This window comes from Rhyacophila brunnea, unplaced genomic scaffold (genome assembly GCF_057557595.1).
Source record: "Rhyacophila brunnea isolate RB1 unplaced genomic scaffold, BYU_Rbru_1.0 scaffold_3, whole genome shotgun sequence".
Classification (NCBI taxonomy): Eukaryota; Metazoa; Arthropoda; class Insecta; order Trichoptera; family Rhyacophilidae; genus Rhyacophila; species Rhyacophila brunnea.
The window spans coordinates 49,761,345-49,833,433 of NW_028232965.1; the positions used below are offsets into that span (position 1 = coordinate 49,761,345).

The 72,089-nt window shown below is 34.7% G+C and overlaps 2 protein-coding genes across 14 annotated transcripts in view; both read left to right on the top strand.

Moving 5' to 3' along the window:
- The first annotated feature begins 13,149 nt into the window (after window positions 1-13,149).
- LOC147068486 (ATPase family AAA domain-containing protein 2-like) lies at window positions 13,150-44,450 on the top strand. Of its 13 annotated transcripts, none has more exons than XM_085952154.1 (26): window positions 13,150-13,686; window positions 15,755-15,839; window positions 16,624-16,711; window positions 18,283-18,437; window positions 18,519-18,748; window positions 19,248-19,510; window positions 20,236-20,405; window positions 21,136-21,243; window positions 23,973-24,062; window positions 24,153-24,243; window positions 25,028-25,118; window positions 25,209-25,487; window positions 26,641-26,777; window positions 28,117-28,328; window positions 29,389-29,495; window positions 29,621-29,820; window positions 31,501-31,678; window positions 33,698-33,895; window positions 34,188-34,344; window positions 34,720-34,886; window positions 35,279-35,427; window positions 39,019-39,203; window positions 39,781-40,031; window positions 40,447-40,748; window positions 42,679-42,779; window positions 43,434-44,450. In XM_085952154.1, exons 1-26 carry the CDS (start codon window positions 13,600-13,602, stop codon window positions 43,652-43,654), a joined length of 4,302 nt encoding a protein of 1,433 aa, XP_085808280.1. In that variant the 5' UTR covers window positions 13,150-13,599; the 3' UTR covers window positions 43,655-44,450. The 13 variants fall into 13 exon arrangements, with proteins under 13 accessions (XP_085808280.1, XP_085808281.1, XP_085808282.1 ...); XM_085952155.1 differs by having other exon boundaries at window positions 19,251-19,510; XM_085952156.1 differs by having other exon boundaries at window positions 18,519-18,694.
- Window positions 44,451-70,852: 26,402 nt separating this feature from the next.
- The window catches only part of LOC147068487 (monocyte to macrophage differentiation factor), a 10,761-nt gene continuing 9,524 nt past the window's right edge, over window positions 70,853-72,089 (top strand). The window contains exon 1 of the mRNA XM_085952753.1: window positions 70,853-71,314. Coding sequence (XP_085808879.1) covers window positions 71,186-71,314 — 129 coding nt within the window. The 5' untranslated portion in view covers window positions 70,853-71,185. The remainder of the gene's footprint in view (window positions 71,315-72,089) is intronic.

A 72,089-nucleotide genomic window follows, 5' to 3' on the forward strand; every position in this document is an offset into this window, starting at 1 on the left:
CAGCATAAGTAATTATTTCTTGTACTTATTACAGATAAAATGGCAACCATGTGATGGAATGTCAAACGTTTGTTAGTCACTAGCCCTTCGTGAAATAATATGAAAATAATCTCCCATTTTTATGTCCAAGCACAAGAAACAGGCCGGACGAACTCCTCTCGAATAAAAAAAATAATGAAATCCTATTTCACGCACCATCTTCTCGCCACTTGAACGTTTTTCGTTGAGGACACTTGTTTTTCCTTCCCAATTTTTAATTATAGTCCTTAAGGTGAGTGAAAAATTCATCAGGAAAAATAAATTCTCCCTTCCCGGATGTTATAATGCTGAAAGTAAATACAAGTGTGTGAATTTATACCAACCATGTTATTGTGCTAGCGCTGTTCATTAAAAATGTATTATTTTCTTTTGTACAATTTCAAGTTATTTAGTAGACATTTTAAAATATTTTTATTCCATATCCACGCATCAATTTTAATACAATATAGTGATGTTTGGTGTTTTTTTGTAGCATTTTATCTGAATTGATTAATATTTAAATTGATATATTATTATGGGGATAAACAACTCAATCCGTGTCAGCATATTGATCGGCTAAATTGACTGACGGCAATTATTCTTTAATATCCATTTCCCGTAGTGTCCAATTATGGCAAACTCTGTAAATAACTTACTACAATTATAATTTCCGCAATATCCGTTTTTCCACATAGTCAGCATATGCAATGACGTAAACTCCATATAGAGTAGCCAATGACATTAATATTGACGAATCATCTGGAAAAGAAAATGACACTCACTTTATTGTCGGGTCTGCCGAATGGCATAATCTGTTCTAACCCCATTACAATAAAGGTTATATTGCTAAAAATTCCTGATGCTTTTTGTTGGGTCTGCCGAATGGTTCGGTTCGAACGGGTTCGCTCAAATGAACATTGACATTAGAAACACTGCTCTAACGCCATTACAATAAAGGTCATATTGCTATAAATTCCCGATGCGTGATATCGCATAATGGAAATTGCGTAACGTCTACCTATACATGCGAATGCGCGAATTTACTTGCTAGCTACTGTATTGAGTGCGTCGTCCATTAATAATGTCATTGAGAGTAGCTGACTCAATTATGATAAATATTTCCTAAATATTCTTTTCAATGTAGTATTTTAATTTCACGCCAATAAATAGCGGATCATAATTCATTGAACATGTCACTCAAGTTCCTGGTCTGTTAGTATTTCAGTTTCTGTATCGCTTCGCACAACATCTCATTCTACCGAGACTCGGACCTCGGAACAGTATCATAAGTATTGTGATATAACTACTGTTAACTAAAAAAAACTAGCACAAAACAATATTTTCCCTCCACTACCCACCACGTCTCTAAACCCATATAATAGCTCTGAGCCTTCTGTGCCACTTTAAAAGAATGGTGATAATAGAGCAGGCAATACAGCCTCTCGACACATCTAAGGACGATGATGCGACGTTGAAAATGGATGCCTCAAAAGAACCTCAACTTCATCTGCCCTATTTTTGAACCAGCCGGATTCCAATACCATCCAAATATCACAATATACGGCGGAACTATGGAATGCTAGCATGATTTGGAAAGACACAATTAGGCTGGCATGTGACAAGTCCATATTATTTATGCTTTACCCAAGGAACGGACAAAGAAGAATATAATATATTGAATAATGATACTTCGTATGTTCTCTCATTCTTATATTAATAATTAGATTAATATTATTTATTTGTTTTCTTAGTAATATTATTATTGACCACCACTGACCGGTGTTCGAAATTTAAAATACGGCGCGTCGAACATCAGTGCTCTCCAGTAGAAAAATTTTCTTATTTTTGTTTGGGATCCAAAACGTCTTTACTCTCAAGAAGAAAAATATTTCCGGGCTCCGTGCGACCGCTTTTTTCATACAAGGGATGTAATTAAGAGTCGAGATTTCACAAGGTTTAAAACAACGTGTCCCTTACGAAGGGGATGAAGTATTTTTTAATGCAGTGGCGTATCAAAAACATAATGTTTATAAATATCCAGCAATACAATAAATTTTGAGTAAGGTATAAATAAGTTCGGTTGGGTTAGACTAGAATAGATAATTGAACATATATAATTTAGAAAAACACTTTCTGAGAGCATACATTATAACCAATAGAAAAAATCTTTTTTGAAAAAAGTAAGCCAACCCGACGGGGATTCGAACTCCGTATCTCCCAGGTATACGCCCTGATCCGCTGCATTACCATTATGCTACGAGGTGACATACTAATAGCGACAAATTTTAACTATTGGTCAATATTTTATAAGTTATAATGTATGCTCTCAGAAAGTGTTTTTCTAAATTATATATGTTCAATAATCAGAATGATATATTCTTAAATCTTGTGAATTATTCATTGAATAAAAGAAATAGTTAATTATAAATTATTAGCAAGTGCAAGTAGTTACATCTAAAAAATATTGGAGAAATTCCACGACGTCGGTTAGTAATCAAAAGTAATAAGTAAATAGTTACCTACTTTGATTTAAGAAACAAAAATCGATTGCCAAAGTAGCTTGATTTGGAATAACATTGATGAGTAGGTATTAATATTGACCAATAGTTAAAATTTGTCGCTATTAGTATGTCACCTCGTAGCATAATGGTAATGCAGCGGATCAGGGCGTATACCTGGGAGATACGGAGTTCGAATCCCCGTCGGGTTGGCTTACTTTTTTCAAAAAAGATTTTTTCTATTGGTTATAATGTATGCTCTCAGAAAGTGTTTTTCTAAATTATATATGTTCAATAATCAGAATGATATATTCTTAAATCTTGTGAATTATTCATTGAATAAAAGAAATAGTTAATTAGAATAGATAAGTATTCATATAAACGAAGCTATGAATACAGCATTATGCTAATGATTTTTTTTAAATCTGTTACTTTAATAGCCTTAAACTAATGCTCAATATTCAATAATAATTCATCAATAAGATGCGGCGCTCGAAATGGAGAAGTTTACGAACCGGAGCGCTTGACAGTTTTCTGAAGATATTTACATATTTATCAAATTTTATGTGTATTTCATAAAAATAGGTGTGTTAGATTTTCTATTATATGGCCTATCAAGCTCAGACGGTCAACTTATTTTTGCCACGAGCAGGAACGGCGCTCCGGTCCATTTCGAGCCCTGATAGCATGTCTCTTTTACTACCACGGTACGTACGCTAAATATATAATTATTATCGTCTATGTTTTCGCTCAAACAAAAACATCTTAAATGAGAAATTATCGAGTATGCCTACAAAAAAGAGGAAAATATAGGTGGTAATATATTTTATATAATACTAGCTGACCCGGCAAACGTTGTTCTGCCATATAAATTATCTCTAGTGAATATTTTGGTTGTTAAATAAAAAATAACGAATGTATCGTAAGTGTGTGGGGATGGGATCTATGACAGAAAGAGGATTAGAGCGCTGTAGACGATGACCGCCGATAAAAACAAAAAAACATCAACCATTCATTTTCTCAATTCAAAATGACTAATGATGTTCATAATGAATGAATTACCTGTGACAGGATCTCGTTGTTTAATGTTTATGCAATATCCGTCTTGTCCCTTCCAGAAAATTAGCGGATATTGGAGAGCGTCGTATGAACGGTGTGTGTCAGCTATGAACTCCAGATTATTGTTTCTTCTTCGAATCACGATTTCTCGCGTCGATGTGCGGTCGCCAAGCATGATACCAGCAATGTCGTCAACAACAGGCACATTGAATCGACGCACGTGCTCTCCAGCTGGTGTTTTATCAGTATTGATGACAATAGCGTGATTGTCACTTTGCAATTCGTGCATGTGTGCTTTGAAGAATTTCAATAATTCATTGTGCTCATTCAACAGGGCGTCCAGTTCGACGATGAGGCGAATTGAGGCTATTGTAGCCGCAACGTGCATCCACATGATTGATGTCCTCACCGCCCATGAAGTAGATTTGTAAAAATTTATGTGGTTCGTTTGGCATTGGCAGCAATGAGCCTACTTTGATACAATACCTACAATGATTTTAAACGTAGAATGGAATTGTTGACCATTTTCCGCAGTATTGTGAACTATTTCTGTTGCTCCGAACGAAGTCATTTGGAAGCATGAATTGAATGTGCGAATGGACTTCAGGAACAGGTTTGAATCTGGAACCGTGCCGATGAGCAAGCCGTTCAATGGTTCTGGTGGTATCTCAATTTCTGGTAGTTGCACTTTTCCTGATGCGCAACACATCCCGGCTGACTCATGTTTAAATTTGAGCGCATGACAATGGGGACATTCTTTGTCCATAGCACCAATCAGCACTTTCGGATGAGCGGAATATTCAATATCTGGCTCGTACTCGAATGCGAGACGAAGGAACGAAGCGGATGTAAATGTTCGATGTACTTGTTGGCGTTGTCGGTCATTTGCTCTGCGTGTGTTAACTACGAACCGGCGCGCTTGGCTCCGTTCCAATTGTCGTTGTTGATTTCGTTCAGCTCGTACCTCTTGTGATTGAGATGCACGCAATTGCGACATGCTTACACGCACATTTTTGTTATCTTGTTGGATTTGTTCGTCTGTTCTTTCTGCTCATAAAAATAGTTAAATTAAAATAAATCGTTCAAAATTTTGCACGCACTGCGTTGTGATATGCCGAATGAAATGTCAAAATGACGCGACGCTTCTCTTGAATTCTTCTCGGACGTAGCGCCATCTGTCATTCAACAACATAAATAATTTCGTTATGTTTGAAATACGAACGACGGTTAAATTTGTTCATACAAAAATAATAAAATCGCGATTAAAAAATGGGAGGGTGGGGGTAGGAGAGTGAAAATTTGGGGTTATAGGTATTTTTTGATGCCAAATAATAAAAAAATACAAAAAAAAAATTGTCAAAAAAATAAAAGAAAAATTTTCTGGATTTTCTCATTTCGGAGGAGTTCGACCACAAACATCGTGACACGAGATTTATATATATATAGAGATAAACCTTACTGAATACCCAAAATTGATTGCTTTATGTCACCTACGATCTTTTAATCCAGCCTGGCAGAGGAGTTGAATGGTATTAATGATTAATAAAATTAATTAAATACTTAACTAATAATATTTATATTAATTAATTTGCTATTTTTTATCGTTCAACTCCTCTACTGAAGTGTGTATATCAATGTTAAAATATTATTATATTCAGCCTGAAGTGACTTTATACTTTTACGGTTATCCAGAGGACAATAAAAAATTACGTATCCAACATTTAAATCCCTAATACAATAATGTAAAAATGTATACGCAGATACTATGTAGGTACTTGCAGCTAAGAGATTGTCAATAATTAAGTTACATTAATTCATAAATGTTGTTTAACTGACATAACGCATATAAATACCTATTTATGATTTTTTTATGGAAATAAAACAAAATAACGATATTTTTTCCAGAATAATGAAATCTTTAAATTTCCTAAACAACCATTTTTCCTAAGAAAGATGTTGTACCTTATTGTAGTTGTACTAAAATGTAATCGATATTTTATGTAAGTCTGTACCTGTCTCTGCGAAATGATGTGCAATATTTTTAATCCCAAATTATTAAAAAATATATTTTATATAAATCTGTATTTTTTCCAAATATCGGAGTAATCGAATAGAACCATTTAAACGTGATTTTTCGAAACTATGGATTTATTACGTATACAAAAAAAATGAGAGTTCATTACCCTTTGGTTGTGATTGTAAGGTACGATTTTTTAATGTAGATAAATATGGCACGTCTTTAAATAATAATATGATATTTTCAATATTTACGTCTGTCTCATAATATGCATTAAAGCTTGTCACGTAAACGCAACGTTTATTCCATATTGGTAATATTTGATGACATTCAATGGGCTCTGTATTTATTGCGTTTAGTGTGTTACCCTTCATTAAGTAATGAATAAATCAAAACTTCCAACAATGTATATGGCAAATTTCTAACTTAGTAATCTGTTATGTGTACCTACGTACATACGTGTGTGTACCTCTATTCAGCATTTATTAATCAATGATTTATAATAAAATTATAAACTCGACTGCTAAATAAAATAGTTATTATGTATACACCGCCACTGCACAACGCGGGGGGTTACAGAAAGGCAGTGAAGGAATTCTGCCAAGAAGGGGGTGACTTGACGAAGGGAAAAACGCAACTTTTAATTTATTTTTGCAACGTGCGCCATTCCTTTAATGTCATCTTCGAGAAGCGCGTAAGTCGTCACTATAAGAAGAAATTAAGACAAAATGTGTTTGCTGACCTGTTTGTTTTAAATGGTAAATTTTGAATTCTTCTACTTAATTCAAATCTCAGTTAATTACTATTTTTGTCAAAATTATTTTAGATATTATATACCTAGGTATCTTCCAAAAATGTTTAGTCAAAATCCTAATAGAAAAAAATATATTCTTCCTTTAGTATTTACTAGGTTAACCTAAATTTAAGATTTCCATTCCAATTTCAGTACAGTAGTATTTTTAAAAATCTGTTGATAATATTATATTCTCCAACATATTATTCTACATACAGCTAATGATCACGAACCTGATTTCTGACAAAAATTACACACTTTTAGAGTATACGCTTCATAACTTTGCACTCCGGCTCTAGGATGAAAATGATGTTATATATTCTACATTTTTTTTTATATATATACATACTATCTATCTATTTATTTATTACTACATATATTAATACAAGTGAATAATCATTTGACCAAATTTTACGCGAGGTAATCAAGCATGAGGCGTATCAGTGTAGTAAAAAGTGAAAAGTTATGAAACGTATAGGTACTCTACGTGGTTTTTTCGCCTGCGGCATATCTTTTCCATGTATTCACTATCAACTTGAATTCACAAATAATTTCATTTGGGGTTCTCAGAATTTATTAAATAAATCAAACAATATTTTTATTAGGTGCTTTCATATACCTACACCAGAGACTGCCATTATTTTCATCAGGACTCGAAATGGAAAATTTACGAACCGGAACAGTTGATAATTTTCCGAAAATATTAAAATGTCTTCAATTTTTTATTATATAATATCTACAATCCGTTTCGTATTCATCTTTAAGAAAAAATATGTATTGTAAATGGATCTTAATTATTGTCTCCATAATTCACGAACCAGAATGCAAATTAATATTTTTTCCATGTAACTCTCAAAATAGTCTCGAGGATTTCAGGAACCGAAGCTGCATTCCGATTTGCCATGAGTATCATTAAATTTTTACAGATCAATAATTTAACAAGTTACACTTATGTAGGTACCAGTTTTTAAACAAAAAGAAATAGCGGTGATTTGTTTCAACTATGTTTAAAAACCTAATGGAGTATTAAATTTGTATGCTTTTCATTGCCATCTGAAAAATATCATATAGATGTCTCTGCCATCATTCTATATATTCTATATAATTACATTCTATATAATATTATAATATTTTGAATATTTTGAATATTATAATATTATATAATTCCCTATTGTACTTGAAATTCTGTGAAAACCAATCAACCAATAATTTCATTCGATGGCTTGGATGAAAGATCTTTGTCCCAAGTGAATACAAAAATAAAATTTATAACAAAAAACATAAAAACTAAAGTATAAGAAAGTAAGTATGACTATGTTAGTGTCCCAACAAGCCAATAGTATTTATGATATTTCAAAGAAGTATAAGTAACTACTGAACAGAACACATTCAACATTAAAATTGATATTCCTGTGGTGTTGTGCGGATGGAGAGTGCACTTCTCCAGACAGTTTTCGTTAATATTGTATTACACGCAATAGTTTTGAGTCACGTAAATAATGAAAATTATGTTGCTGATATTTTTAACTTGGAAACAACTGAGAACCAGTCAGTTCAATTCCTAAGTGAAAATGTATTGATCTGTAGCAGTGGCGATGCGCCTTTGAGAGCGCTGGAGCGGTGAACACCTACCCACTCAATTTATGCGAAAAGATTTTTTTTTTAAAATAAGTATTTCATTTATTAAAAGTGTTCTGATCTATTACCGTAGTCATTAATTCATATTATGCAAAAACAAATTGTAATAAGTATGTGTTTTTAACCGGCTATTTTAAATATAATATACAATAATTCACGCGTCGCGCTGGCATCGTCCGTGTGGTTTCGCTTTGCCAAATGCAATGCTATTCGAGAGCGCGTTCCTCGATCGCACAAGCAATCATGCCTTGTAATGAGAATGAGTGCGACAGCAATAATATTCGTCTGTAGGTGATAGCGTGAGATAGCAATACTTCTTCGAGCGCCACTCAATGTCGCCAAGGCGCATTCATACTCGAACCGTATAAACGTATAACCGTCTACGAACATTTTCACACACGGTTTATACGTTTGACTTGCGCGAGCCGCTCAGGCCCCATAAGACGCCCAGTAAAACCTCCCGAAAGCGGATTCATATTATTAATAATTAGATATTGTTAATTAATAATTACATATTACAGCTTGCATATTTTTTATAATGCTGATATTGCCTCTGCATTATTAAACATTATAATAGAAAAAAATCTTATTGAGACATTTACGAAAACGGTTTTACTATTAAACTTAATTATTTGCACTATTCCGATGACATCAGTGGAAAGTGAAAGATGTTTTTCCACACTCAAATGGATCAAGTATTTTAGCAGAAACACAATCACGCAACGAAGATTGAAGGCATTATATATGCTCAGTATCCAAAAAAGAATGAATTTGTGTCGATGAAAAACAGAAGAATGGATTTCTCATACAAATGAATAATAACATAGGTACTTTAAAAAAAAGTGAACTCCCAGTAAAATAACTCACCGATCGCCACTGATCTGTAGCCATCCGTCTCTCTGATTTTTTTATCTATCGATAATCGTTGTTATTGCTGTTACAAAATTTTCAGTACCTGTCACAATATTAAAACATGTACTTTAAAAGAATTAGGATGCCTAAAAAATGGCGACCCAGCACTATTTTTTTAACACTACACCATTGATCCTAACATAATATAATATGAACAATGTATATACCTATGAGTCCTTACCGAGGCTTGCAATTTTTATAGAAATGTTTACTTGAACCATCAGATTCGCTCACAGACTTTTGATTGGTATTATTATTTACAAATATTCGGTTATGCCGACTTAGTAGGGAGACAGGCAGCACCAAACGGTATTGACACTTAACACAGCATCTTATGCATTTTATCAATCTTTATCTTCAAATACATAATTATACTTGTGATTTCATTGTTTAATATTCAAACTTTCTTGCATGTCTGATTAATCACTATAAATGTGGGATGAAAAATTATTTATGTGCATTACTTTAATTTTTGTGTAATTTACTTCACCAATTATAAATAAATTCAAGACGCTCACTACATAATTTACCCAAATAAAACAAAGAAATTTGAATCAATATTAAGAATATTTATCCAAAAACATTAGCCGAGTACACAAAGCATCATAAAAAGTACATAGAAGTACCAAATCAGCTAAGACCTAAACTCATGCTCATGCAAGTGGAATATATTAATATCCTAAGCTATTTGGTTGAACACAGTAACTGCCCAATGGGTATTACCAATAGTAGATTATTACCTTCACCTTGAGAGAACAAACATCTGATGTTCTCGACTTATAAGAAGATTTATTAACTAGATTTGAAAACTATTTTTACTTATATGATTTTAGTCAAATTGTATGTTTACATAATTTCAATCTTATTCATTATTTTTATTAAACCTATATGATAATCTATGTCAAGCGTTTTTTGTGTATAGACTAGATTCAGACTTACTTTCAGCCAAGAGATGGCGCTGATTGACAAAATCGTTTCCTTGTTTGCTTCTTATTATTGTAAAATAATCAAATTTGGTATGTACATACTGGTATCTGAATAAGAAATATATATGCAAAACCTAAGAACTAGTAAAAACTAAAAGTACGTATTTGTCCCATTCATTTGGTCACTCAAGGAAGCTAAAGCCCACTAATATTATATATGTAGGTGCTAACACAATAATTAATTTCTTTAAAATCCAAAAATACTGAACCAGGGAACACAGAAATAATAAGAAGTCCGTTACCTTGAGTGTGATTGTATCACGGTTTAATTGTCGAGTGTAGGGCAATATGGGATAAACTTAAACACATGTTAATTAATGACAATCGGCCCCAACTTGACGCCGTTATTGGCCAAGTGATTCTGGGCAATCGGCATCAATTTAGAACTGTATGTCCTTGGTAAAAATGTTTTATTTGTTTTTTTTACATATTCCTTAAAACAGATGTGAATAAACTGAGGTGTTTTAATATCTACACATTTTTTTTGTTGTAGGTAACAGTTTTGATAAACTCTTGTCAAAAATGTACTACAATTAATCTGACCGTTAGTTCCTTTTTTCTGTTTTTAAATAATATATCTGAATATGTCATTTTCAATAGTTATGTCAGTAAAATTTGTCATAAACTAAAATTGGTAGGTATTCTTAAATTTTGTAAGTGTATACTAATAAAATATAACATTTTAGAATAGTTTTTCAGACCTATAAGAAAGAAATAATAAGACATTTTTATTGACTCACTAACATTTTACAAAAATTGAAACTGCTGTTTTTGTTTCCTAAGTTTTTTTTTTGTTTATTATTTATTTAATTTGACTACCAAATTAAAATAAATGTATAATAATTTATTATAGAAAAATAATTACAAAATCAAAACGATTCAATGAGCAGTTGCGTTACAATGCATGTATCTGATATGAGATCACCACACGAGTAAAATCACTGCCATTGAATGTACACATATAATTTGGTTGAATGCAATCATAGCAAACGCTATCATCTATCACATGCGATCATAGCATTACAATATATCAACCAAAATGTATGGTAAAATGCACAAAAAGTTGAATCAAGCGCCAAATATAGGTAAATCGTTTTACAGTGGCACCATGAGTACGGCAAATGCGGCTTGCAGTTGTAGTAGTATTGTTTGCTAGCATTGAAACAGGCATTGTCGCAACAAATTCAATACACGCGCGAATCGCCTATGGTGCCACTGTAGAATGATTTACCTATAAAATCGCTGCCATTTGATAACATTGATTCAATTTCAATGATTGTATGATAAATTTTATAGAAATTTTTGGGACGATCGCATGCAACTATTGCACGAGTGAAATGACTGCCATTTAAATGTTTCAATTTTGATGCGACCATCAGATGCAACTATCATCAGCAATCATCGAATGCGACCAGCACGTCTTGATAGCATATGTAAAATCACCTGTTAAGGGATTTAGGCCTGAAGCAATATAATACCTATCAAATATTTTCTTAAAGATTAATCCCTTATGTATGTTCAGAAGCTCTCAAATTCAATTTTATTTGTCAGCCTTATTTTAATAATATCAATTTTAATGCTGTATCCACAGTCTTGCTGAGACTTTCTCTGATACTATTTGGTACATGTGAAGGAGCCAGCGTACCTAAAACACTCTTACGATTTCCGTGTATTCAGCTGTATGATATATGATCTTACTCCATACATTCCTTTTACAGAAAATCATTGAGTAAATAAACATAACAAACAATACTTACATTTTACACAACTTAATTCGTCTCTGTTCTGGCAGAACACACTAACTGGAGAATACTAGTTTAAAGTAATTTGACTTTGAAGTTGTTAAAATGTTTGAAATAATGGTCTATCATTTGAGTTTATTAAGTAATCGTAAAAATGATGACTTTAAAATAAAGACTGTTTATTTATTAAGAAGTTCCAGACGGTAAAGTTTGAAATAAGGAACATTTTGGTACTAACTCAATATGTAATTTTTTCGAATTAGTGTCTTCTGCCAGAACAGTGACGTTATATTCTTATGACCGTTGCTTGCTGAGACTTACATTATGATAATACTGCCTACCCACTATAAATTTACAGATATCCAAGAGTAAAATTATTTATGAATAAGAAAGGTAGATAAATTTTATATAGGTATAAGTAAGTGCTATATTTAAGCTACATAAGTATTTTTTAAATAAATATATAAATCTAGTATCCAGAATTGTTTATAAAAAAAATTAAGTTATGCCTAGTTTAAATGAAGATACATCTGCCCATAATCAAATAAACATTGTATAAAAACTATTCACATTCACTCAAAAATACTTTTAGACAAATGACCTTGTTTTTACATGTGGAATGGTTTTTTCATTACAACGCTCAAATTTTTACAATGTGGACTGTCCAAATTACATTAAATTTGAAAACAATATTTTCAGGTATGGATATTATGCATTGAGTTTTAAATAAATGATTGTGCATGTGCATTTGTGGAGCAGTAAAAGTTTACTTACTATTGTATACTTTTGTTTGCTCTTAGGTATTTTGACCTGTACCTACTATTCTTTGGATACCATTGACATTCCTAACTCTGTACTCCTGAGCCTCAATGGAGTGGAGGCTATATTAACATTTCTTTTTTAATTTTAGTCTTTTTATTTTTACATTTTACCTACATATTATGTACCTACTATTAATTAATATTATACACACCCGCGCTTCCCGAAAAAATAATTCTCTTTCTCGAAATTTTAGCCGAATATGAATAAAAATCACTTCTGGCAACCAAGAATAATGTTGCCATTTTTAAAGGTAGTATGACTAAAAAAAGGTCAGGGATAAACTCTAGAAGGCAGTGGATGAACTTGAAAAATTAGTAGGTACCAGTAGGTACACATGTTTCATTTGTAAATTAACAAATCTTTTTATCAGCTAATCTCTTATTTTATTTTATATTCATTTTAAGAATTTGTAACTAGTCTTTATGTGACAGCAATTTTATGTATTTTTAATAAAAAAAATCTTGTATTCCTTTTGTTAAAATTTAGCTTTAGAATTTTCAGAATAATTTTAATTATTTTATATTTTACAGATATATTAAATTATGTGATTTATTAATTTTTTTCCAATGTGTAAATAAATAATAATGATTCTTGGACGTTGAAAGCTATTTTCTCTGAGAGCGAAAAAAACTACACGGGTACAAAAAATAATGTTGAACAACTCACCCCCGAAATATTTTGTACAGCCTTTGTTGTGAGCTTTTTTGACAGTTGACGATAAACAGCTAAGCTAAGCGTGTAGTGTTAATGCTCATGATTTTTTTATAAAACGGTATATTTTATCAATGTATTTGAAATTAGCGTAATATTTAGATAGGATATTCTTAGTTAATCGGTGAGTGTAATTTTAAAAGAAAAATATCGAACACGCGAACTCCATTTTCTAAAGAACATGGCGTTCGTCAATAGGCTGTGGTATCGTTTTTATATGTAACTACAAATTTAAAATAAACTGTAGACTCTGATTTTATACAATATTTATGACATAAAACTGCATTAGAAATATAATCATGAACGTTATCAGCGTAAATTATTCATCATTAGAGCATTTGTTGCGGTTGTAATAAGTTTTATGTAAGGAGTGGTTTGCGACATCCTTCATACGTTTGAAGCAATGGTCAAAACACGCCGAAGCGTCAACGGAGACGCTGACGATAGGAATTATAGGAAAAGAACTCTATCGAAAGTCGATGATGAACAGGTGAAAAGTTTTGCATCAAAATTGCTGACATAACTTGGCCTTTGTTTCATTTTAGTTGCTCAACTTTTCTGGGTGTGGGAAAACGAAAATTCACATTCGATTTTTTTAGCATGTAGGTTGCATGTATCTTGAATTTACTTATCTTATGTCCAAGCGTTCACAATATTACACCTTTATTTGGATAATTTGGTTTGTTTTATTGATACCCACCTATTAAGTAAACACCTAAATATTTTTAGAACTTGAAAAACATTGATTTCTGTCACATGGTTGTGAGTTGTTTCTTTCCTTCTTTGTTGCATTGATAATTAATTAACATTATATTATTTGACTAAATTGACCTGTAATGTTTGGTTTATGCTTAACACATACCTATCTATCCAGATTATAGTCAATATTTTCTTGATATCAATTATAACTGTTATAAATAGACTAATATAATATTTACTAAACAGTGTGTACTTTATAATTTGTAGTAGGTAGACCCTTGTGTAATTATAAATGATGCACCATCCACAGTAATTCATTGTTTAACGCAGTCATCATTCAAGATAGATCAGAGAATATAGGGTTTGTTACTATGATTAATTGTTTGCCATAAACTCAGCCCTTGCTCTGAATCCAAATATATGCATTGATTGAAAAATCAACATGCGGATTTGACCCGGCCACAGGTTTCGAACCTGCAACCCATGGAACAGGAGTCAACTATTCTAACATTGCACAGTGTGTGCTGTAAATATATTCATATACATCTATCTCAATTATAAATAAATTCACTTTTCCTGGCATAATATATATTTAAAATCTACTAATTAGCAGTAATTATTATGCTAGTATGTATAAATCAATAAGTAGAGGCCATAAATAACTAGTTTAGTTACCGAAAGCTTTTTCTATGTATTTTTTTTATATAATATTATATTGTTACCAACTTCCTTCCCCATAAATTAGCAAAATATTTATTTTTAAATAAATTGTTTATTCTAAATAAGCTAAGTAGATTGGCTCTTTATTATAAAGTATACACTTTAACATTTTAAAGTCCATTTATATCTGCAGACCTACAATGTAGCACACATGACAGATATGCTTGAATACACTAGTTATCAGTGGCAAAGGGTGAACGCTGTGGAGATATAATGTGGAGAAATAGTACATACTAAATTTTATCAGTCATACTTATTTTTTTTAATTGAACAGAGAATACAGATAATTGTACATGATATTAGTTAGTTTTTAAAATTCAATTAAACCTTGCCTAAAGCCGGGTTGACACGGTCCAAGTACGATCCAAGTACACTTGGACCAAGTGCCATCCAAGTGACAGCTTCATACTAATTATTCCTATCCAAGCTAACTTGGATGAGTAGGACGCGGTCCAAGTAGCTTGGATAGGAATAATTAGTATGAAGATGTCTCATACGAGTGCACTTGGATGGCTTTCGGTCCAAGTGTACTTGGATCGTACTTGGACCGTGTCAACGCGGCTTAAACCAAGTCAAATAGTGTTATGTAAACATTTCACAGTTCCTGGAACCAATTATGTACCTTTTTTCTATATGCCCCATTCTTCCAAGAATCTGCTTTCAAATAGTCCGGAATATCAGCCAAACAAATTAGCAAGTGTATGTGAGATATTACTGTATTTTGTTTTGGTTGTCAATGGTTTCATTCATAGCTAAACTGTTTAAATTTTGGTTCGGGGTGATTTGATGGTAGTGTGCGCATAACTTGTACAGCTTCACAATTAAACTGAGGTTCTGATGTCTTCGTCGCTATCGCTGACAGTATTTAGATTGTACCTGTTGTATTGCCTTGTCTCACACAACACCCCTCCAATCTTCTTGTGTCTGTAATATGGCTTATTGAATATGCTACATGTCTGTTGGTGTGAATACTATTGAAAATGTCATGTCCACTGCATGTGTCTGGGAACATTGAATATCTGTGAATATGACTGAATTTTTATTGTGATCAACACTAGTTATCAAATTTCATATTGAAATGAAAATGAAATTATGTTATTAAGCCTATTTTTTCTGAGTGTTTGATTTTATGATTTTAGGATGAAACCGTAGATGGATGGACACCAAGAGAGCTGCGCAGTCATTACAGGGTACCTAGAAAACGGCAGCACTGGCCGCCTCAATGTATGAAAATGTGATTTTTCATCAAATCTACTAATATTTATATTGGATAAAAGTTACATTAGTTTTTGTCAATCTGCTGTTTTAAAAAAAAAAAAAATATTTTGAAAAATTTAATTAATCCTATGTGAGCGTCCGCCACAATCGGTCAGTATTAAAATAATCATATTATGTGAACATGGTGTGTTCACATATGATTCAACATGTTCAACACGATGCATATAGAATGCAATGTAATAAAACATGGAAAACCCTAGGATTTTTCTATTAAATAATAAATATATTATTAAGTTATTAATTAACCGATTAAGTGTCGAAAGCGTCTTTGTACGCCGTAATTACACCAATTATATCATTTACGACTATTTTTAAAACAGTTTTTTTTTCGATTATCTCAGAATATGACTCAAACCACATAGGAGGTATTTGATATAATAAATTGTAGAATCACAATAATTATTCTTATAATTCTTATAACTTCTTTTTTTATTCATTTGAAAATGATTTATTAGATATAATAACATTATTGACACGTTGCATTTATGCTGTTTTGTGGCATCGGAATCATGACCTTTAAACAACCCTAACATAAAATTTTCACATATCAATTTTATCTGAACACATTCAATTCAATGCATGGTAATCATTCACATCGTTCTAAAAAAATCACTTTACGTTTTCCCTTTATTTACATTGTTGTTATCAGTCCCTTCAAACGTAAAATCGGGACTTCACTGTAGTTGGATAGATCACTGTCAATTGTGTTGTTCATCTTTTTTTTTTTCAGTGGTAAGTAAGAGACTAAGGAGCATCAAGATGCCTAGGATAATGTATCCAGAAAGTGAGGACACGGAACCAGACAAATTTTCAAGAAGGTAATCACAAAGCTATAATTACTGTCTACACAGTATTGTTTATAGAATAACCATTTTGATGTGCCTATCCGTTTATTGATGTCACCTCATTTTGTTTGTTATTTTAATAATCTTTTTATCACTACAACAGTTAATGAGACTCAATATTATCAATCAAGTGTAGTAGTGTAGTAGTTCATTGTAACAATCACATAAACACCCAGGCTCCAGGCCAGGGGAGTTGTGGCCCATTTAACGAAGTAAATAATCTCACATGGTTCATTACCACGACTGTAAATATTAATTTATATCTCATAATCTATGAATTTTCGGGAATCACTCAATTCATGTATTGTAGATATCTTCAAACCATTTACCTATAATATAATTGAGACTGCATTATCCACATTCGAAATCGCAATATTTAAGTTGACACATGAATTGAAGAACAACCTATTTCTTTCAACTTTACAGATAATCTACCATCGTTACTTTGTGTTTTAAAGATATGCCCGGTAATTTGAAATATGCACCCTTATTACAGTGTTGGTAAAATTAATTTTTCAACTACGTAATGTAGTTGATAGAAATGATGAAATTTGTGTAAGCAAGGTCATTAGCTAAGTCCACATCTAATCACTTCCATCATTCACTTTCACTTCAACTGTTTAATTCTGGTTGTACACCGAGTAGTTTTGTGCATGTCTCAAGCAGAGGCATTTGTCTCACTGTCCACATAGTTCATCAAAGTTTTCACTTTGTCAAGTCGTAAATGGATTCGCAAGTGACGAACAAAAAAATTCTCGGTTACACAGCGCCATCATGAAGTTTACTTGGAAAACTACTGAAAAAGGTTAAAAATATACAGTAAGTTTCGGAATAACAAACACCTACTTATTTATATTAACATTATTTTTTTTACTTATTTCTACAATCACATTTAGAATAATTGAGTGTGTCCTAATAACAAAATCGGTCTTGGAACTAGTTTACTACCGTCTGGTCAGTATACTTTGCATTACATGAATGATAAAAATAAATATTCTTGTATGAATTAATTATTCACCCCCGTAAATGTCATTTGTCAAAATAAAACTCAAACTAAAATAACCCGAACTTTCCTGAAAAAATACAAAGTTGCTGGAGTGTTGAACAGGAATAAAAGCCTGTCGGATCTGCTTGCGCTAGTACTTTCATCACAGATTACGGCCATTTTGAAACCGGTTTGAAGCACGCAATGCACAGACGACGCATGCATTGTGATGAATTCATGAAACAAACGGGAAAAAACCCGTATGTGGACAGGGCTTTTTATGCCAAACGTATAAGAGCAGTGTCGTAAAACAAAAGCATTTTTATTTTTCGATTATCAAAATATATTAATTTATATAAAAATAAATTTTTGTATACTTAAAAATTATCTTTTTCCCAGTTTTATTAAATTACACAGATTGCTCAAAGCCTTGACAAAACCTATTTAAAACGTCAAGTATGTCGTCATAAACTTTTAATATCTATTTTATGCTACTAAATTTAGGTAATCACTGACATCCAGTACTTAGTCCATTCACATTATCGATATCATATTTCAGGTGCCGTCCTATGAGGGTGTTTTTCGAAGATGGACAGAGAGTTCGTAGAGTGGAACGCCCCCGTAGATCGAACGCTGTCGACAGACAACTCCGGCCTTTACAGCCTAACAACTACATGGAGGACAGTGACAAGCCTATGCAAGAATCAACAAGCCGTAAGTATCCTATCAATATGCTGCAGTAAACAATACAATAACAGCGGTATAACCTAAACTAATACTATGGCATGTTTGCAGATGTGCGTCGCAGTGGTAGGCAAAGGAAACTACTGCATCACACATTCAATGAGAGCTGGATCACCAATGAACTGAAAGTGAAAGGTTATCCACGGCTCTTTGGCATCCGTCAAATGATGTCTTCGTCAGATAGTTCAAGTGATGATGAAGAAAGGGCAAGACCGGCTAAACAAATGGTAAACACATTACATCAGAGATTTTCAAAATGTCCGCCCGCGATTGAATCCCAGGTGCGCTGCAGAATATTCAATTTTTTTAAGTAAACCAGACATTCTTAATTCAATGCACTGTTGCATGATCACGTTGGATTTGTATGCTTCTCACAACTTCAACAGAGCATACTGCTTTTCTCTTATAGTAGAAATTAAACTCGAAGCCGAAATTGGTTATGATTTAATTTCCTCCCTCTGTCTGCTGAATGACCATCATCAATCTACATTTCATTATTTTTCTGATTTTCTTCATACATATTATATTTTATGTATGATTATTGTTGTTTGAATCTACTGAAAGGTTTCACTGAAAGGTGATTGAATAAAAATAATAATATTGAGAATTTTGAGAGAGAAGTTCAAGTAGATTCAAGACCCATTCAGGACCCAATATCTTACTTAACATCAGCACTGGAATAGTCTGGTTGAGCTGTCTTGCAACAGTACATTAATTATGACATTAAAATTAATTAAACTAATGATTGTATCCATTATTTTAACATATTATATTCTTCAGCAGAATAAAAGAATTCGCGATCAGCCCGTAAGTGATGAAGACAATAGCAACGATAAAATAACCAATAAAAAGAGCGTCAATCGAGAGTCGGGGAATCCCCCGAGAATCGGGGTCAAAAAAGAAATCAAAACTGACGAGGAAAGGAATCACGACTTGGAAGTCATCTGCGAGAATGGCGTTTCGAATGCAGAATCCGATAAGAAGTCTGATGAAGGTGGAGCGGAAGATAAACATGACAACGAAAAAGAAAATTCTGATGACGGGTTGGTGTAGCTTCATTTTGTAATAATAATGACAAATTTCATTTCAAATATTAATTTTGTTTCTGTTTCATCAATCCTCTTACTTCATTGCTATGTCCATATTATTTAAGACATTGAAGGAAACATTCTCTCAAAGACAGTCTGAAAATATGAGATTTAACCTAAAAAATGACTGCTAAAACTAATTATTAAATTGGCTGCGATTCATTTAAATTACTGATTCACACAAACAGTCAATTTAACATACTATTTAATATATATCTAGATATTGTCAAGACAAACCCTGAAACTTGTTATGAATGTATGGTACATATTGTTTTATAAATTACTACATACAATGACCATTTCTAACACGAAACATCATCGACTTGTACTGAAATCAAAACATTCTCATTTTTATAAATAGGTAGCCACTAAAAATGTTGCAGAATTAGCATTATAATAATATAATAAGACTTCATAAGAGCTTGTCCAGATAATGCGTGTATCGCCGTGAGTGCACGTGGACGACTCAATGAAGTCACCTGTACCTCGACTGCACGCGAGAGTTGGCTCGTCGCGAGTACATGTAATCGGCTCAATGAGGTCACATGTACCTTGAATATGCGCGAGTCAGATCGCGCCATCTGGACAAGACCTAAGTTATAGTCCAAATTCTTTAGATTTCATGCTGTCATTAAATGGAACAAGATGTTTGTTAATAGAATCGTTGTATCATATTACAGCAGCAATGAAAATGAAAATAGCATGAGCACAAGAAGAGTCAGCAATCGGAATCTACGACTTAGGCGTGGCAGGAGCAGCAATGCCACGGAAAACAACAGACGAGGGAATCGAAGCAGGGGGGCAAAGAAAGATGACATAGGTGCTAATAGCCACAGTCAACGAGAAACAGGTGAACAAACTCAATAATGCCCTAAGTTTTTTGTAAAGTACAATCTAATATTATTGAAAATACATCATTTTGAAAACCTACTAATCCTTTAAACTATCGATCCATCTATGATTCATGCAAAGTAACTTCAATAACTACACTATCTTAGGTTTCAAGGTATGTTTCTGGGTTTTTCACAAAATTATGTATTTTCAATAATACAACTTTAACATTCTTAAACTTTAACGTAACAATTAATAATCAATTCCTTAATTTAGTAACAAACCTGATTGCCTTTCATTGATGGAATTTGAATTTGCATTTCAGATAGCGTAGTTATTAGAATTACAGACAGGTTGATACTTTAAAGGATCAGAGCACTCACATAGACGGTGAAAGATGTTAGTTTAATATTATTACTTTTTATTTAAACATCACTTATAATATTATACAGTGACCCGTTTCAATTTATTTTCATAAATTAAACAATTCTATTTATTAACTAATGTCAGGAATTCATTCTCTCTCTGATAGCTCACCCATCAACATGTTCAATACCTTCATTCAGGCACTCGAGCAGTACAACTCATGAACTTTTAATACTAAGCTTATCTTCTGTTTATTTACCGTCTCGAATTTGTTTCCAGAACATATAATCATACATCGCCCTCAGAACATATATACATAATTAAATATTGTCTAAAATGAAAATTTTAAAAATATATTTGATCATATTTTTCTCAATTTTCAGGGAGTGATAGTGACAATAGTTCTGATTCCGGTAGTGAAATAGTTGTAAGGAGATCCAATAGGACTAGAAAACCAAGAAATGCCTATATTGAATCACAGAATTGTGAAGGTAATCATTTTGCATTACAATCAAAATTATACATACCCACAACAATTAACGATAGCATATTTTATATAGTATTCCTTTCATATATATAAATAAATTATGCCCCTACTACCACTACCCTTAACTGACATTGGCCTCCTCCAAAAGGTAAAACTGAGATAATTGGCTTCAATGATCTGTCTTGTCTCAAATATTATATATCGACTGCTTAATCTACAAACCTGCCAACTGCACTTTTGACCAAAAATGAGATTTTGATGGCATTTTGTTATCAAGCATGTTTTCTATGCTCACACAAAATTTCACACTCCTAAACCTATAAACAAATGCGTTATCGTTTTTCACACAAAACAGCCAACTGCAGATGACAAATAATGTCCAATATCGTAAATGGAACAACTTATGCTCTTCTTATAAATTTTCTTTATATATATAAAAGAGAAGCTAAAATAGCGTATTAATTCATAGTGCAGCTTATTTGTAAAAAAAAATTTCAAGTGTATTTTTGGAATTGATAAATTCAGCTCGATAATTAAATTATTATTCCTGAACAATTTGCCCAAATGGAGTTATCCGGTTTGCAGATCAAGCAGTCGATATTGTCGTTCGGGATGCAATACCGTGTTAGCGGGGAAAAAACAAATAATGCAGGAGAAAGAAAAAACATGATGTTCTTCCTTTGTTTTGCCTTTCCAGTAGGCTACCCAAAACCACCAGTCTTTCCAGATTATCTGGTCCAACAATATTTCCAAAAAAACTGAAGAATACGTCTCTTACACACTATCCAGACACTGTAAAAAAATATGGAGAACACTAATTTTTCCGCAAGCGTGTAGCAATTGATCCTTTCATCTAGTGATAAGACGTGTCAATGCATTTTTCGAAATCTATGTACGCATACTTATTTTGGGTGCCAGAAATACAGATAATCGCAGGGTCCGAAAAACAGTTCCTCATCACTTTTGTCTTTGAGACATTTATCTTTAGACCGACCGTTTGACTGACATCCGCGAGTTCTTGCATTCTACCTTGGAGGTCTTTCGGGTCTTGTGAGAGTATAACAATATCATCTGCAAAGCGCAGGTGACTGAGGTGCTCTCCATTGATTGGAACACCTTTTTCCTCCCAATCAAGTTTCCTAAATAAGTCCTCAAGAGTAGCGGTGAATAGTTTAGGTGAAATGGTATCACCTTGCCGGACACCTTTGTTAATGGGGAATTTACACAACCGTGTGTGGAGTTTCACGCATGCTGTGGCGTCACTGTATATACTGTTCAATATGTTTATGCTAGCGTCTGGAAATTCCTTGGTTGCTAAGGGCGTCTATAATTGAGAATTTTTTGATGGAATCAAACGCTCTTTTCATAGTCTATAAAACCAAGATATAATGGCAGTTTGTATTCCTGGTAGCGCTCTATGATTTGAATGTTATTTTTTATAATATAACTTTTATTAAATTTTATTATGAATGAATTTTATTTTTCGTTGATTATTATTTTGTTTATGTACTACAAAAGGAAAATATAAATATATTTTGATTGTAATTAAAGTACTTATATGCATTTTATTTTGACGAGGGATACTCAGTATTACGAAAATTATAGAAGGGGTACACAGATGCCGAAAGTTTGGGAAACACTGGTCTAGAGAGCTACAATATTTATGCCAAATTCCACCAAAAAAAAATGTTTTTTTGATTTACACCACCACCGACTGACTGTAGTGGGTGTAGTCGTTCTTTTCGCCGAATGTTTATCGTAGATTTTTGGTTTTTTAATATTGAGGTTCCAAAATAGTAATTGATAATGGACAAAAAAAAGTATTATTGCATTTAACTTATACACAAACCTATTCAACACAACACAGCCTAATATATCGTTTATCGGTCTTTTATCTATTGCACTTGGTGTACCTACACCATGGCCCCCACATCCTGAAACGGGCCCTCAGGCTATGGTATTTGGCGGACCCCCTATCTACCGCTTAGATTAAAGTCAGTGTGAAACACTACATTAACGTTTTTCAAATTGTTAAGTTCAAATTGAGGGTACTTATACAGTGAATTATTGGCGATTTTCAATACATCTACTTTAATAATGGAGCTGTCGAGTATCGACACATAATAATCAGAAAATATATTGCACTTAATGGCTGGCCATTAAGTATAATTCTTTTTTTTTTACTATTAAAGCTAATTTATGATGTGTGTTTATCTGGTCAACCCCACACGCCGGGCCCCCCACAGCCCGGGCCCCCAGGCTAGAGCCCTGTCAGCCCTCCCCAGCCATGACCTACACCACTCCGGAATTTGGGTGGACACCGAGAAGTTTTTACAGTTCCATTAGGGATTGAGTTTCTAAAAAACCCATCATTAGTGTTTTGAAATTTTTGTGTTTGAAATTAAAATCTTAGTAATTTTTCTAAAAAGGCTGCTGGAGAATAATTATTACAAATCATTTTTTTGCCGTGTTTTTATTTGTCTAAGCCCAAGGTATAGTTTATTGCCTTTCAGTTTAAAATCATTCAGATAATTTTCATGTTTGGGTGTGCCACTGACATTCATTAGACCACATCAGACCACATAATTGGTGGACAGCCTTATGTTCTATTTGCAATTTGTTTTCCAAAATAAAACAATTGAAAATGATTTGTCAATTTCGGAATTGTAAATGTAGTTTGTTAATAAAAATTATCAATTATTAATTTTTTTTTATGTTTTTTTTTATTTGTAGGAAAGCAATATACTATGAGAAAGAAGCCTTATACAATACGAAAGACTTATAGCCTTAGAGAAAGAAAGCAACCAAAGATTATTGTGAGATGTAAGTAGAAATATTATTAATATATCTTTGGGATAATACAATCCACTAATATCATAAAATAATTTTATAAATTTCTTTTCAACTTTTTAGCTCAAAGCCCAACAACGAGCAGCAGTTCATCGATATCCGATACTGAAGATGAATTGAATGTGTCTGTCCAAAAGAGTAAAACTAAAATTAGGTAAGATTAATTAAAATCAAATCAATTTCATAAATATAAAGCTAGTCCTCCGTAAAACCGAAAAAATATATAAATGGCCTAACTTTCAAATTTATATTGAATGTATTAATACAGTGAACTCCCGATTATCCGTGTGCGGATTATCCAGTTTGCGGATTATCCGTGCATGAATTTAATTTTTAAAAAATCACTCATTTTCATACACATTAACCTCGCTTTGGAAAATTTTAACTGATATTAGAAAGATTCCTGCAAATAAACCAAAATTACAGATTTTCTAAATAAATAATGAGTATTAAACATGTTAAAATAATTGTCTGCTTTAGAAATGTATAATAAATAATATGTAGTATTTTAAAAAGAGAAAACCCATAGTTCGGATTATCCGTGTTTTTCGTTTATCCGTGCCACCTCTCCCCACCGGGATAATCGGGAGTCAAAATAGTAATTTTTCACTGATAATTTTTTTTTTTTTATGACAATGAAAAAGAAAATAATCAAAATAATTGGACTTATCACAGCTTGAAAATATCCTCTAGGATGAGGATCTAGTCTTAAGTGTATTATGATAATTATTGTGGAATAAGTACTAATGAAACTTTTAACCAAACATTTTCAAGTGTTTATTATTTCTAATAACATTGTTTAATTTTGTGTAATATACATTCGTTTTTATTTTATCATTAAAAAGTAATGGTCAAGTATTTCTTTGACAACACTGTACACTGAATTCTATTTTGATATCTCTATAATAGGTTTAATATTTGATTTCTTTTTGTTTCAGACAAAAATCGAAGACATTAGGAGAACACACAGACAGGGCATTACGAGAAATGCAACCGGTAGAATTGGACGGGAGTGTTCGTTTTTCATCGGTAATATAACCTAATTACTAGATATTGTTATAATACTTTCATATTATTCTTGTTTGAATGTCTTCTATGTAAAAATTACATTGTTTTCAGGTTGGTGGATTAGAAGGCCACATAAGATGTTTACGGGAAATGGTTCTATTTCCTTTAATGTATCCGCAACTGTTTCAAAGGTTTGGCACCCGTCCCCCAAAGGGTGTCCTCTTCCACGGACCTCCGGGCACGGGTAAGACGCTGTTGGCTCGAGCCCTGGCCAGCGAGTGCTCAATACAGGGTGGACAGAAGGTCTCTTTCTTCATGAGGAAGGGGGCCGACTGCCTAAAGAAATGGGTCGGAGAAAGCGAAAGGAATATCAAGCTTCTCTTTCAACAAGTGAGTATGTTTCATTTGCAATATTTAATAGTTTCTTGTACTTCCTATTACATACAAGCTTATATCATTGGGTTAATGCAGAGATATTGCATTATTAACAGTATTTACCGAAAATGGGTTATTATATTGTCCGACATCAAGAAATCAGCGATAACAGGAAGTCGCTGTAATCGCATAGTAGAAGACTTCTCAATAACGTACCTGTCATGGCGGCAACGCGTGCTAGAGGCGTGTAAAAAGCTTCAATTTATGTAAATTGACAGATCCGTACACCACAGGAGCGTAAAATGAAATGATAAATTTGGGGGCGTTCCTCATTTTAAAACGGAAGTGCAATTAGCTGCGCTGGAGGGGATTGTTAGCTCACAGTTTTAACATGTGGATAAAAGTTCTTGTTTGACAGTAATGCGCGTCTGCATCATTCCTTTGTGATCTAAAAACAAGATATTTGAGAGGATATTGTCTCATTCAAATACATTATGTGTACATATTTATATATCACCTTTGATTTTCAATCGATTCAAATTGTTTAAATTCGATTGTTTCAAAACACTCTAAACCCGATGTACAATTTGTATGCATCGAAACAATCATAAATAACTTACATACTGTTCAAAAGGACCACTGCTGGTTTTTATAGTTTATGGATCTTTTCGTCTGACTACTACAAAATAAGTACAGTAAAACCTCGTTAATACGAATTCCACGGGACTGAAAATCGAAAAAAAATTTGAATTACGAATGAAATGTATGGGGGAAAAATATAAAAATTGTGAATTTTTTTTTTTTGATTTTCATTAATATTGTTTACGATCAGCTGTGCCTACAAAATTTCCGGTTCCGTGTGTGTTAATGGGTCATAAAATGTCAGGATTATTTTTATTAGCTTCTTAAAATAAGTAATTTATGATGTTTTAAGAAAAGTGCGTCACAATTTTCAATGCTCATGAAATAGTGTACTTTATTACGATTTATTGAATATTTTTTTATGCCAGGACTCATTTTAAGGAAATCTCAGGAAATAATTTCTAATTAAAGAATGTTCAAGGGACTTTTTTTTCGCGAAAATTTCGAATTATCCGTGTTCTTATTAACGAGGTTTTACTGTACCTATCTACTGCCATAAATTTTTACATTTGCTTTTCTGTTCTAGGCCAGTAAAATGAAACCAAGCATAATATTCTTTGATGAAATTGACGCTCTGGCACCAGTGAGGAGTGTCCGGCAAGAACAAGTCCACACCAGTGTTGTTGGCACCCTGCTCGCCGAAATGGATGGACTATGTGACAGGTATGAATATACTGCAATGCTAACAGCAAATACTTAAATATGCATTATTATATAGACTTATCATTGTATGATAACTGCCTATGTCTTCACGTGATAATAGCACCTGTGCACGTGCATGGATTTACTTGCACCAATAGTGTGTATTTTAAACTATCTCATTCTTCAAGAGTAAGTGACACGTGATGTTGTCATTATTTTATAGTACTATTATTAACCCCAAAATGAGTCAGTGTAGTTCGTTTTTTTCCGGCAGGTTCGCTACTATCGTTCTACTGCGCAGACGCAGATATTGAGCAAATGCCAACTGTCACGTGAAAATTCAGAAGCTTCCAAACTTTTTTGATTCACGCGTGCAATCTTGCAACTTGCAGGATAATACATGTTTACACATGCATTTCCTTGTTATGGCCGCGATAAATATGTACCGCCAGCAGTAAATCCATGCACATGTAAACGGGGTATATCTTAGTAAAGGCTTAATTACACTGGCAGACTCACAGATCCAACTATCCGCGCCGACCGTCGTGACCAACGTCTTTACACTATAAACAATTACACGTAACAATTCGATCGCGTTGGTCCTTGCTTTTGATTGGTTTAAAAATAAACATAGTGTTGGTATTATTAAAAATATAGGTTGACTGAAAACTATTTCTTCGTTAGATTGGTGGCTACACTGAACAGTTTTCCCTCGCTATTTTACGTCAAAACTCAGCTATCAAACCTAACTATAAATATATTTTATGCAAGTAGCGAGTCGCGGCCATTTGTCCTCGGCGCTAGTCCAGATAGTTTTTTCATTTTTCGCCATCTTGAGGATAGTTATTGAGAGAGATGTTTACAACTGAAGTGATGAATTCAGAATGACCGGCTATCTGCAGTGGCATGACTCACAAGCGGGCGGTAGCTTCAAATATTTTCGTACATTCTCGGCAACCTTTGCTCGAATCTTCTTGAATCGTGACAGACAGAAATAGGATTGGTTCTAATTTACTCACAATCATTCACGATCCTGGAAAACCATAGATAATAGATTTTGGCAATAGTGGCAGACGATCGGGCCAGATGCAATCTGCCAATGCAATTTGAGCATAAAGAAAGTCAGTGATTGTATCATAAAATAAATAACCCTTTTTGAGATTAATTATTGTTTTTATTCTATTAGGTTAAATTGAAAAAAACCACACTTCCTTCAAAAATCAAGGTTTTTAAATTGAAATGAAAAAAATAAGGTTGAGTAATTTCCATATAAAACTAGGTTATCGAAATGATCAGATTTTATAAATACATAGATACATAATATTGTCTAAAAATAAGTAAATTTCTTATCTATTCACAGGGGTGAAGTAGTGATAATAGGTGCAACAAACAGATTAGATGCAGTAGATCCAGCTTTGAGAAGAGCTGGACGCTTTGACAGAGAACTTCACTTCCCGCCTCCGCCCGCTTCGCAGAGAGCAGCCATTTTAAAAGTTATCACAAGTAACTGGAACCCGCCACCTCTGCCTGCGACTATTCAACACTTGGCTGAAATCACCAGTGGCTATGGAGGTAATTGGACAATCGTTGTTTTTCTTTATGCCAATATTTACGTGCTCAATATAATATTCTGTGCTGTTGTTGCAAAGAGAATGAACTACTACACGGACCTCTTTAAGTAAATAATCTTAAATTTGGAGATAATTATTGGCTCTAAAGTTTTAAACACAAAATTCCGCAAATATGTTAATAAAGTGATGGAATAAGATATAAATAAACGTTTTGTTTAATAATTAAAATATAACAATTTATTAGTTGTCAAGTCACACAATTTGCTCTGGATAATTTTTCCACTTGAGATTCACAGAAAACGGTTTTCGCTTCATACTTACTAAGTATGTAAATATATTATTTTATTTTCTCATGTCATAAAAAACGGTATTTAAAAATTTCAAGATCGAGTTGTCAAAAATTTCCAGGGCACTTTTTGCATATGAATTAAATGAAAGCTTGGGGGAAAAATACAACTTTAATCCATTTTACAGACTGTGTCAGTCGGATAGGGGTTCCCCAAGATTTTACAAAATGTTTCAAGGGTTCCCCCGCCATCCGAAAAAAGGTTGGGTATTAGCCTAAAAGGACATTACTATAAACATACTACATAAAAGTGAAGGTTAAATTGTTCCACTATAAAAACAATTTATACAAATAGGTTTTGGAATAATCAAGTAAACGTGTTTTAATATTAATATTTTTAATAAACTGAACAGCTTCTTAACCTTAACTCCGATTTGACAAGAATGTGAGTTAAGGCTGTTGTGGTTCTGGTATGCTGTTAATGTGTTTAAATCGTTAAATTGAAATAAATTAACATTGCCCTGCCAAACAAGCAGATGTGAATGTGAATGGAGAGTATGGATATGAATCCTGTTATGAATAAATTTGAAAAATGACTTCCACTTCATATATTATGTAATATGAAAGTTTCATCTGCATAGAATAATGGTTTCCTTCAACATTTTTATAATCCTACAATTTTTGTTTACAGCTCAGAATGTAATTATTAACAAAGAGATTGTAGCTAACCAATTTTGTCATGCATTCAATATGAAATGAAATGTTATTTTTCTAGGTTCTGACTTAAAAGCGTTGTGCTCAGAAGCAGTTTTGAAGGCTTTAGAAAGGACGTACCCTCAAGTATACAATACCCAACATGCACTGCTCATTGATACTCAGAAGGTAATTATTTTTATTAATAATCTTGTAACATCCCGAGTAAACAAGCAATCCATCTCATTGATTTTAAGCCTTTACATTATAAGGTTAAAAAATTATACTAATTTTTAATCTGTGAATGTTTTCAGGTGGAAGTCCTGTGCGAAGACTTGGTTCGCGCAATGAAAGGAATAGTGGCTGCGGGTTCCAGGTGTAACCCTCCTCCGGCCCGCCCCCTATTTCCTCACCTCACTCCATTGCTTTCCTCTAATGTCGAATCAGCTATCATCTCCGCTAAGAAACTCTTCCCGCTTGCCGAAAAGCCACCTAAACAGGATTCCCAGCAAAGGTACAAATAGTGGATTATTACTAACTTCTCTTATCTTTCATTGGAATGAAGTGCTTATATTCCTGCAGGAAAAAAATATGTATTTTGACAATACCTGCAGTGCACGATTTATCATTTTCCCTTCCTATTTTACATTGTCTCTTCAAGTTATTTTTTCTGCAATATACACAATGAAACTGTTAGATATAGCTCAACTCCACCCAACTTTACCGGAGGAACAGCTATTGATCAACTTTCAAACAATTTTCATTACCAACTATAATGAATTGTGTAGCAACATTGTTAATGCACCTCGCGGGGGGGCTCCACCCCCCCAGGGCCCCTTAGATGATGGTCACTTAAACCCTGACGGCTAAAATTATTAAACATGGATACATGCTTTGCTTACTGATTCTCTGAATGCTGGTTGTCCAAATTCGAAAGAAAATTTATTTGTCAAAGTAACCGAATCTAAAGGATTCAAACAATTCCACTTTTCTGAAAATTTAAATTTATGAACTCATATACTAATGTTGGTGCGTAAGTATTTGCTACACATAATCGTTAGGAGTAATGGTCAACGTGGGTTTATGATAGCTGAAATAAGTTATGTAATTTTTAGAATGAATTTTGACAATGTAGCGAGCGAAGATCAAATCGATGCACGACCCACCATGAGTAGTCAAGAGATCTGGATTCGTTATCAGCAGAAGTCCGAACGCATCCTCCATGAAAGTGATGAAATGTTGGTTTTCTTTTTTCTTGAGATCCAAGTTGATATCACCAGACAGGAGTATAGGTATTGTAGCATATTTAAGAAGTTGAAGGAGGACAATGAGAACCGGAACAGACGAACAGTATGTTGCGCTGTAGGCTGTATGCGAGCAACTGAACAATAATATTATGCTGTGGCACGGCGGGGCAGGCGGCGCACGCGGACGGGCTGCTCTAGCTTTTGTGACTCGACTAATACGTATTTTTCATAACGTTTTCGGCTCAGAGTTCATGAGTAAAGCATGTATCCATCCTAAAATTTGTATGTTCAGAAATCAATAATAGTATCTCCTTTTCATTAGCATAAATACAGTAAAACCTCGTTAATACAAATTCCATAGGACCAAAAATCGAAAAAAAAATCAAATTACAAAATATGAAATGTATGGGGATAAAATATAAAAATTTTGATTTTCATTAATTTTGTTTACGAAATTAACTACGAAATTTCCGATTCCGTGTAGGTTTGATTTGATTAGGTTAGGTTTGATTTGATCAGGTTAGGTTTGATTTGATTGGGTTAGGTTTGATTTGATTAAGTTAGGTTTGAATGTCAGGATTATTTATTATATTACCTTCTTAAATAAAATAGGGAATTTATGATGTTTTAAGAAAAATCTGTCACAATTTTCAATGACTGGCTCATGAAATAGTGTACTTTATTACGATTTATTGAATATTTTTGTATGCCAAGACTCTGCAATCATTTAAGATAGCCAGTTATTAGCCAGATTAAGTAAGCCAAGACTCTGCAATAAACGAATTAAAGGTATGATTTTATATGAAAATCATGTTCAAGGGGGTTCTTTTTTTGCGAAAATTTCGAATTACGGCGAATTTCGAATTATCCGTGTTTTTATTAGCGAGGTTTTACTGTACATACAAATAGTTTTTCATTAATTCCAATGTTGAATTGGATATTTTCAGCATTGCGGATACGGTAAATCATCACTGGTCTTCCGTACTGCTGCTTAGAGGAGACTGCGCCACTTCCCATATCGGTCCGGCATTGCTTTCGGCTATGGAGCACTGTGCAGTCCGCGAAATCAGCCTTTCTGCTCTGCACCAAGGCATGTGCCTTACGACTGAACACGCACTACTCTCAGTAAGTAAATATACATAAATCACAAAAGTTTTTACAAATCTCTTCACGTAATTATTATGTTATCAAATCTTTTCTAATCAGTGAATTTCTAATTTAATATATTTCTCTTCGGTTGCATTAGGATGCTATTCTGGCCCTGCTATAAATATCAAATATATCATACGTATCTTTTATTGTGTTAACTGTCAATTCATAGTGGAATGCATTGTATTATTAATTTTAACTTCTTCACCGCGGAGCATTTAATTACCACATTTAAATAACATGCTAATTATATCGAATGGCCAACTAATGAGGACACAACAAGTGTGCCGTCATCGCTGAAAGGATTAATAAAAACACAAATTTTATTCTACTGCTTCCACTTTTTTGCGTTTTTATTAAAATTAATAAATATATTATAGGTATCACGTATTTTGCCTAGAGCGTACTTCAGTGAAACGGCAAATAATTTTCAACAGTAGGTACAACAAAATTTCACACTTGTCGCCTGGACTCGCCAATCGGAGACTGACTGTCGAGGTGTGCGCACGTCGATTTGTTTTGTCATGGCGTCGGATTAATATATTCTTAGAGCGGAATGCACAATCTAAGATTTCGTTCCTAAGGATAAGTCGCCGAAAAGCATGACTTAACTATAGACAATCCTGAGTATAGAGTTAAGGAATCCTTAACCATAGACTACTTTTGTTATGAACACGTCCCCTTCTGTATTACCATTTACCACTGACAGCTGCTGTCAAAATAAATTCGCATGTCTATAACACAGTCCATACACTCAAATTCATTTAACAATGTATCTCAATATGGATATTGATAGTGTTAATTCGTTTGGCATGTACTTGCAGAATATTATTTTATTTTTATACGCCAGCCCGCAGAAATACAAAATACCAGATGAAGAATGACACTTGATGCTAGTGTTTCCATGTTAAAAAAAAATCTTGTGGTGCCTGTGGAATCACGTATAATGACTTATAACGGAAACATAAGAGTATTATAATTAAATATTAATATGTATTTATAGTTATTGCATTTATAAAATGCAGTTGTCATATTTTTTCATCGTTTAACAATTATAAAATAATTTACCTAATTTACCTAACGAGAATTTTTAAATATGGTATTATTTTCAATAAAAATGATCTTAACTAAGGACAGTGTTTCTGCATAGTGTTTTCTGCTAAGGAAATTTTAGTTATGACAAATGTTTCTGCATTCCGCTCTTAAATCATATAAAGATGACTAAAAAACTTTACGTATGTACTTGAAAAAGAAAACATGTCAATGAATATACTATTATTATTAGTAATATAACATTAAATGAATGCATGTTGAATTTTTATGACAAATTATATTCCTTATAGTCCTTTGCACAATCCGCGCATCGCCTAGCCACGATCTTTCCTCAACTGAAGTATAGCCTTAATCAGTTCAGTTAAATGTTTGTCTCTTGGTAAAGATGAATACCATCAGTCCCCTATCTTGAGAGGCGCCCAATAGAGGGATATCAATGTACATTTTATATCTCAAGCAATTTCTGTGGTAAAATGCTAATTCAAAATTGATGGGATCGGAATTTCAAAGAAGAAAATTATTTCACTTTGTGGTAAATGCTAATTTTAATGCCCACAATGGCCAAGAGGGGCAGCATGTTGTCCAATAATGTCATTGCTCCTGGGAATAGGTTAAGCAATTGGCTAACATCCATTTCTCCTAACAACAAAAATCTGTTAATACAACCTCCATCCAGTGGAGCCCCATATACATACATATTCATTTTCTTGACACTACAACAGGCCACGAGGTCTAATGACTAGTGTAGTGAAACAATAGTGTATTTAGTAATATAAGAGAAATCACAAAAACCCAGACTGAGGAAATCACATAAATATATTGTGACCTCACCAAATCGAACTCAGGGCCCCCAGGTGAAAGACCAGCGCCTTACGCACTCATGGTTAAGAAAAATGGTGATATATGTATTTCTTTTTTTCACTAAGACTCTTCTTTCCACAGATATTCTCAGAAGTGCGTAGATGTGCTCAGGCAGATACAGGCTGCATATTGTACGCACCATCTGTAGATTTGCTGTGGCCTCTGTTGGGTGAGACAGGAACTTCTCTTTTATTGCATCAATGGCAAGAATTATCCACCACTGCCAACTGTCTGCTACTCGCCACATGTGATAGTGATTATGATAAATTGCCAGAACAGGTAATGCATATTTTTATAAATGTTTTGCTTTCAACCGATATGATCCGTGAAGACATAATTGACTATATACAAGAAATATATTTATATAGCTTCACCATATTTTAATATAAATGTATTTTTGAAGGTCTGGAGATTTGAAAGAAGCCAAGACTTCAAGTTATTCTACATAACTCTTTACAACTTTTTGTAAATGAGGTCTTGTTATCAATCCATTAACATAACCTGTATTATGTGGAAGCCCTTGTGCTCTGCTTAGGAAGTGAAATGCTAAAATAATGATATTTTCTTGCAGGTCCGCTGGCTGTTCCCTCCATATAAAGACTGCATACACGAAATCAAACCGCCGACTCCGGCAGAAGTTACAAATTTCTTAAAACCTCTCTTCCTAGTGAGACCACTCGAACTGCCATACGTTAATAAAGCTAACAAACTGCCAGAATTACCCAAAGGTATAATCATTAATTACATTACAATCTTTACCCAAATTTATCAATATTCTAGAAAGTAATTTTTACACTTCTTGATTGCTCGATATATTGATTTCCGTTATAACAGCCCTTTATAATCAATTTACATGCAATATTTTTTATATAGGTACATCTAAAAAATAGACAATTCGAACTAAATAAAAATTTTGGGATTCAACGGAATCTTGTTGGTAATCATCAGTTTATGACATAATTAAATAAAAATAAAAATAGATACTAATTATTCTAGGAAAATTATTCTCCTTCCACCTGTGTTTAAATCTTTGATGTGAATGATGGCATTTGTAATAAGTGTCATACCTAAATGCGTATTGAAATGTTGAATGATATTTTCAGCTCCCCCTCCCCCGCCAAGTTTACCATCAGCTCTGGAGCAGCGCCGTGCAGCCCGCAAGGAGGCTAATATCCTAAGAGAGCTGCGTATCTTTCTGAGGGATGTCTGCCGAAAACTCGCCGCCAACAGGCGCTTCTACAAATTCACTAAACCTGTGGACCTTGAAGAGGTATGATAGTTTATTATTAATTTACTTAACCCTCAATAGCCGAGTTAATTGAGCGGATGTTTATGAAGTTATGGAACAGGAACTCGATCCTGCAGTTGTAGAATTAAAAAATGCATGTTGTTTTTGAATGTGTGTTTGATTCAGTCCAAACCCAATTGGTTAGGTGAATGGCTAATAAGCATTACTTGTTAAATCCAATTGCCAATCTCGGTTTTCAAAGAAAAATAAATCTTCAAGATACAGTGTTTATTAAAGGACCAGACGGTCAGTGCTTTGTGGTGCACGCATTGAACACCGCTAACAGTCACATGTTTTTTGTATACTTGATATACACAGTATATTAAATTAGTTTTTATTGTGATAACGTTTTAAGATGAGGTAACTTGATTCAGGTGACGGATTATTTGGAAATTATCAAAGAACCGATGGACTTGGAGACGATGATGACTAAAGTAGACATGCACCGCTACCACTGCGCCCGGGACTTCCTTCGAGATATCGATCTCATCTGTGCCAATGCCCTCGAGTACAATCCTGATAGGTAATTATTATTATCTCTTTACTCAGTGTCGCATCACATTCATCTTTATTTTCTGCTATCTTTTCTTTTCATTTTGAGTGTAGCATTATTTTAATATGAATATGGTGATATTCCAGAAAATATACATATTATTTTCAATACACTCAGCATGATATCTATTGACTTGCTAAGCCTAAAGGGCACAACTTTACATGAGAACAATTTGAAATACGAATTTTATTTGTATTCTTCATTTATTTTTCACTAACTACCCTACCAAAAAATAGTTCCTCGTCACGGAATACCTTTTTCTGAGACACTTTTGGACCACTGAGAATACTAAGATAGTTGTATCTTAGTATCCTAAACAATCTAAACCCATAAATAACACATTTTCACCACTAAAAGTCCCTTATGCCCTTTTGGCTTAGCACCCTCGTTATGATACCTATATTGACCAATCACAACTATTGTCCTCCCAAGGTTGATTGCACTTTATTGCAGATAATTTTACTTAACAGTTGATGCTATTTAAAAAATTCTGTTGCCTTCTTTCACCACCGATTTCTGTATTTAAATAAATACGACATGTCCTACACAATATACATGCAGTAATGCGAAATAGTAAAGATAATATATTTTGTTGCCATCCTCTCTAATGATCAATATTTAATTATCCAACCGCCTCTCTCCCGCACTGTGAATTTTAAGTGGAATATAAGTTCAAACATCAATCTTATTTTCACTAAGAGAAATCGCTCACTATCTCTTACAAACGAAAAGTGAATTTTTAAAATACATAAATATTCTGCTCCATTGCGTATTATAAAATTAATACTGTCTAGTGACAGTACCTACTTTATGAAATTTGATTTTAAATTCTAATTGATTTTGTACTGTGGCATTTGCCATTCATGGTGAAACCCAGGTTACAAAAAATGATTCAAATGGAATAGTACAAAACTTAAATCAATAATAATTATAACTTTAAAAATATTGTGATGATGATTTATTGTGGACATGTGCGCGAACTGAGGATTTACTCGAATGATTATTATATTGGTCAACGTTGCCTGTTATTTATTTTGTGTTATGATTTATTTTCTTTATTGGAACTTCTTTTTTTTATTTGATTTCTGTATGCTAATCACTTCATCATTCAGTTTCTTTAAAGAAAAATAGCAATAGCGATTTTTCTATTCAATTAAAGGAATTTTGCTATATTAATTAAAATTATGTCTTTTTTTCAGGAAAGGTATAACTATTACAATAAGAACCATTCAAACTAGTATGCATAATTTATATATTTTACAACAATTGCATACTATTTCAAAATAAATATCTTGCCTCCATCAATTTATAAACCTTTACAGAGATCATTTTATAATATGATCGTTTTCTATGACCATTTATTTGTATTGAAGAGATTACCTTTTACTTTTCCCAGTACCTACCGATTATTAGATTTAATGATCTACTCGATTATGAAAATATAAAATTGTATGAATTTGACATGTACATATTGCTATTTTTCAATCTGTGTATTAATTACTTACTCATTTTTATATCATCATGTTTATCATCACTTCTTCATGCTTTCATTAGAATAAAGGGGATAAATAGGTATGCTATAATAGCCTTTCAAATTGCATGGTTATATATATATTTTTTTTACATAATATTCAGTTCCTTCGTATGCAACTTTTTCTTTAAAAATTTACATTTCAATTGTTTGGTAAACGCAGGGTATTTCTTACCTGTGTATCAACGCGACTTATTTTTATTGGATTTTTAGTATCCATGTTTAAACCCGACCGGTCCATTTACAGCAGATATCTTCTTGACCTTTCACTATAGTGATTGGTCAGTTTTGCATAATCGTATGAATAAATCCCTAGTCTTTATCTTAATTAGTAGAGATTATCTTAATGCCCTATGTCATAACATTTCTACGTAACATGTTATCAAGTTAAATTTCAAAGACATCAAAAATTAGTTTTGTTTGTAAAAATGAAAATTATTTCAAACATTTAAACAGAATCTATAAATTTATCATATTTCTTATTCTAACTGTTGCATGTATAAATTAGTTGTGGTATTATTTGATTATTGTGCATTTATTACTGTATTACATATAGTGGTAGCCAAAGATGTTGAATCTTCTTCCAGGTGGATGGAGTCTTCAGTGGTTTCTTAAAAAATCACTGAAACCGGTTTCAGTTTGACGTATGTTCCATTTTTGTTTAGAAGAAAGAAATAACATGGTGGAGGAGAACATTAGAAGTTTGTTTGAGAATTAGTGGTCCGTTTTTTGCGTCACTTTCATACATTGGTGGTAGCACAGTGGGATTAAGGTGCGCAAATACCATTTCTTCAAAGGTGGACCATCGTCTACAGTCCTTATTGTCAACGGTGTTTACATCACCTTGTTTCAGTCAGCACAACTCCCAATCTTGTTATTTGTCCAAACTATTGTACATCACTTACAATGTGGTCATTTACAATAAAAATGTATGGAAATGCAAAATTTTTACATTCAATAAACTATATTCTCTACCTTCTACATGTTTATTTTATCACTCTTTGATGTTTATTTTTTTTTAAGTAATTTAAATTAATACATAATTGTGTATTGTCACTGTTGATTCTCAAATGCTTGTGCTATAATGTTCTTGAGATAAATAAAAGTGATAAATCAGTTAATCGTTGGATTATATTCATCATAATCGTTTTTGGCTCTACGCGCCCCGCCCCATCTTGAACAATCCACTGCTATTATTTTTCAATACTTTTGAGCATCTTGGCACGGTTCAACCCCATATCAGTCTCGAAAGCCAAGGTCTTCTTTTACTTACAGGGGATGAGTGTATCTACCCCCCCCCCCCCCCCCCCGCCTTGCATCCGGCATTCTAAGTATCTACATTACCATCAAGCACTGTTTGTATTTTCGTATGCCACATTATTATTCCACTCCCACAAAGTGAATATAGTTAGTTCATCATTTTGTCTCAACCTCCGGTGCTGATTTCTTTTGATATCCCTCAAAATTCTTCTCAGAATTCTGCCCTCAGAGATATCCATCTTTCCTCTTTCTCATGCTGTTTTTAGAGTACCAAGCATACTTATCCATATTACTGGATCCAGCACTTCTATTCCATTGTACACAGGACGAGTGGAATGATCTCGCCGTAATATTTTATTCCATTCGCGGTGGTTTCAAGGCATAGGAGACATTTTGGTTTTCTACTAAATTATAAAAACGAACATTCATTTGATTTAGTATAATTACAAGAAGAATAATATTGTTTATATGACTGCATAACTAGCTTTATATCTGCTTACTTATAGACTTCATCTTCTGTCAATTGAAGGTCAACTTAAAATATATATTTTGTAGTTTGGCAGACAAAACTGATTCTGATAATATTTAAAATTTATGTAAGTAAAAAATTTAATAAAACCAACGATTTTATTATTACAACCGTTATCTGTTGAAACATGAAAACTTGTAATTTAATTTCATATAAGCACTAAATAGAGAAACGTGTAATACCATTTAGTTATTAGAATGGATCAAATTCAGTTGTTTCATTGTGTGCTAAACATTCACAGGACGTCATCGGACAAGCAAATCCGTCACGAGGCGTGCTCTCTGCGTGATCACGCTCATACGCTGGTGGAGGTGGAGATGGACAGCGACTTTGAAGAGGCGTGCCGAGTGCTCGCTGATCGCCGTGCCGACCAGGGACTCATGCACGACCAGGATCTCCCCAACTTTATCTTCACTGCCCATACACGTGAGTAATTATAATATGACTTTCAAATTGTGTAATATTCTCAGTTGGTGATGCCTAGTTTTCTTTCATATTCATAGGAAAATTTCATTTTTTGAACACTTGGATAATCTTTTTTTGTTTCTCCATTAGAATTCATGTGTCACATATATATACACACACTACTAATGTTAGTTATGTCACACACAGCACATCCTGTAACTGTAGTCACTCGGGGTTGCAACGTTTATCCATTTTTCAGTATTTTGGTTTAAAATTATCATTTTTCATTCCCAAACACTTCAAAGTCGACTCTCTTTCGAACACTGATCTACCTAATACTAAAACTTCCACTACCTAAAGAACTGACTTTCAGGTTTGATGCCCGATAAGGTCACAATATTTTTTTGTGATTTCTCAAACCTTTTTGTTTCTGATTGTTTTACTACTTATACTAACTACTCTACTGCTGCACTACTGTAATTTTACCTCTTGTATTCTGTTGTAATGTTATATTATATATTCTCCTTGACTGTCTCAAGAATATGTTCTTCTGAGGGTCATAAGCCAGTACTTTATAAAGTGGTTTCCAAATTCACAGAGAGCAACGGCACAATGTCTGCCACGTCTTGCCATACGCTATCGCCGCCCACTACAATCGCCAACACATCCACCACCGCAGTGGTCGTGATAGACACTACGTCGCACCACAAGGCGGAAGGATCACCCATGGAAGAGTCGACCGCCGGAGCCAGCGCTTCCCAAGAAATCTCCAGAAAACGGAAGCGAAATAAGAGATCCCGTTGGTCGAAAGGCATCGACAAGAAACATAAAACTTCCATTGGCCATAAGGTATGATGGACATAATGTATTCTCTGCTCAACATCATTCCCGAAAGAATAATTTACGCCACAGTTAATATTTCAGTGTTTAATGCTTAATTGGTTTTTAAATTCATCTTATGAGGAGTTCATCATTTAACCATTCCCATTCGTAGATTAATTATTATCACACAAGCTCAAAAGAGAATATATGCTTATAATGTATCACATTATGTATTAGTAAATTGGATAGACTGAGCATAAAAGAAGGTGTGGAAGGGGCACCAAGTGAAATATAACAAGCGCAATCTAAACACTGTTGGCGACGGTGACCGACCTATAGAGGATGCCACGATAAGAAGATTCAACAGATCACTTCGGACTAATTGAATTCTCCTTATCTACTCTTAAAAATATCTAGAATAATTGATTGCCATTTCTTTCAGGATGCAAACAATCCACTCATCACAGACGAGGACTCAAAAGAGAACAAACCTATCTGCACGTCCCCGGTGAACGGCGAGCCGTCTCCGTCAAGTGTGGACAAGTCAGACGCGGAGGACCAAGAGTCCCGCTCCCCGGGCGGGGGCAGCCGCTCAACGGGCCGTGGCCGAGAGCCATCCACGGCAGGAAGGGCCGATACGTCTTACCCCGCTGCCGCCAGGAGACTGCAGCTCGATAATGCGGAGATACTGTTTGATGTGAATGCTGTCGATGTGCCACTTCCTAAACCTAAATCACTTGACAGGTGAACTGAATAAATTTTTAAACAGTCCTACAGTGAACAATTTTCAAATAGGTCAGTCGTATAAGCCTCATTTTTTGTGATAATGATTTACCAGTGGATTCAAAATATTACAATACAAGACAGCTGAAGTCCATTCATTAGTTACATTACATAGGAAGTCATCATTTTTTAATATAATAATTTTTTACAATGTGTGTGATAACATTGAAGAACTTAACAAGGCCAAAATCATATATCATAGAATGTCAATTATCCCAACCCCGGCTTTTCGTCTCTTGAAATTCGAGAATTCGAAATTGGTTTATTGAATTGTCGAAAAATATCTTTATTTCTTCTTTTAACTCAGCCGGCCCAAATTCTCTACCGGCCTTTAAAGGCTTTTCTTACCAAAATTTTCACTGGTAGTTTTAAAAATCCCATTACTCTTAAGGGGGGACATGCTCGTCGAAGGTCAAAATTGAGTTTTTATTGTATTTTCAAACCATGATCCTGGACTCTCCTGAAACGTTGTAGATAATCTATTTATATAATTTTGAAGCCTTATTATCCTTTATAGTTATTTTAAACATTTGATGACTGCATAAAGTATTTTTGTTACATAAAATAGTATTCTTTTAAACCTCTCGCTCTAATGTTTTAGAATATAGTCATATTTCGGTACATAACTGTGCAGTGGTGTTAAGATTTTTTACATTTATTAATTTTTAAACGCATTTATAAAACCATTAGTATAATTTATTACGAGATAATTTTTGTAAAATATTCACGATAAAAAATTATATTGATAATCTCTGTGATCCCAAATTTGACAAGAATTAGGCATTTTATTATTCAAAAAATCGGCAAGATTAACACATTTGAAGATGATTCTAATGATACTTATTATAAGCTATGTCTTTGACCATTCAAGTGTGATAAACATCTTATGAATAATGATTGCTTTATAATAATTATTGACCTAAGAATAAGGTAGTGTTTTTTTGAAATACGCCATTTCTTTTGTCATTCCCTAGGGGTTAAGCTACAACATACGGCCGTAGCCATAAATTGACAAACTATAATTAAAGTAGGGAGTAAAATTATGTTAACGCGCGTGTTTGAACATGTACCTAACCGAATTTTTTTTTAAACGGTACATGTTCAAAAACGCGCGTCAATATCATTTTACTCCCTACTTCAATTATAGTTTGTCAATTTATGGCTACGGCCGTATGTTGTAGCTTAACCACTGGGGAATGACAAAAGAAATGGCGTATTTCAAAAAAACACTACATTATTCTTAGGTCAATAATTATTATAAAGCAATCATTATTCATAAGATGTTTATCACACTTGAATGGTCAAAGACATAGCTTATAATAAGTATCTTTAGAATCATCTTCAAATGTGTTAATCTTGCCAATTTTTTGAATAATAAAATGCCTAATTCTTGTCAAATTTGGGATCACAGAGATTATCAATATAATTTTTTATTGTGAATATTTTACAAAAATTATCTCGTAATAAATTATACTAATGGTTTTATAAATGCGTTTAAAAATTAATAAATGTAAAAAATCTTAACACCACTGCACAGTTATGTACCGAAATATAACGATATTCTAAAACATTAGAGCGAGAGGTTTAAAAGAATACTATTTTATGTAATAAAAATACTTTATGCAGTCATCAAATGTTTAAAATAACTATAAAGGATAATAAGGCTTCAAAATTATATAAAAAGATTATCTACAACGTTTAAGGAGTGTCCAGGATCATGGTTTGAAAATACAATAAAAACTCAATTTCGACCTACGACGAGCACGTGGGCCGTTAATATTGGTTATATTATTAATGTTTGACTTTTTCAATAATAAAATGAATTAAAACAGGTTGGTTTATGAAGTCAGATTGATATATTTTAATGTGTGCTCATTTATTTTGTGTACAGCCAACACTCTCCTGGAAAACAAAGTGACAGGCGTTCCTCCGGTATGCTTACATCGACCCCTCATAGAAAAAAATCAACCCCTAACGATGTTTCTAGTCATGGTAAGATTTTGTTTTTGATCCTAATATTGAGAAAACTTAGTGATTTTAGCGTAATTACCAAGCCATAAAATAATAAATAGATTATATAGGAGAGTATATTCTCTCAGTAAATATAAGAGAGTATATTTTACTAAAGTCTACTATAGTGTATATGCATCATTTCAATTTAGAAATAACACTGATTTTAGTAATAATTAATATTATTATTTTATAATTAATTTAATGATTTTAATAACTCCGAAATAAAATTGAATTTAGATATGAGTCGCTAAACCGCTTTAGAATTTTTTTGAGTTTCGAGTAAATCACGAAACAGTGTTTTGTGCATTTATGATGATGTTGATGCTATTAGTGATGTTTTTTTCAAATTGATATCAGTGGTAACTATTATGACGTCATTCATCGAATTAGTGGGAATTTCACTATAAATAGATTTTATGAATTTTAGTGAATATTTCGATTTACGGCGAATTTCGAATTAACTGTGTTCGTATTAACGGGGTTTTACTGTAGTATTTAGGGTTGTAGAGTTAAATTTATGATACTAGTCTAATTCCAGGACAGCGATACATTTATATATTATTATGTATTATAAATTATATACGCATATCCTTTTTCGCCTACTATAACTATAAATGTTTACTTGAATTGCAGATGTGGAGAGTAAGCTTAAAATTAACGCGGACGATCTGGAGGCAGGCATGGTGCAGACAGTGAAAGCTGTCAAAGGGATAGGTGTGAAGCCGCTCATGGACTTGTACAGCCAACTCGACAGAGTAATCAATAAATATAAAGCACAATACGATCGGTCCAATTTGCTCGCAGATATGCTGGCTACTGTCAATAAATTTACACACATTTTACTAAAAAAGTAACATAGGAGATAAATTAAGCAGTGAACTGATTAGTAATGTTTAGTTAAATATTCTTTAAATCGAATTTGACGAAAACATAACTTTTTGTACCGAATGGCGGCAATATGGTATGAGATCGTTGATTCAAATTGTACTGGTTTATGTTACAACATTGTGACGTTTTTTTACAATATTCTGTACTTTGTGTAAGGAGGTAATATTTATTTATAAATTTCCTTTGAGATGTATAAAAATGTGTAGTTTTTTTTTTTTTTTCATTTTGTCATAGTATGTATTTTTTTTAAGCAACCTTTTTGTTATGATAATTGAACAGTATGCAAAAACTGTCGGTAAAACTTCCCACCTATAATTGTTTGCGTACTCTGAAATTAAATTCAAGCTCAATTACAATAATATTATGACTTATTGTATGTATTTCCTGTAGAGATGATAATAATCCACTATGTTCGTTAGTCCTCGAAATTATGGATTGTTTATCCTCGAAATGCTGCAATTATGAAATGTATCGTAGACTGAATTTCCTCGTTGCATTTTGCAGTATTTTAATTGTTACCATTTTTCAATACACAAACATTATTTTTATAATTTATATTTATGTTTTCTATTAGTATATTTTTTTGATTGATTATAATCGTATGTATGCCTACAATAAAATTATTAGTGTGTATTTTTTAGCATAATTTGTTTAAGTTCGTTTTCTATGTTTACTTATATTATTTGTATGCCCTTGTCGATGAATTACAGGATTTGAAAGATGAAAAATCTTCATTAAACTTTCATAATATTACGATTATTCAAATAGACTTTTATTTATCATTTTTATCACACCACACCTAATTCCATGATTCCTTGTTTCCTATACTCAATAAAGGTCAATTATATTTTTATTTCTTCAAAGAGCTCTCTTTTTTATTAAGAGTTGCACTATATGTCAATCAGTTATCAATTCAAACTTCCATCTTTAAACTATACTGAAAATTAATATTCTTTACTCGAAATACACTAACAACCTTTGATGTTTTACACTGCCCCCCATCGTCATCTTCGGTGCAGCATTCCGTGGTGGACCTTGCCATCACCATTCCAATCAATTTTCCACTATCCTATATTCTGAGATGTCTGGGTTACGCCATGCCAACTACTCAGACAGTTTCGCATCAAAATTTGCCAGCGTAGTCGATGGAAATCCAAACTTTTTTACTTTAAGCCCAACATTCTAATCCATGTGTGAGGAACTGGCTTCGACATTGTTCTGTATATCCGGATTTTCATTTTTCGAGAATTTGGACTCAAGATGTTTACGGATTCCAAAATAATATTATTTGGCTGTCTGTATTCGTCTTCTTATTTCTGTTTCTGTCATGATTCATGGTAACGATGGTGCACGGATAGATGAATTTATCGGTTTTATCATGGAAGTTATTCCCAATACGATGCAGCTACATGGTAATATATGTACCGTGTTGCTGCATTGAATCAATTATTTTGGTAGGTATCATGTATTAAATATTACTGGCATTTTAATTTTAAGGACACATTTTCCTTGGTATTCCAGCCTGCTCATTGATAATAATAAACATACCTATGGTTATTCTGGTATAGTCAAACATCTTAACCTTGAACTTGTGCACTTAGCGATGTCTTCTAATGCGCATGAATGACACAGAATGAATTTAATTTTGCTACCGATACTATTTCCAACTGCTCACATGAATCCTATTGTATCAATTTCTCTCACTCAGTGTCGCCCCAACTATGTCATATTTTCTGTCAAAACTATCAAACTTTACAATTATAGGGTGTTTATAAAAAATTGTACCACTGCAAGTAATATCATAAGTATAATTAACTTCTCCATTTTATTTGTATTATTTAACGATACTTTTTCTGCTATATCTACCTCTACAATGCATCATTCTAAATATCGACGGTGATCTGACATTATACTCAATTTTTCAGGGGATACAGAAAACTGTTTTTGTCGGTATCAGTATTATATTTATTTTTCAAGTGAAATGATTTAATATTAGTACTAAAACAGTGATTTAAAGAAGATGCACGAAAATTGTATTGTCATATACCTAATAAAAGAAATCATGCAGATAGACACTATTTTCCGCGTCAAATTTGAGCATTTTAGGATTTTTTTTCGTAGTACAATATTTCCATTCGATCCGTCACCAAATTTTGTACAAAATACACCAATAACCCAGAATTCGACAAAACTGCAGATAAATACTATTGTCAGATCACTGTCGATATTCTCGTCGAGGCTCAATATCACTAAAAGGCACATAAATAACATAATATATATGTACATATTGGTTTTTGTTATAGTTTTTAAACATTTTGCAAATACCAGAGAATCATAACTTTTTTTCCCGCTTTTTAACATACTATACTATTTTTTGATTCCAACGATACATATTAGGTATACCTTATATATTAATTATCCGAAAATGATTTGTTAACTACTAGTTTCCACCAATCAATAAATCACAGCTAAGACTTGTTATCCTAAAAAAATTAATTGGTTTTTTCATGAATATTTAATTTTCCCTGAAGTTATTTTAAATATAATATTAAACTAGGAATTGATTAAAATAGCCTGTGATAGAATTACGTAATATCCACTGAACTCATTTAATTATAGCCGTTGCATTTAGAGGCCTTAATACCATCTACATGTTTGCAAGGTATTCATAAATTTGTTATTATTTCAATATACCTACAAAAAATTAAATCCAATCAATATTTTCAGAGAAATATCCAATTATAAAAATGTCATCGAAAAAATATTCTGCATGCACTGCGAGTAGTGAGAATGCTTTTTTCTGAGGATTCACTGTATCCCACATACCTATACTTTTTAATCTGTTTAAAGTTTTGAAAACGTTATTTAATTGTTTGCATCAAAGTATACCGCATCAATGACTTTTAAGCTAAAACTACTATTAAAATAAATGCCTCTCGTTAAATAAATATAGTATAGCTACATACTACTTACCCAACCATTTTTTCAGAAAAAAGAACTGATCACCGATTACTGTATGCTGGGCTAAATGATTTTTTAGTTCCACAAAATGACCTCTTCGAATAGTCAAAGTGTACATTCTTAAATTTGAATTCAACAATATTATTATTTACATAATTTGGATGTCGGTTGATGCAATGAATCCATAACTTCTTCGTTGTGAACAATAGGAAAGATATTAGTGTGTTGGCTGTATTCTCTCAAACTTGTAAAATTTTAAACACTTAATACTGTGTATTTTTCACGTTAAGCGGGCTTGCCTATTATATAATAATATATCCGACCATTCTCAATACAAAGATACATATAACTTGCTTTTTCATTATTTCCAGAATGAAGTGGGGATAATGATTATTCAACCGATTTCACGTTTTAAGTTTCTAAATAATGTCTATTCTTCGATTATTATTGTCCTTTTTTTAAATTATTATTACATTCTACTAAAAACTCTTAATGGTGGTGTTAAATTCGTTTTGGTAAAAATGAATATGCCTAATGTATTAAGCAAATGTTGTGATTAAATCATAAGTGAACGTATAAATTATGTATACTATAACCTGAAATGTACTGAATTTCTTAAATATTAAATTGCATAATACTGTAATCTGTACTTTTTAGTGTATTGTTAAAAATATAAAAATAAATAATATCACATGTATTATCTAAAAATCCATGTCCTGTTGTGGTTTTTGTTTTCATTGAAATTTTAGGTTTTAAAAATCCAATAAAAAATCCCGAATAAACATTGCTTTTTAATTAAACGAATATACTTAATAAATATATAATTAATACCTACATACTATTGTTAGGTGGCTGGAGCGCGTCACACTTACGACCCGGAGACTTTTTTCAAAACATTGCAACCCAGACTTTTTCATACATAATATTTTGTTGCACGGAATTTCGATTGTCATGAATACAGAAAATATGCAGGTACAGGTCTCTCAGCCAGAGTTGAGGCAAGCCATAGCGAATACAGATACGAAAGATTGTGTGTATTTTTGCATTTCTGAGGCAACGGACATTGCACAACGTCTACAAGAAATAGCTGTTTGTCTTGCTTACACCTACTTATTGCGAAAAGAGGACAACATGCGTAAACGTTGATGTTCTGTTTGTAAACAATGCATCTGTGTGAGTATTGCTTCGCCTCAACTTTAGTTAACGCATCTATAAATACCATGCAATAAACTGAATAAACAGATATTTAATGTAAACTTTTTTTTCTTCAATGAATAATTCACATTTAAGAGTGTAACATTCTTTATTAAACTTAACACTAGAATAAGCAACGAGGCCCTATAATAGTAATATTGGCCCGTGAGTCTTGAAAGTGGAGATTGATTGAAGAAAACATATTTCAAACAATTAAATTATCACAATCGACCAAAGTCACAGATCACAATATTGGCCCGCATACAAGGTGTGTGATATATGTCACATATTAATATTTTTCAGGAAAGTCTTCAGAAACTTTTGACTTATTAGAATCCATGTGTGTTTTTTGTAACATTTTTATAGCAAACAGATAATTATAAAGGTCTTACACTATACAATCTAATGAATCAACCAAACACCAAAGTACCTATATTATCATATTTTATTATAAGTATTTATGTGCGTGACCTGCATTTCACTGTTGCACACATGATGTATGCGCAGACCGCCACATTCTCGTTTTGAGCGACGTTCGCTGCTTGAGATTTCTGCATAACACATGTTTTGACAACAAATATGGTCATACATTTGCAATCGAGACTCAGAAATAACATGCCATGTATTATAATATCATATTTGACAATAATAGCAATGAAAAGAATTTAATAAGTGTATGTAAAAGAGTGGATGTGAAACCAGAGCGTAGGAGCTGAGCTCAGAGCACCGAAAATTTGTGGTGCTCCACTGCTCCAGTTGTTTTTTTATTATTAAATTTTCGTCCTAAAATCCAATGTAAATAGTATATTTTGACACTTTGCAGCACTGAAATTATTTGAAATATGGCAACACTGCCGAGTGATAAATAACTTCACTTTTTTGACAGAAGAGGCAAATAATGAGAGTCGATTTGCTGTCAGAAATTTTGTTTAATAGAATCAATAATGAAAATGACACTACTTATTTTTTAACATTTGTATACATATAATTTGTATACCTACCTACATTTAACTTTTTATCCAGAGCGGAGCCGGAGCAAGTATTAGGTCCCGGAGCGGAGCTGTAGCGGAGCAACTCAAAAAACGGTCCGCTCCAACGCTCTGATAATAACAAAATATCGTGATGCACCATGGCGGCGGCGTAACTGGACATACGAAGACAAGGCTTGACAAAACAGATCATTTTATTATCAAAAAATAGCATATGCGTTCTTCTCTACTTTTTTTTGAATATTCAATTTATTGAGACGGGTAGGAGAGTATATTAGTCTATGGGTAGGAGCGTCTTTAGGCTATTGATTGATATGAAAACAAAAGATAAAATAGAATATTCATTATAATTGAAATACCTACATAATATTATATTATAGTGTGTTCATACCATTTAATATTAAATTGAAAGAATATTAATAATTATAATTAGGTACTAGATACACTACAAGGTAATATGCCATCCAAAGAAAGTTGTATTTATAATTATTATGATATACAAATAATATTTAGCCGTGCAATGAATAAAACAATGAATATGTACTGATTAATTGAGCATTTGCTTCCATATAATAATCCCATTTTAGAAAATGTTGATTATTGTGAGTTAAAATTAAATTGAAGTATGCTTTTTATGTAATTTTACAGAAATCATTGAGAGAGAGATTGGTGAAGATTTCACAACAAATTTCATCTTAGAATACATCAAAGAAATGATTTATAGTAGAACCATTATAATATCTTAGCTACGATTTTATGGCACTGCATTTATAGTCAAGAATTTAGCGGGGGTCGGGGCCCGGGGAAACGTAGTTCTTCAGTTCGCCGGTAATACGTCCGTAGCCATGATATAGTGGTATGGCTATAGACGAGGAACGGATTTGAATATTTGTAAACACTACTTTAAGTTTAACAATATGACAGTTAGACAATATTTATTGTACTTGAAGATAAAAATTTACCATTTGAAGCAATATTAATTTTAGACAATGCTCGGTTACTAAAATCTCTGCTGAATTTATACCAGGAAATTAATATTGTATTTCCTCCACTTAATATTACCCGCCTCATACAGCCCATGGACCAAACAGTGATATTGTCTACGTTTAAACGATATTATATGAGGACAACAATGAATCAGGTCATCAAGGCAAATGACAGAAAGTGGGCGACGGGAGTATTAACTCTTTAATCATGTAAAGATGACTAAAAAACGTTACCCATTTACTTGAAAAAAAAAATATCAATGAATATATTATTATTGTTACTAATAGAACAATAAACAGAACATTAAATGGACGCATGTTTAATTTTCATGAGAAATTATATTTCGTTCGGCATGCGTCATTTACACAATCCGCGCATCGGCTAGTCACGATCTTTTACCGTGCCCCAACTGAGGTATAGCCTTAAGCTCTCCCAAGTCAAATAATAATCGATACAAAATATTCTTTTATCTAAAATATTTAAAATTATGTTGGATTTAATGAAATAATTTTAGATATTTTATAGATAAACGACTTTTTTACTATTATCTACCTATATGCAGGGTTTGAATTTTAAAGACCAACAAACACTATATACTCTTCTACATCTACTACATCTATTGTAGTCTTAGTTAAATAAAAACAAATACGTTTGACTAACAAAGTTACGTGAAGTAAAGTAAAGTAAAGTAAAGTGTACACTCTTATGTCATATCTTAACATCCTATCTCCACCCTTTGCCACTGGTATCTTATATATTATGCAAAAGAATGTAAATGTTTAATTTAAAAAATAAACACTTTATACGTAGTTGAAAATATTTTCTTACTTAGAAAATATAACAATAATTTATTATACTAAAAAATATTACATTCCTTACTTGATTGTGATGGAATTTGAAAATTTGTGTTTATACATTTTACTCGGAAAGAATTTTCATAATTGTGTTTGAATTGGATCGAAAGAGAAAAAAACCTATTCGCTGTTTACTAAAAGTGCAGCAATTCTTGCTAAACATTCTCTAAACGGAGTTTTTCATGCACTTTCATTAATTTTTCTTTCTCTACGAGGCCATGAGGCAAAAAGCTTCGCATTAGTAAATGGTTCACAATGAACACAATAAACAATATTGGAGACTCGTGGGCTGAAATATAAGAGCCAACAATGAAAGGTCCAGGTACATTCTGAAGAAACTCCAAAAACTATCCCAACTAAAATAGTTAACCTAATGAATGAGTTAAACATGGACGTCAAGAACGAAGATGTTAATGAATTAATTGAATCTCACTCAGAACCTCTTGTCAAATGAATACCATTAAGGGCACACATGCTTACCTAGAGAGTTAAATGAAAGTGAAGACAAAGAAGCTGATAAACCCATCGTCAAAAATTTGACAATGAAAAATATTTGAATTTATTTATTTTTAGCATATTGTGGACATTACAAATTATAAATTTAAGACGTTCACAACATGACATGAAACATTATAAAGAAGGGAAAAAAAGTAATAAAAGCATAAAACATAATATAAACATACAAAAGCAGTGACAATACTGACAATACAATTATACATCTATAGAAGTTCAAAGAAGTACACCGAGTTTGTTAAGGTGATACATCAGTGAAACGGCAAATAATTTTCAACTATAGGCGCAACGAAATTTTGGACTCGCTGCCTTTCGGAGAGAGAACGTCGAGCTGGAAACACGTCAATTTGTTTCGTGATGGCGACGGGCGTATTAATTCTTAAATCGTGTAAAGATGTCAGAAAAAGTCAGTTGAATATCCTTCATGCATCTTCACAAATTTTTGACTATCATGGAAGAATATGATCCGAATGGAAAGCGTATATATATCAAGATCTCAAGTACTTAGAGCAATTGATAAAGACACAGCATTATTAATGTATAGAACTCTTTTATCAAGAAATCAAAAAAAGTGTGGTATTCAATAAATTATCTCTTGACAAATTTATAAAGAAAACACCTGATTGCTATTTTTTTTTTCGACCATGTCCGATCCTAATATGATCATATGGGCCTCCACAGAGTGGAGGTTTGTATTGACAGATATTGTTTTTACGAGAAATGGATGTCAGCCACTTGCTCAACCTATTAGGTCCATACTCTGACTCATACACAAATTGAAAAACAATATGTGTACTGTCAGACCCACGATTCGAACCTGAGACCCACGACGCAATAGGCCAACGCGTAAGCCGCGCGGCCATCGTGGGTGTAAATTGTATGATTGTATAGAATGTATGATTGCTAATACGCCTTGTTAACTTTATTATACCCATTGAAATAAAATATATCTTTAAGTAGGTACCTAGGTACTTACACTTTTTGATGTTTTTTTTACAATGCTCTACTTTCATAGATCATATTCATACACATTTTCAGGAACCAATTTTATATCTACCTACGAAAGTCGAGGGCCACCTATATTAATTTTGATTAAAATAAAAATAGACTATGGTGAGTCGGGGTAAGTGTGACATATAATTCAATGAGATGAATTTCAACCTGGTTCATGATGAATATGTGTGTTTTACAGGGCTCGAAATGGAACGGAACGCACCGGAGCGCCGTTCCGGGTCGTAAAATCGGCAACATTGTAGTTCCGTCTCATAGAAAAAATAATTTTACCATTTGAGCTAGAATGGCCATAATATAACAAAAAACACATAAAATTAGATAACTATGTTAATATTTTCATAAAATTACCGAGCGCTCCGGTTCGTAAAATTCACCATTTCGAGTGCTGGTGTTTTAAACAGTTGAAAACTTTACTTTAGGATCTACAAAAGCATTACAATTAATATTTACAGAAGGAACCCACTGTATATCTTTTTATAATACGACATTTTAAAGTTTTTTGATCACTAGTCAGTTTGTTACACTTAATTCATCTTTATTCCAAAAGTACTTCAAAACCATAACGTATTACATGCATAGAAAGGTAATATTTCATTTAATGGATATTGAGTCTTGAGTTAAAACTACAGTAGATATAAAATTTCAACAAAAATGGACTAAAACATTTTTTTTGGGGTAAGTGTGTCATACTAATGTATGAAACGCTAGTGATGTCCCGAAACAAAAACGACGTATTTTTTATTAATTAACGTAGGTAGTTGATAGAAATCCGATGACACTAATGAGTTTACTTTTTGAAGAATCATGGCAAAAACTTGTCATGTCAAGTTGACAGTCAACATTATATTATAATAAACCATATTATGCTTTGTGGAAAATCTTTTAAATTCAGGTTGATGATTGTACTGTTAAATAAGACAAGTTGTATTACTAATTGATTACAAAAGGATCGCAAACTTTGTTGCGAACATATTCTACGGCTTGCGGTTTTTAGCATGGAACATGTTTTTGTCTTGACCACCCGGGCAGATTCGTTACAAAAACATCGCACAGGCAGCGGTAACAAAAACAAAAAAATAAAGTCACGAAAGTAGAGCGGCGCGGGGCGGAGTGGCTTCAGTCAGCCGCGAACGGCGCTTCGGGAATGATGTGTGACCCGCGCCCCGCAATTTATTTTATTTTCCTTCGAATTTGGACAACCAACATTCAGAGAATTAGTGGGCAAAGCATGTTCCATGTTTAATAATTTTAGCCGCCAGGGTTTAAGTAACCATCATATTTAAATGATAACTTATTTCTTTTAATAAAACCTATAAACCAATTGTGTCAGGGTACTTCGTTTTTAAAGGGTGTGTTAATATTATTTTCTTTAATATACTGTCCAATTAATTCGAGGACTACTTTTTTTGTGAGACATGCTTTTCCAACGTATGCAAATTTTCTGCCAAAGATGTTTCAATCTCTTTGGGTAATATTTTACTTCTGCTAAAACTGTCTTCTCTTCTTTCAAAAACATGAGCAATAATAAATTGTAGATCGTGGATCCCGTATTTTCTCACAGCTTCATATCCTGTCAATAGATTGTTTTTTTACACATTTAACTGTTTTTTATAATTTTCCTTGGTCGTAAGCTCCTTTATCTGTCTTTCATTTTTTTTCATTTCTGTCATATGGAAAAATGCACATTAATTATCATGTTAAAACGTATGTATTAAATTGAAACACATGCACTCTTCCGAGTACCTACTTAGCTAACATAAAACTATAATAATAAAATTATAAACATTTTATTTCAATTACGATCATTTTTTCGATCGATATAAATAATGCATCGTGTCACTCATCACTAGTTAAAATAATGACTATGCGAATTCATAGAAAATATATGGGGGAAGTGTGACACAAAACAAAGGCACACTTACCCCACGCGTTTACTTTCGTGGGGGAAGTGTGTCTACTCGATTAAAGCTTTAAAATGCTTATCAATAAGTAAAACGATAACAACACGTGAAGCAGGGTATCAAAACACATATACTCACCAAATTTTACAACCAGTGGCGCACCCAGGGGGGGGCAGGGGGCCTTGCAAACCCACCCCCCCACCCCCAAATATGAAAATCATCAGAATGATTTTACACATTGAAATAGAAAGCCAATAAACTATACCTTGGGCTTAGACAAACAACACGGCAAAAAATGATTTGTAATTCTCCAGCACCCTTTTTAGTAAAATTTCTTAGATTTTAATGTCTAACACAAAATTTTCGAAACACTAATGTCAGGTTTTTTTAGAAACCCGTTCCCTAATGAAATTATCGGTGTCCACCCGAATTCCGGAGTGGTATAGGTCATGGCTGGGGAGGGTTGACAGGGCTCTAACCTGGGGGCCCGGGCTGTGGGGGGCCTGGCGTGTCGGGTTGACCAGATAAGTGAAATAAACACACATCATAAATTAGCTTTAATAGTAAAAAAAAGTCGCCTATTATACTTCATGACTATGAACATTTTAATTTATATAATTGTCCAATATATTTTCTGATTATTATGTGTCGATACTCGACAGCTTTATTATTAAAGTAGATGTATTGAAAATCGCCAATAATTCACTGTATAAGTACCCTCAATTTGAACTAAAACACAATTTGAAAAACGTTAATGTAGTATTTCACACTGCCCGTCAAATACCCTAGCCCAGTGGTCGGCAAACTCATTAGTCAATAGAGCCAAATATCAACAGTACAACGATTGAGATTTCTTTTGAGAGCCAAATTTCTTAAACTTAAATTATATACGTAGGTAGTAAGTAGGTACACTGCTAATTTACTTAATAAACTTTAACTTAAAGTTTATTAACTTTTAAAGTTTTAAGTCCTAATTAAGTTATAGGTAGGTACACTGAATAAAACTGAATATCATACGTAATAATGATCTTATTTATTAATAAAAATTTAATTGTAAGTCAGGTATCCATAAAATTGAATCATGACAATGAATGACAAACTCAATGTGAATAATGGCCTTGCATCTCCTTGTAAAGTTTGGGTAAGTCAGGTTCGTATGTTGTTGATTTAATTTTAAGCACGATTCCAGGTTCTCATCAATAAATCAATTTCTTAATTTACTCTTGATTTCCTCTCTTGGAAATCTTTTTACTAACCACAAAACTTGCAATATTAACATTGTTGACAGATTTTATTCAGTGCCTAATTAAATACAGAACTTTATTTTTATTGACTCTTCTCCTCAGCTGCTTTCTTCCTTGCATCATCGACAGAATATTTAGCGCAAAATTACGAGTTTTTAGTTGTATCTTTCTAAATTTCAATGCGCCAATTTTTCCTGACACATAAATACAGGTCGGTAAGCCATTTAAGTTTTGAATAAACGCGAAGTCTCGGTCTATTCAACATTACATTTACGGTTATCCTCTTCCATTTTCTTTGCTTCTTCTTTGTAGCCATGTCAAATATGGCAGAGAGCATCTATGGCAGAGCCGCACTCAAGGGACCAAAGAGCCGCAGTTTGCCGACCACTGCCCTAGCCTGAGGGCCCGTTTCAGGATGTGGGGGCCATGGTGTAGGTACACCGAGTGCAATAGACGAAAGACCGATAAACGAGATATTAGGCTGTGTTGTATTGAGTAGGTTGTGTATAATTTAAATGCAATAATACTTTTTTGTCCATTTTCGATTAATATGTTGGAACCTTAATATTGAAAAACCAAAAATCTACGATAAACATTCGGCGAAAAGAACGAATACACCCACTACGGTGGTGGTGTAAATCAAAAGAACATTTTTTTCGGTGGAATTCGACATAAATATTGTAGCTCTCTAGACCAGTGTTCCCCAAACATTCGACATATGTGTACCCCTTCTATAATTTTCGTAACACTGAGTACTCCTCGTCAAAGAAAAATGCATATAAGTACTTTAATAACAATCAAAATATATTTATATATTCTTTTTGTAGGACATAAACAAAATAATAATAAACGAAAAATAAAATTCATTCATAATAAAATATAAATAAAAGTTATATTATAAAAAATAACATTCATTGGTTATTAATTTTAATCTGAGGTGCGGTTCCACACCCAAAAGGCTGTGCCTTTTTTTACGTAATGTCTACAAATGCTGAAAAAGTAGCTTCACATAGATATGAAGTTGGGAAAGGCAAGATGTATTTCAGGAATGTCTCTGTTAAAACTGGATACACATGTTGCATTTGCAACCTAAATGATGTTTAAGTACACTCCTTATATTTATTTTGCAAGAATCCGTCTGAAGCTAATAATTCCAACAATTGCTCTTCTTCCGCATGCGATAAACCTTCTAGCATGGATATTGTATTAATGCTTGTTGCACCAGGCGTAGCCATAACCCGGTGCAGCGCATACCCCCACCAAACTCTTCCCGTACCCCAGGGGGTACGCGTACCACACTTTGGGAAACACTGCTCTAGACCAAGCGGGTAGCACAGCCGATATTATTTAAGTAATTGATACACCCCTGTTACAGGCGGGCTTCTCCCGGTGTAAAATAATCATTTAGTAGCTCAAGTCGAAACGTAACCATGACCTCTAGAAACGGCTTCATAAAACATCTAATCTGATTCCTTGCTCAACCACGTAAGTAATTTTTTTAATTTAAAATGTATAAATGATGATGTATGAAAGAGATAATTTTAAGACTAAATATAAGTATTTAAATATAATAAATTTTGCCGCGCTTGCCGGCAACGTAAAAATCCCTGCGCGCCTGCGCCGAGGTGGTCCTCGTGATTCGTCAAATCAAAATCAGGCGATAAAATTTGGCCAATCACGAGAGTCCTTTTTGTTGGACGGCGTAGGTACGCGAGATTTGAAAAAAGAAAAGAAAAGGCAGTAAGCGTCCCCTTTCCGATAGGTACGGACCTGACGACTACAACTGTAAAAATCCCAAATATAATTTGTAAAACTAAAAATTAAAAAAATGTAAAATATAAACAATATCACGTTACGAGCACGAAGGACTGTGTTTCATTTACACTCCAACCGAATAATTTCTTTTTTTGTGAATCCGGGGATCTCAATGGCGCCTGGCAACATGGGGCGTGAAGAATCGCATTAATTCTTCCGAACCCGCGAAATAAAATTTACGCCCGCGAACGCTAAATAAAAGTTGACGATCCAGGAGCCGGAACAACCAAGAAATGGTTAACTAAAAAGTGGACTCCGACGTAACCCTTATCGAAGAAGAAGTGCTGTCTCCAACATCAAACCGGGAGAGCCCTCTGGTGTTCGAAGACAGTCCACATACGGAGCTGACCGCGCCTAGCGTCGTGCTGGAGACCGTAGCACCGGCGCGTCTCCAGTACGACGAATGGCTGCACAAATCCCACCTATGGAGACCAGACGCATCATCGACGGTATCCAGCGAGGAGGGCTCGTAGAGGCCACGGCCCACTCACGACGAAAAACGGCGAGCAAAATGCCGATTTTCCTAGGGTATCACTAACATGTCGTGTACCCTAGTCGACCACGGGATGTTCGGTGAGGAGAGAAAAAGGAAACGCGAGGCTAGGGAGCCTCACAAGAGGGCTGAGAAGGCGCGCAAGCTGAGATGAATCGAAGAAGCTGTACGGGCGCAGGCTCGACCACGAGGAGATGAAGCAGGACCAGTCGCCAACCCTCTAGTCAAGGGTGAACGCCGAGTTGCTGTTGGAAGTTTCAGTGTAAACAGTGTAGTTAAAAGTGAAGATAATAATCGTAAATATCCGGAAATTCTTCTAATTACGGATAAAAAGTTAATTAAGGACCCACTTTCTGAGCCCTATAATCTTAAGTTCGTTAGTAAGAAAAATGTACATTCTAGTTTTAAAAATAACGCTTCGCAAAAGTGACGCCAATTCTTTCCGTTCAAATAAAGTAAATATGAATGAATTCGAAAACATTAACATTGAAAATCGCAAACAATTTTATAAACGGGAAAGACGATATTCTACAGTAGCGCGAAACCTGTTTCAAAGTTACGCCGTGTTAATAATTTGAATCCAAAGAGAAACGAGGAAAATAGTACACTACCGTCCCTATTATTTCTTTACAAATTACCAATCGTAAATTTAACACAGCGAAAACGGAACGGGAATAATAAGGCGTCACTCGACAAAGTGTTAGTTGTTATGTTAAATTTTAATAATAAGTTAAAATTAGGTATAAAAGGATGAAAGTAGAGATTGTATGCTTGTGATAAAAAAAAAAAAAAAAAAAAATGAGTCAATAAGCCGTAAATTTCTCAACAAAAAAAATAATAATAATAAAACGTGAGAGGCACCGTAAATCGGCGCGGCGCGCCTTTGGAATAGGATGTCGGGCGCGTAAAACGAAACAACAATTTTTTTTAAAATAAATATAATGAGAGGGTGGAATATTTCAATTTTTAATATCAATGTGATTTATACAGTCAATACAATGTTGCAAAATAATTATGGGTATTAGGGTAAAATATTAAATGTGATAGTAAGTACCATAAGTACAATGGGAAGATTTTATATAAAATTAGTAGCTATTTAATGTATGGGGTAGGAGCAATTAATAAAGTAAACTCGAATAAATTTAAAGTACAGGAAGTCTAATGAACGAATAAATTACTAAAGAAAGAGAAAGAATAAATACAGATGAAGACAATTTGGAAGCACAAAGGGAGCCACCTCTCGAAGTAAGCGCATCCAAAGGCAGCGTAGCCGAAAATTCATGATACCAAAGCTTGATGGTGTGGAGAGTGCGCACTCTCCTTTCTCGCGCAGGTTCATGGAGAGACTAGGGACGTGACGCCTGAAAGATATCGTGAAACAACAAGAGGTACTTCCGAAGTGTAACCATCTATAAAAAAAAGAAAGGGAAGAGGATACTTATTGTAAACATCCATCCTAGTACCTGTGAGTAAGCCGTGCCGCCGTCAACGAGCCTGGCCGTTGTACCGCTATACGATGCCTTGCCCGCAGTAATAGGAACAGATGGAGACACAGTACCTGTCCATCTATGAGGTGATACTCCAGAGACCAGCAGATCAGTGGAAAACTTTCTACAGAAAGATATCCGCTGCTCGGAACGAGCCTGGCTCAATGGTAACTACACTACCACGCTCTGGTTGCAAAGGCAGACGACGCCAAACGAGGTACACTCCTATTGCACCAGAAGAAGAAAAACGTAACACGAAATAATAATTCCGAACGAGGGCCAAACGTCTACAAATGTAGCCCCTAGGAATACAAAAGAAAGATTGGAAAGCGCGAGAGTCAAAGACTGCAGCTTCGCGACCCCTCCGCTGACTAATAAAAACGAATAAAATAACAAGAAAACCTAATTAAAACAAAGTAACACAAAATAAATGTACTACACTGAAATTAAATCAAACTCTGACCTATTCAAAAGTATCGCGAAAGCATTGCTTTGAGCTGAAAATAATAATCCAAAATAAATATAGAAAATAATAAAAATAGAGCTAAAGTATAGAGTTTTATGTTAGAATAGTTAGATTGTAGTTGAATTCTTTTATAAACTGTTTATCATGCCATGTATTTAACGGATGAACAAGGAATTGGATGGGTGGCCGATGAGATCAGGGCGTACCTTTCGACTTTAATCCAGATGGGGCGAATGATACACCCCTGTTACAGGCGGGCTTCTCCCGGTGTAAAATAATCATTTAGTAGCTCAAGTCGAAACGTAACCATGACCTCTAGAAACGGCTTCATAAAACATCTAATCTGATTCCTTGCTCAACCACGTAAGTAATTTTTTTAATTTAAAATGTATAAATGATGATGTATGAAAGAGATAATTTTAAGACTAAATATAAGTATTTAAATATAATAAATTTTGCCGCGCTTGCCGGCAACGTAAAAATCCCTGCGCGCCTGCGCCGAGGTGGTCCTCGTGATTCGTCAAATCAAAATCAGGCGATAAAATTTGGCCAATCACGAGAGTCCTTTTTGTTGGACGGCGTAGGTACGCGAGATTTGAAAAAAGAAAAGAAAAGGCAGTAAGCGTCCCCTTTCCGATAGGTACGGACCTGACGACTACAACTGTAAAAATCCCAAATATAATTTGTAAAACTAAAAATTAAAAAAATGTAAAATATAAACAATATCACGTTACGAGCACGAAGGACTGTGTTTCATTTACACTCCAACCGAATAATTTCTTTTTTTGTGAATCCGGGGTTCGATTGACTCCTGAGCTAGCCGCTGGAACCCCGGGTATCTCATAATCTATTAGCATACTAGGTACACATGTCCAGCATGGTCGCTGTTCACTTCCAATCCGCCAGTCGCTGATGACACGCTCAACGGTTACCGCCACTATGCCTCCAATTTAATAAAAACTAGGAGAAACTGTACAAATATATCGCCGTGTATAGTGAAAATATTAGAAAATATTATGTAAAAATATTTATATGAAGAAGAAAAAGAGCCTATGGGACTAATTTACATTCTCCTCCTTGCCCCCCCCCCCCCCCAATAATAAATCCTGGGTGCGCCACTGTTTACAACCATACTTAATGTGCAGATTTCCGTGTTTTAAAAAATAGTTTAGTAACAGCTACCATCTCACTCGTCGACTTCAAAATGTCGTCTGGAGAATAATCCATGTAGTCACCTCAAAAAATATGTTGCAAAGTTGTGATTGGTCGATTAACCAAAATGGCCGCCACAGAGAACATGTGTTTACAAAATGCTGAGCCGTTTGTCCACTTTATTCGGCGATCAGACAATTTCAAAGACTGTAGTTTTTTTTGTTTTCCTTCATATAAGTGGGTGTACTTGATTCCAAAAAAAAATCCGAAAAATGTTCATTTAAATTTTTTTTGAAAATTTCCTACCCCACCTGTCAGGTGGACATTCCGAAAAAAATGAACCTCCTCGGAAACAGCTCGTTGAGGTGTCAAAAGATAGGTGATCTTAATCCAGAAGGAATTGCGTTTGCGAACAGATTTCAAGAAAATTACGAGCTCGCAGAATTACGATCGATTTAAAAATCGTTTCTAGCTGTTTTTTGTACACCAACTTATACGGTACATTCCTAGTCTAATCTTACATATTATTAAATCGCATATTGGTAAATTACAATTTCACTATTCCTAATACTTAATATCCAATTATTTGCTTCCGCTCATCCCTTACACCAGCAGAATCCCGCAAAATAACCAAGTGGTACGGTCATATGTATTCCACTCTGCTAATTGACTTAGGAGGTTAAGAGCCGCTTTTAGGCCTACAAAGCCTTATTTCCGACTTCCCATTTAAGATGGGAAGTCCATGGGCATGTCACTACCTACATACTATCTATAATAATCTTACAAACTATAAGTACCTACCTACTTACTTTTCTTTTATTCACAAGATTTGAGATGTTTTCGATCCACCAGTATAAGTTGTCCACTGAGTGAGGGCGCCACATGTCACCTTTCGACATATCATTCAATACTGTGTATACTGTGATGAGCTTTTTTCTAAATTCGAGCACCGGGCGATTTATGATAGCCAGATGAGGTGCCTCCGAATTCCTCGACTAGCTCTGAGGGTTGGAAGTGGAGGTCCATCATTAAGGAGTAGCAGGCCAAGGTCTCGTGGAAGGTGGTGATCACATAAGTCTTCGAAATAAAACTCGTAGAAAAGTCAAACGGGTCCATATATTTTTCACAGTCACGTTAGTTCACAAATTTTGATTTAATTATAGGTAGTGACATACTCCTGGACTTCCCGTCTTCAATGGGGAGTCGGAATAAAGTTTTGTAGTCCTAAGCGTGCAGCTTGGTCACATGGTCAATTAACAGAATATGAAAGGCTTATGACGTATCACTTGGCTATCTGGATAAAAAGGAATTATGTTAGATTTATAATGCTAATTTATTATAGTATGTACCTAGATATAAATTTTCAAACAAATAGCTTTAAGTGTAATATTAAGATTTATACCATTAAAATTGTAATTAATTTAGTAATAGGAATAGTTTGTAAATCTATATAAGATCTTGTTTTATGAGTATGAAAGTTCCTTTTGTAGCGATTGTACCACTCAATTGTCACGTGAGAGTTTTTTGGTATTATTTAAAGTCAGTCGAAAAGAAATACGTGTTGCGAGCGGACGCAAGAATTTGTGTACTCTGCGCAAAAAAATAAACTATTGTTTTAATTATTAGCATATAAGTGTGTAGCAAAGAAAAATCACTGAAAATATAAAGCCACGTGCTTATAACCAAAAAAAAGACAAATACTTTTCATTTAACCCAAATCTATTTAATTAATTTTTGTGACTCCTGAGTTCGAATCGGTTCTGAGCTAGACCGGAACCCGGGGATATCTCAGTAGAAAAGTTTATATATAGTTCGCAAAAATTAATTATTATATTATTACACAGTCTTACATCAAATGTCAAAGTCACAAGAGTTCACAATCGAAAATTATTTATATCGAAATTTACAATTATTTCAAATGAATACACGGGGTCGCCACGAATGGGCTTTATAACCGATGATTGAAAGCAAATAAAAGTTTGAAAAATTTTGGGGCCTCTGTTGAAGAACCGCTGTACGAAAACTAAACTTCGCATCCAAAAATGTTACCAAGTAGGTATTTTATCTCAAAATTTTTCGCGAATCGCGCTAAGTCCGGTTTAGGTATTTATAATTATTTTTCGCCCGAAAACTACAAGTCCAACTTTAGTTATTGATTCCAAAGAAGGAAGTGTGTGGTGGGTGGTCCACACAGCCCGTTCAAACTTGCAATGATATGAGCTTTGTATGAAGAATTCACAGCGTAATCCGGCAAGGACTTCGCGCTGGAACCGAAATTAAACTGAATATTGAATCAAAGATCCAGGGGTTTTTATCTGATTCTGGCGGTTTCATCCCCTAAGATCGACGTTTCGGGCAGTAAAAATTTACATAACGGTTTCATCATAAAATTCGCGCTTTATCGACCGTTACGCAAAATCACTCACCCGAAACCCCTTCAAAGTTTTTGTATACGGTGGCTACGTGCGGTGGGTACCTATAATAGGCCGTCATAGCGACGCGCTGCGAGCCCGTTATTCAGTACTCTTGTTCATATTACAATTTTGCAATTTCTAAAAAGTATTGTTTTCTAGTATTTCAATTAACCAAGCGAAAACCTCACGTACGGGGGTTTATGTGGTATCAAAATTTTTGTCTTCAAAAACTCTAACATTTGAGTTCACCCCACGTCACGTAAGTCTCGTCATGGCCGAGCGGCGCAAGTCACAAGTTGGTACCTACAAGAGGGCCGCCCGTGCGCACCGTACACGGTAGCAATGAGAATTGAATTACTAGACCACCTAAGCTAAGTACATGTATATTTATTATTTCTAATTATCTTAAAATTAATCTTAGTCCTGAGCCATATATGGTTGGATGTCTCGCAACCCTTTCTTATTACGCGGGCTATGGTATAACACAGTCCACCGCGGTCCAAAGACAGTCACGTCATTACAAATTTCAGTTTGATCGGACGCGTGGAACTCGAGTTATCGTCTATGATTTGATTGTATGGAAATCTCGCGGCTTTGATAATCGTAGATAGGGAATTGGCCCATAAGTGCGAGGGAGACAACTGCCGCGATACCGATCTGCAAACGCCGTTCTCAGAACAGCCGCGCTTCGGACCGCGAGAAAAACCGCGGACCAATAGATGCGGATTCCGCCTCCCACTAGCCTCCCACATGTATGAGAATTTAGTATGAAAACTGATGAAATGAAAATCGGGAAAAACTGGGTTCCCTGTAGAGTTTAGATTCTATGTTGATGTTTTGTATGGGGCTTGGACTCAGATAGATTTTCAGCTGATTTTATTGGTATAAAATCACATTTAATCGATGTCTCGAATTATTCTAGGATTCAGATTATTTTAATATTACGTTAAGTTTATCATTATGATTCTACTTCTTACCGGAAGGATACCTTCACTCGGGAGGCACTATCAAGGATTCCTCCGAGCTCAGAGTCCCGGAAGGCCCTCGATCTCACATTATGGCCGGGGTACTCCCAAGGGACGACGTCCTGTGGGAAGGGAGTTCTCCATCGGAGGTACGGGCTCCACCAGGGATCCGTACTCTAAGCGAAGGTGACCGCATCTGGACGACCAACAACATTGGGGGCCGCCTAAGAGACTTTCGGGGAGTCTGGATGGCGTAGTGTACCCCCCCCCCCCCAACATTGGTAAAGCCCGCATACCGTTTGTGCGGATACCACCATTGGTAAGTCTTTACCTACTTTTACGGAAAGAATTTCAAACGCAACAATCAGCAGAGGTCACTCTCGAGATCGAGGACTTAAAGAACTCAGGGGTTCTAGAAGAAGCGGGTCAAACCCCCAGTATTTCTCTCAACCCTGTTTCTGACCAAGAAAGAAGACGGGGCCCTATACCCTGTTTTCAACCGAAAGCGTTTGAATGCGTTCCTACAGCCAAAGCCATTCAAACTAATTCACCATTACGAGGTTCCAGCCGTCTTACAAACAGAAGTACTGGCTAGTAATAATAGATCTAAGCCAGGCGTCCCTCCAGGTATGAATGGCTTCTCAACATCGTCGATTCGTTCAACTAGCCTACCAAGGGGAGCTCCTACAATTCACGTGTCTCCCGTTCGTGCTGCCAACCGCTCCGATTATGTTGGCATCCCTGACCAATTGGGTCGCCGAACGCCTACGAAAGAATGGCTGAGAATATTCACTTACCTAGACGACTTCTTAGTAGCCAACCAATCCGAGAAACAGTCTCGGTTCAGGTGGAATACAGGATAACTTTCCTACAGTCTTTAGGGTGGTCAATAAATATTAAAAGATCCTGTCTGAACCCAAGCCAACAATAAGGGTCCCTGGACATCACGTAGGACACACACAACAATCGGAGGTTTCTGTCGCCGAAGAAGTGTGTAGCACTCCGTCACCATCTGCTATGCAGGTACAAAAAGGCAGTTGGTCCCTCAGACAGGTACATATCCAATCCCTTCTGGGGCGACTCAACTTCACATCCTACCTCCACGAGGAAGGTTGTATTGCTGACGGCTACAATGCTCCAGTCATCAATATGGCCGAGGTTTCATCCTCGCTAATTGATGACAATCCCACCACAGGCCCAACGGGACATCATGTGGTGGCCCTAGGCGATAGGATCCTCAGATTTGACACAACGCAGGTACAAAAAGGCAGTTGGTCCCTCAGGCAGGTACATGTTCAATCCCTTCTGAGGCGACTTAACTTCGCATCCTACGTCCACGAGGAAGGTGAATGGTGGAAGAAAGGGCACTCCTTACTTCCAGATGGCGGCCTTCGACTCTAAAAACTTATAAACCAGCTTGAAACAAATGGAAGACAATGACATGGGTAACATGAACCTAATGGATCATAATAGCACTCAACCAATGGAATTGGCCAGATACCTAGGCTACATGCACAACATGGAGGGTTTGTCGTACAACACTATCCTGGTGCATAAGTCAGCCATAGCCACATTTTTCAAACCGATTATCATTGTAGATATCAGCACAACGTGGTAGTACAACACAATATGTTACAGGCAATTTCGGTACATAAAACGAAACCCGTCAGACCACCGGTTTGGGATCCAGGACGAGTGGTAGATCATCTTAGGAAAACAACACCGGTGGAGTACAACCTATTCGAAACGTCTCGCAGGACAGCTACCTACTCGGCTGCTTCTCGCATCGGGATGAAGGGTTCATGACCTCACACTACTCAGTAATAGTAGACAATGTATTAGTGGATAAAAGTGACCACATAATTGTATGGCCAATGTTTGGCGCAAATACAGATACCGCCAAGCATCGTCAATCGGAATGGAAGCTAAACGCTTCCACGTATCAAAACATCGAGCCAGTATTCTGGTTACGGAAACTCTTCTGCATGTCAAACCCAAAGAGAGGGGAAGGTGGGGATATTTCGGAATTATTTATATCTTCAAGAGGATCACCAAAACTAGCCACCAGGACAGTTATAAGGAATTGGATAAGGTCAGTACTGTTGGAAGCAGGGGTACAAGAACCACCAGGCAGTGTCCGCTTAGTAGTGGCTTCCTTAAACTGTAAATATACCCAATAGATGATATCTTAAAGAGAGGTAACTGGCGTAGTGAGTCGACATTTTTCACGACAACTACCAGAGAACGATGGACACACCACCATCAGAAGGGGAAAAGAACCCATTAACTTCTCTATTCAACCATATACATGGAAAGTCACGATGGTCTATACCTCGTATCACTTCCCTCCATTTTGGTAAGAGAATTTCTCAACTGTCACTTTGTGTTTTTTTTTTCGTCTGGATTCGGGATGGAAGGTGGATAATTATGGCACCGGAATTGTTATCAGAAACGGCGAGGTTTATTTAACGTTAATATTATACTATATGGTTACATTTTGAATAATTTATTTTATCCGTACGAAATCGGCGTGCTCGCGGTTTTGCTGCTTGTCGCGATCTCCGCGCCATCTTGTGATTTTTTCCAACGAAACCGTCGTCGAAAAGAAAGCGACGTTGCAAATCACCAACGGTTAACAAAATTTACGGCATTGCCGGCTGGGCTCTTTTATTATTATTTATTTTCGTAATCAGCGCTTTATTATTTGTTGGCTTTGATACCGATTCGGGCGTCTCCAGATACACAAAGCCATCCCCAAATGGGGACCATACGGGGGTGTCACACTCGTCAATGAATCATTGTCACATACAGGAATTTGGCATACCCAACACCAGGTGATAACAAACAGATATCTCAAGGACTTCAAAGTCAAATTCGAATAATGAAAGGAGTTTTACCTACCAATAAAACTCTTATTATTCATGTTGACTTTGAAGTCCAGGTAACTTCTACCTGGTTCCTTGAGTCATAGCATAATGAAGACAAAGTGATGCCAAACTCCATACATAAAAATAGACGCGCGGGTATGACCAGTAAATAAAAACGGAGGAATGACCAACGACAAGAAAAAGGAAAATAAATTAGTAGAATAATATAAGAATAATATAACCTCACGCGAAGAAGAAAGAGCAAACCCTATCTCAAGGACTTCAAAGTCAACATGAATAATAAAAGAGTTTTATTGGTAGGTAAAACTCCTTTCATTATCATTATTACATTTTATTATATTGTCGAAGTCCAGTACATGATTATTCTATTCTTATTATTAATAGACCTATCACCTATCTATTTAATATCAAAAATACCTATAACTATTATAGAAATACCTATTATTAACATCTTATTTATTCGAATTTAATTACTACGTTATATGTTTATTTGTCCTACTAGAATCTACGTTAATTTTGATTATTATTACGTCGTCGTTATATACATTCTTACCATCACTCTTCTTGGTCCTTATGACCGACTTACATCATCCACAGTTCACCTTGAGAGGCGATGGGACCTGTCAAAGCAAACTGCGGGACTTCTACATACATTTATATATTGCTCTGCTTTGTCGAGGGTCGTAGTCATATAACCGGCGGCACATTGACTACTAAGATCAGACCGAGTGGCTGGGTTGGCACTACTCCTTATGAGAGCACCCCGCAGGGGTCTACGAATTAGGTGCGCGACAAATGCCTCCACCCAACGCCGAAACCCGCAAGCGTCTGATCTCAATGCGCCAGCGGCCACCCTCGATTCCACATCGACAACAATTGACAGTACATGCAAAACTTAAAATCATTTACTAAAATAAAGACACACTACACATACACATGGATAACAAAATATTTTTTTCTTCATTTTGCCCAGCATCGGGACTATAGTTAAAATATCGTATTGACAAAAGATTATAGTTATAATGCAAATATTGATTAGATAAATATCATTCCCAGGTCGTTGGTGACAGATGTGGTCTGACTTCCCACCTCCTCACGAAGAATGCGTTACTGGGCGAGGTCGCACGAGGTACCTCTCCATCAATCGTTCGTCAAGGTTTGGTGGATAGTTTTCCCGTTGTGAGCCAAGCAGCCTGTTCTGTGCGAATCGTTGACAACATGCCGAGGAGCGTCCCCCAGTATGTTTGCGACATGACGTTGCATAAGAAGTAATTATTTCTAATTATTGTTAGTGTTCGCATGCACATAAGGAAGGTAATTAAAGAAAGAAACACACAAAAGAAACCTAAAAAGAACAACCACACGTCCTGCTATGTTGCCTGCCTCCACCCTTCATCGTCAATCTTCATCCTAAATTGGCAGAATACCAATCTATATCCTTCCTACATAATAAATTACTATCTCGTTAACCCGTTGATTGAAGTTACGTGTATGAGAGACATGACACGTTGCATATTATACACATATTTTGTAGTTACAAAGAATGAAGAATTGATTCTCGAAAGAGTAATTCTGAGTATGTTTGAATTTTTATTCTCTATAGGCGTCGCGACGCCGGCCAACGTCGGGACGCCTTCATAAGTCTATTGTTTGTATTCAGTTTTGATAATTTCATATAATAATCGGCTGAACAACACCTTCAGTCGATTGGATAGTTGGTGATACGTAATATTATGCTTTTTACTTCCGGATTTAAGATTAATAACCCACTATTGTTCGTCGCGTCATCGCAATCAAGTTTCTAAGTTAATTTGAACAGATACAACATAACAATTCGACGTCGCTCCCGAGTTACGTGCAATGGCCGTCCACCGTCGCCCTCCAGTGTCACCCTACGAAGCGTCCATGGCTACCACACGCTTCCGCGGCGCTCTGTCCCGGGCGTGATCGTTTCAGCGGCCCAGGTTCCCGCCTTCCCTCGCCACGGCAGACTCCAGTGATGCACTGGACGAGAGGGTACTCCGCGCATTTCTTTCTTCCTTCGTTCGTCGCATCATCCAGACGTCGTGCGCGAGTTCTGGAACGTCGTGTCTCGCTCACGGGCTCCACCAAGGTCACCAGAAGCTCAGGCAGGTGACACTCGCACGCAACTCCTGCCAGAATCTATTTTGTATGAGGCGACGTGCCACAATCACACCCCAACTCACTCCAGTGTGCCCCGACGATGCACTCGCGATTACTCCACGCTCCCTCGATGCCCTGTCTTTGGCGCGATCGTTTCTCGCCAACCAAGATTCCATCTTCCCCCGTCACGGTGAACTCCGGCGATGGTCTTTGACGAGAGGGGCAATCCGACCCTTCCGTCTCATCGTCCAGGCACGGCGAACAGGTTCTGGGACGTCGTGTTTCGCTCACGAGCGCCATCAAAGCCACCAGAAGCCACGGTAAATGACGCAACCCGTCACCTCCATTTTTTTTATCAGTTACATCAAAAAAAAAATATTCTGCAGGTTACGTGTCTAAATCCTCCATGCACAATTTAAAATTATTATAACTATTAATTTTTCTTAATTGTTAGTTTGGGTGCTAGATTCAGCTCTATCGATTAGTATAATTATTAGCCAGCATCGATACAATGTTAATGGGTTATTTTTCTATACAATGTTGACGCCAGTTTCGGCGACGCTACGGAAGTACCTACGGTTTGTCGAACGGTCGTTCAACGACGGATCTCCGCAGCCGCTTCCACCCCTCGGCACCGGTAGGTATATTCAATCTGCTATTACATGGCGATTTCATACTAAAATTGACTTAATATTATAGTTTGTTTTTCTTAATACTACCTCCGCTGCCAGAATTTGAATTTCATGTCTGCTAATCTTGTTAAAAAAATAACCCCAATTATTTCCAACAGAGAAAAGAAGCGAATCGATTCGTACATTTTTACAATTAATTCGGCCGGCCACATGGCCTAACCCCGAAACGGCTACCTGCAAAATATACCACCCACGATTAGGTAGCTTTGCCCAATTCACGCATTTCGCTGGGCTTATGCCTTTCCTAAATCTAATAAAATGTGACATAATTTGAAATAATATTTAAATAAGCTCATGGTTGCCCAGTACCTAGTTAAAATTGGACATGACATATAAATTTTATACAGGTTTACAAAAAAATATATCTATTACGCTTTTGAAGAAAAGTCAATAATATTCGTCCTTCCTCACGGCACTAGAAGCTTGTCCCCATTCATCATTTCATATTTCACCCACTAACACCACTCTTGACAGAAGACCATCGTCAGCTCCATTGCTGATGATGTGGTGCCGGGCGTGTCACCAGCACTCTCCACGGCCGCCTCCCATCCTTCAGATGCCTCTGGTCCTGCAGTGGCTGTGTTCACGTTCGCACGCGGACTTCTGTCTGGATTCGTCTGCTCGTTCATGTTTCACCCCGTAACTCTGTATACAAGGGTCCCACATGGGTCCCACCGATCCTGGCTTCTGCCCACGTATGCGGAAGTACATCGACCAAAAATTATTTCAATCGAAATTTGTTGCCAGTGTGGACACGGCATTATAACTTTGATTATCAACAATGTTTTGAGCCTTGGCATTTTTATACCTACCTAGAGTGTATTCAGTCATAATAATGGTAATGAGTATACCCAGTATACTAAAGGAAAATGCTGGTTCATTTTTTTTTATCTGGCAGCACAAATATTCCATACTCCAATTAACTATCTGTCAGTTGGTATCTAGGTAGTAGGTACCTGACTTTTACTATTTATAGTATTTTATAAAAATAGTCAGACGATTTTAGCACTTATTGCTAGCTTCTGCTTTACATATTCGCACGCTCGTGCAAGGCACAAAAGAAGCCGCGACTAGCGACTGGCAGTTGGCACAAATTTCTCTTCTCTTGTCAAACTCAAATGTCAAGCGGTGCGCGTTGTGCAAGCGTCAAACGTGTGTCGTTACGTCTCGTTGCTTGAATACCATATTACAGAATTTTAACTCAATTACTGAAACAGATTCGCAAAATAATTGACGTGACTGCACAGATAGCTATTTTCTTTACGAATATTCGTTGAATAATGTTCTCGCTCGTCTCCGATTACTTGGTGTAAAGTATACCCACTTCCGCATTTTCATATCGGTATGAAATTTGAATCGAAGATTGAGCAATGTCGACTTCTTGCGAGAAACAGTATTCCTTGGGAGCATTTGAAAGACATAAAATGGATGAACAAAAAGGCATCACATAATCAGGCCTACATTCCCACTAAGGTATGTAAACTCGCGAGCCAGTTTTTATAAGTTTATGTAATTATTTACTTATTACATCGATGTACGCACTGAGATTTAATACGCTCGACCTTCGCCAGTGATTTAATTAAATTATTAAATGACTTTCAGTTCATCTTTAAATGAAAATCCGCAACGGAATATTTTCGGTCGATATTAATTAATTTTCTAAAGTTACTGATTATCAAGCATTTGTTTCCCACTTACCTTAGAATGAGAGGTGGGTACCTCCATTAATTCGAATACGCAAAAAGTTTGCTAATTATTGACAAATCATCCGGTACTTGTCAATTAAGCAAACGCAAAAAGATGGGATTGAAAATAACGAAAAACTGATACAACCTAACAAAGTAAAAAAGCTAACTAACAATATTGTATGCTCCTAAAGCGTCAATTACATTGAGCTTTTTTATGAGCTGATTATTGGCAAATTTATAATCTGCCTGTAAATTCGCCCAGTGTAATCATCGAATAAGCTAATAAGCAGGTTGTAAACACTCCACCTAGAAAAGTTGAAAGCCGGTCAACTTTTCACACTACACGCCGGCGTGTGGGCTTACTGCGTCTGCGCAGTAGAGCGATGGTGGTGGAAAAACGAACTACTCATTTTGAAATTTACATTTTTGACGTTTAATGGAAACATTGTTATGGAGCGTAGCGACCTCCCGGTAAAAAAACGAACTACGTTCCGTCAAAATCGCTCGCTGGCTTGTGGCTTATCAGCGAATGGAAAGTTTTGTGTGTAATCATGAAGTCG

Bases quoted from the DNA above. Each gene is read 5' to 3' on its own strand.
- LOC147068486 (XM_085952154.1), top strand. From the start codon at position 13,600: ATGGTCAAAACACGCCGAAGCGTCAACGGAGACGCTGACGATAGGAAT. The intron at 18,438-18,518 runs GTAAGTATCCTA...GCATGTTTGCAG, and splicing joins TATGCAAGAATCAACAAGCC to ATGTGCGTCGCAGTGGTAGG. The intron at 33,896-34,187 runs GTAATGCATATT...ATTTTCTTGCAG, and splicing joins ATGATAAATTGCCAGAACAG to GTCCGCTGGCTGTTCCCTCC.